At 42.3% G+C, this 72,089-nt stretch overlaps 1 protein-coding gene and 1 pseudogene across 3 annotated transcripts in view; both read right to left on the reverse strand.

Annotated features, from left to right (window-relative positions):
* The window catches only part of LOC140532321 (class I histocompatibility antigen, Gogo-OKO alpha chain-like), a 4,096-nt gene extending 1,157 nt beyond the window's left edge, over positions 1-2,939 (reverse strand). Inside the window, exons 1-5 of one of the 3 annotated variants that reach the window (XM_072650713.1) lie at positions 2,804-2,939; positions 1,759-2,034; positions 1,135-1,351; positions 470-729; positions 217-324 (exon numbers count right to left, since the gene is read on the reverse strand). In XM_072650713.1, coding sequence (XP_072506814.1) covers positions 217-324; positions 470-729; positions 1,135-1,351; positions 1,759-2,034; positions 2,804-2,867 — 925 coding nt within the window. In that variant the 5' untranslated portion in view covers positions 2,868-2,939. The other 2 variants (XM_072650712.1, XM_072650714.1) reach the window with 2 other exon arrangements.
* Positions 2,940-39,343: 36,404 nt separating this feature from the next.
* LOC140531184 (kinetochore protein Nuf2-like) lies at positions 39,344-57,915 on the reverse strand (annotated as a pseudogene).
* Positions 57,916-72,089: the final 14,174 nt, after the last annotated feature.

The following is a 72,089-nucleotide window of genomic DNA, read 5'->3' on the forward strand; positions in this document are numbered from 1 at the left end:
ATTCCCCACTCAGCCAGCCTTTGACACCCCTGCCAGGCATCCTCCAGGGAAAAGGCTTCTAGTCAGGGATTTGTTTATCCACATTCTTAGGGCCCCTCTAACTGTCCCTTAGATGGGAAAGAGAGGACTTGGGGACAGAGAGACAAGCTGCTGGTTCAGGTGGAGCCCGGATCTCCACGTGCCTAATCCCTAAAGACCCCTCCCAGTCCTGCCTACCTGAATGCTTCCTTCTCCATATCCCAACTCCAACAATGACTGCAGTGAGGAGGAGGAGGCCAGCAGCGATGGCCCCCACAATGAGCCAGGTGAGTGAAGACTGTGGCTCTGAAATGGAAAAGGGAATTGAGAGGCCCTGATCCCTGTCTGGCCTGAGTCACTAACCCTTCCCCCATCTCCCCCAGTAACTTCCCGTCCCTCTGGTCCTGTGGGGTGGAGGTGCCCTTTCCCAGCCCCTCCTCACTGTCCTTACCCCACTGCAGGGTGAGGGGCTCAGGCAGCCCCTCATGCTGAACTCGGCAGATGTATCTCCCTTCCTGGCCAGAGGTCACCTCCACAGCTGCCCACTTCTGGAAGGTGCCATCTCCTGCAGGCCTGGTCTCAATGAACTCAGTGTCCTGGGGCAGTTCCTCCCCATCCCTCAGCCAAGTCAGGGAGATCTCCTTAGGGTAAAAGTCCTGGGCCCGGCACCTCAGGGTCACCTCCCCATGGGGGGCAGTGTGGCGGGTCACTCTGCAAGAGGGTGGGTCTGGAGGCAAAGGTCAGAGGCATTACCAGGCTCCCCTTCCCCCCTCCCCTCCAAGGGCACATGAACAGGAGGAACACCCCACAATCTGAACCATGGGGTACAAGGTGTTCTTGGGGTTTGGGGACACAGGGCTGGGGCTGAGAAGAGCTGAGAAGGATGGGTTATGGCCTTGAATGCCGCGCACACTTGGGTGGGTCTGCAGCCAAAAGGCAGGGGCATTTCCAGGCTCCCCTTTCCCCTCCCCTCCAGGGGCACAAGGACAGGTGGGGGGAGGGGAACACCCTACAATACGCCCTGGGGTACAAGGGGTCCCGGGGCTGAGGGGAGGTGGAGCAGGGCCGCCCAGGGAGCCTTGAATGCCCGGCACACTGGGGAGGGCCCCACCTTACCTGTCCTCATCAGCGCCTCCTTCCCCATCTCCAGGTACTTCTTCACCCACATCACGCACGTCTCCTCCAGGTAGGCTTTCCATCTCTCTGCAGGCCTCTCCACCTCCCACCTGCGCTTGGTGTTCACAGCCTGGGGCACGGCCGCCGTCCACGTGTAGGTCTCGGTGTCCAGGGCGATGTAGTCCTGCCCGTCGTAGGCGTATTGGCGAAACCCGCGCTGGAAGGTGAAGTCGGGGGACACCTCGCAGCCCGTCATGCGCTGGAAGGTGTGGACGTCTGCCCGGCCCGGCCCGGGTCAGTGAGGCCGGACCCTGGCTGACACCCCCGGGGCTCCTGTCCCCTCCCCAGGGGGGCCCCGGGCGGCCCCGCCCCCGCCCCGCCCCCACACCCTCAGGGGGGCCCCGGGCAGCCCCGCCCCACACACACCCCCAGGGGGCCCCGGGCGGCCGCGCCCCCGCCCCGCCCCCAGGGGGCTCCGGGCGGCCCCGCCCCACACACACCCCCAGGGGGCCCAGGGCGGCCCCGCCCCACACACACCCCCAGGGGGCCCCGGGCGGCCCCGCCCCACACACACACCCAGGGGGCCCCGGGCGGCCCCGCCCCCGCCCCGCCCCCGTCACGCACCGCCCGCGCTCTGGTTGAAGTAGCCGGGAATGCTCTCCATGCTCGCTCGGTAACTCTGTGCTGTCACCCTCACGTTCCGCGTCTCCCGCTCCCAGTACCCCGGGTCCTCCTGCTCCACCCGCTCCATCCACGCCGCCCGCGGCTCCTTCCTCTGACTCGGGGAGTTGGAGTCGAAGCTCGAGAACAGCTGATCGTCCACGTAGCCCACGGAGAGGACCCGCGGCTCCCCACCGGGCCGGGTCACGGCGGTGCTGAAATGCCTCATGGAGTGAGAGCCTGGGACGTGGGGACGGCCGGGGTCAGGGCGGGGGACGCCTGGGGTGAGCCGTACCCCGCCAAGCCCGGAGCGGCCCTAGACCCTTGACCAAGCCCGCTATCCCGAGACACCCCACCCCGACCCCCACCCCCGGCATCCCCGCCCCTTACCCTCCCCTCAGCCCCAGGCTGGCACACCGCGCCCCGCCCTTATAATTCTCCAGACCTCAGCGCTTTGAGATCAGACAACAACCCCGGTAGGTCCGACGCCCCTGCCCCTGGACGCTGCCTCCCTCTCCCCGCCCCCACCTCCGGTCCGGGTCCGGGGTCTCTCACACGGCTCACCCTCGGCCCCCCACCTCGTGTCCTCACCTGCCCCCCCCCATCCTCCGGGAAGCTCTTTAACAAAGCTGCCCCGGGTTCTGTCCAAGTCCTTGGGAGAGCCCCGGGGAGGTTCGGGGGGACCCCGGATAGCTCTACCCCTTCTTAACGCCTCCAGGACTGTGGCCCCCATTCTCCCTCCCCATGACCTCCCACCCCTACCGAATCACTCACCCCTCCAACTAAGGGACCCACACGAAGACACCCCCCCCAAAGCCCCGCTCAGGGGCGGCGGGCTCCCGGTCCAGGCTGATTCCGGCTTCTCCCTCTCACCCCGCCGGACCGCACTGACATGAAGGAGCCGGGTCCGGGGAAATGCTGTCTGGGCTGGGGTCCGAGGAGCTTCGTGGAAGGAACCCCATCCCGGCCCTAGGGCTACCCCTGGGTGCCGTTTCCAGTCCCTCCTTACCCGCCCAGGTCTCCGGCAGGGCCAGGGTCCCCAACAGAAGGAGAGCGCCCAGGGAGCGCTCCATGGCCCGCGGGCACAGGAGCCCAACCTCACCGAGGCCTGTGGGCACTGGGTTTCTACAGGGATGAATCCCTCACTTCTGATTGGTGTCCCGGAGGCTCTGCCAGCCAATAGCGGGCGGGAGACAACAAACGTCACTGGTGACTGGGCAGAAGGAGCCCGCTCAGGTTGGGAGACCAAAACTGAAACTGACCCGGAGGAAATCCCTTGGCTCTGTCTCTGTCATTCCCAGAACAGCCTCGGATTCTGTGGAGCAGCCCAGGCTCCCTCCCTCCCATCATCATCCCAGGAGCGCCCGGCTCTTGTGCTCCCAGCTTGAACCAGAGGAAAAGAAGGGTTAGGGCTAGAGTCCACCCTGCCCTCCAGCCCTCCTCAGTGCGACCCTTCCCCATCCTTAGAAGTTGGGGAGAAAATGTCCCCCCCAGATTGAGGGGGTCTGAGGACTGCGGAAATCTGCAGGCTGACTTGAGACCAGGGGCTGCCCCTCAGATTTAAGGACGGCCATCCCAGCTGTGACTCGGGCAAGTGTCCTAACCTCCCCAGGCCCTGTAGATAAACAAGCCAGGACCCAAGAATGCAGAGGAAACCAGAGTCCAGTAAATGGAACTGGGAATCCCAGTAGCAGAGGGGCAAGGATGTGGCCCAGTGGATGGAGCCAAAGGCCTGCAGTCAGGAAGAACTGACTTCCAATCTAGGCCTCAGACGTTTACTAGCTGTGTGACCCTGGGCAAGTCCCTTAACCCTGTTTGCCTCAGTTTCCCCATCTGGAAATTAATCTGGAGAAGGAAAGGGCAAGCCACTCCAATTTCTTTGATTAGAAAACCCCAAAAGGAGTCACAAAGAGTCAGACACAGCTCAATAACAAAAAGGAAAGAGCTCAATTATTAAAGTGGAGAAGAGTGCCATTTCAGCCTAAGGCTGGTTGGAACTGCCTGAAATAAGAATGTGAATGCCTGGGAACTTTTTTTTTCAGAAACAATGAACATGGGCACATTTGGTGGGATTTTCCCTCTTTCTTGTCTCATCCCCCCAACTGGGAAACTATGAAACTAAAGATTTCACGGAGAGGATCAAGTCTCCCCTCAAGAGGATCTTAGAGATAATCTCCTTTATTTTCCAGATTGGGAAACTGAAGACCAACAGTGCACACTTACCTTGAACACCTTGAACACCTTGAATAGCCTTGAACACCCAGCTCTGGTTTCTTCTCCTTACCAAACATAGTAGCCATAATATTGACCCTAGTCTGGAGCCTCATCCTAGTTCTGAGAAAGTCCAGACATCTCCTTACCTACTGTCTATCAGCAACTCTACTGCCTCCTTTTTCGTTTTGGAGCCCAAAGAATTGTTTCCTCTTATTTCAGCACTCTTATTATCATGCACAAAATTTACCCCTTCACAGGAGATCGCAAGATTATTTTCCCATGACTTTCTCTTAGTGTGGCTTGGAGACCTGTTTTCAGGTCGTTTATAGTTTCCAGGACTTTAGAAATATTCATATCCTTTCAGCACTTATCTATCAGCAATGGGTCTTGGTTCACATTGGTGTCAGATCTCTGTCTGGACATAAAGGACTTATTTTGGTCAGACTTGATGTGTCCATTTGACGTATGTGCTACTAACAATTTTTCATGTTTGATCTTCGTTTATTTTAGTGAAACCTTTTAGATTTTATGTGGTTAGGAATATCTGTTTTTAAAAAATAATATCTTGGATTAAGAATTATCTTTGACACAGTTGTAGACATTAAATGAATGGATTTTCTTCTGATTTTTTCACTCAGGAAAAACTCCACTTACCGTGCTCAGCCTTCCTAAATGGAGAGATAAAGGAAAACAAAACCTAAGTGGGGAAGTGGGGAGCCTCTCTCATCCCTTGCCCTCTGCAGTCTCTCCTTTGATCTGTTCCAATGAGATTGCTGTTCTATTGTCAGATTCTTCCCCCACCAGACCCTCCTCTGTTGCACAGATTTCTGCTTCATCTGGATTATGGGAGATCCTTGTCTCTCACCTTCCCCCTCCTCAGAAGCGTTTGTCTTCTGGAATGTTCTCAACTGTCTGCTTCTTGTTTTCTTTGACCTAAGTCTTTGGATTTAGGCTGGGAGGATCCTGGGAGTTTTTATTTGGGGTTCTTTCCAGAGATGGGTTCTTTTGGGTTCTTTTTATTTCCATTTTGACCTCTAGTTCTAAAGACATCCAGTAGTATTTTTTTAATGTTTCCTTGAATTAAGATTTAAGGCCATGGTTTCAATGACTCTTAAATTCTCTCTCCTTAGTATAGTTTTCAGGACTATAAGTTTTCTTTACAGTTTCTTCTGTTTTTCAGTCTTTTGATTTCATTTGGATCTTGCTCGTTGTGTCATGCAGTCATTGGATAATGTTTGCTCCATTCTAGTTTTCCATATATTTGTTGCTTGGACAAGGTTCTGCAACTCTTTGGGCAAGCCTGCAAAGGTTGAGATGAATCCTGTATCATTTCTTATTGATCATATTTACAGTTTATTGATTTGGTTCTCAAACTACGTTCATCCTGTAATTGCCTGAGTTACAGTTCTTTGTCTCTAAATTTGGTTCAAAATTCAGCTTGTCTGTAATACATTAAGCTGAAAAGTCCAGCTCTCCTGCTCAAGGAATTTTGCTAACCTTGGGACATAGGTGTGAAAGCAAGGGGGTTTGGGTCTGACATCTTTACACCACCAAGTCTTTCCAAGATGTCTGGTTTGCTGTCCCAATGTCTGGGCTACTATCCTGCACCTGGACTCAGGCCATGAGCACCTTTTAGTCTCACAGGAGGAGAAGGAGGGTTGTTACTCGCCTCCATTATCAAACTTTCAACCAATCAGGTTGTTCCCTGACCTCAGCACTGTAACTAGGCCTTAATCCCAAGGTGTCACCTACTCTGTTCTGCTCTTTCTTCTGTGCTCCCCAAAACTCACCAAAGGGGAAGTGTCCTTTTGCTCCGGGCCTCTGGCTCATTTATTTATAGGGAGCATTCCCTGCTAATAGATGTTAAGTTGCTCAGATATCTGCCTCAGCTTACCCTTCTGTTAAAATTCAGTCGTGACGAGCCCTTTATTCCAATTCTGATTCTTTCTTCCACAGCAGTCATTTAAATTCCAGTTCTTTCCTCAGTGAAAAATATTATCACTAGCTTCTTTTTACTCTTTTCCCTATTTGCTCTCTTCCAGAAATCCTAGGTGAATTAGGCCCACTCTGTGTTTTTCTTTGAGGCTTTGTGTATTGATATTTTGAAGTCATTGTCTTTTTCTGGGTTTGTGTCTTGAGCATCCCTGTCCCCAAGGTAAAATTGGTGGTGGGATCCTTTCTTGTCTGCTAATTCTTTCAATCTTCTTCCTTATCATGGACCTGATATCAGAGCCAGGCTCTCTCCACATTCTGAAGGGCATGTTCAGAATAACCTTGTTGCAGCTTTCTTGAGGTTTTGAGTTCTATGTTATTCCAGGAACTCAGGGAAAGCTCACTCCAGGGACCTGTAAGTTTTCAGTGCTCCCAGGATGATCTGATTCCCTATCTGCCACTCCACCATCATAGATCTGCAAATTCCTGAACTATGTTTAAGTCTAAGCAATACATCTGTGGGCTGGGCCCATGTGGAGATTACTGATGAATTCAGTCACTATAAGCTAGCTGGAAAGCTATGCTGCTAAAAAGTGACAGAACTTTAGAGTCCCCTTTCATCTGTGACTCTTTCCATGGTTATTTTTCTGTAGGCTTCAGACTGGGCTGGAAGAGACCTGAGACCTCACTCTGCTCCTAGGATTGGAACCACAAGCTGCTGGCTTGCCTTGAATGTGTTTCCTGCTTAAGATCCATCCTAGGTCCTGGCACCTGCCCCTCATCCAGGATCTGCCTCTTCCAGGAGTAGATCCCCTCAGTCTGCCCTAGATGTCTAACCCCAAGTTGGGCAATAAGAGATAGGGTTTTCCAGGTACACCTGTTCCTATCTCTTTATGCTGGATCTGGGGCCCCTTCTTGGCCTGATGAACGTTCTTTCCCTGAGCTGATATGCTCAGCCACGCCTTTGCTGGCTGGACCCCTTTCATAGCACACATTTAGGATATGGTTAGGATTAAGACCTAGGGTCCATAAAACCCTCTCTGCCTGGAACAATGCCTCTCTGTGTGGTTTCTTGGATTTCCCACCCAGGATTCAGGCTGGGCCATGTTCTACATCTGCTTTTAGAAGGCGTGGAGGTGCCAAGCTGGACGTTCTCTTTCCTTCTCCTCCATCTTTCTTCTAGGTCTTTTAATCAGTGATTATTATGGCCAGGTACAGTCTCCATGTTCAGTGCAATGTAGTAGGAGGTGGAAGCTGGGAGTCTTAACCCAACTGATCCCAAATGACTTTCCGGTTTTCTCTGCAGTGCTTGTCTAAAGGGGAATCCTTCACCTGCCCATTTGTGACAGTGAGTTTAGCCAATGCTGGTAGACTACCTTCAGTCACTTTGGCTTTTCTTATCTAGTTTGTGCCCCTTCTTATTGTATGAAATGATGCATAGAAAAATGAGTAGAACCTCAAGAACATATACAGTGTATATTATGACTGTTGTCCTTCATTCTAGAAGAGGACCAAAATGACATCACTGTATTAGGGTAGAGTCACAGTGTGTCCAAGTGTGGCTGATCAGACCAGTACAAGCCTGGAAGGTTCTACCCCAGGCTACATACAAATAGTCCATGTGAGCATTTGGGGTGCATTCTCTAAATTTGTTGATCTAGCTTTTCTTTTGAACTATTTCAATTCTGCTTTGTTGGTAAAGCACAGCCCCTTCTCTGTCCTTGTATCACTTCTTCTGACCCCCATGTGATCCCTTGCCCTGTGTGAGTTCTCCATAAAAGAGTCTTTTAGGCAAGCATATATTTGGCATTTAAATAATGCTGTCAGCCCTTCATAGTTGCACTCTCTACAGTGGACTTGGAACGCTTGGCATTTAGTTTGAGAAATGACCTCAGTGCCTGGTACTAATCCTGCTAGGTGATCTTCACAATCTTCCTAAGACAATTCAGATGTAAGCAATTCAGTTTCCTGGCATGGCACTAGTAGGCCAGCACACAACAATGAGGTCAGCACAGTGTCTCTGTAGACCTTCAGTTTGATAGTCTTTTCTCTCTCTTCTCTCCTATAATTTCCTTTGGAGCCTCTTAAACACCGAGCTAGCTCTGACAATGCATGCATTGACCTCATTGTCACTGTTTACATCCCCAGAAAATACACTACCAAAGTAAGTGAACTTATCAACAGTATTCCAAACTTCTCCACTTGCCATAACTGTGGTGCTGACTGATGGAGCACCTGTGTTTTCTAGGTGTTAATTGTTAGGCCAAAGTTAACACAAGCAACAGAAGATTGATTCCTGCTTTGTTACATCTCAGTTTCAGAGGCTGAATTTATTGCACAGTCATCCGTGTACAAAAATGTCTTGAACCAACTCTCCCTCCACTTTAATTTTGGCTTGTCGCCTTCTCATGTTAGATAGTTTACCATTGGTAGCTGACCTTGATGCCATGCTTTCCCTCATTGATGGCCTTTGACAACATGGCTGAAAACATCATGCTAAAAAGCATGGGAGCAAGCACATACCCTTGTCTCACTTGATTGGGGACTGGTAAAGCATGAGAACATTATCAGTTATCTAGAACCTGGGCAAGCATGATGTTACACAACTGACACACAGTACTATTGAACTTTCCCAGGCAACCACATTTTGACATAATTTTTCATAAGCACTTGTGAGTGACAAATGGACAAATGTTGTGTACAGATATCTGTTCTGCTCCTGGCATTTCTCCTGGAGTTGTCAGGCAGCAAACACCACACAGAGGTCCTTTCTGAAGCCACACTGGATCTCTGGTAGACACCCATCTTCCAGGTGAAGGATCAATATATTAAGGAGGACTCTGGCAAGAATCTCACCAGCAATGAATAAGAGAGAGAGCTCCCTGTGATTGTCACAGGACAGTCTCTTTCCTTTACCTTTATGGAGATGGACAATGAAAGTGTCCTTTAACTCCTTGGGGATAACTACTTCTTGCCATATAACCCAGAAAATTTCAGTCAACTTTTGCAAATCTCAGCTAGAATAGAATGAGTACCAAGTACTTTGCGCACAAAAGGAGCCAAATGTAATGGCAAAACCTCTTCTTCAGGGGAAAGAGAAGTTCCAGACCTCAAACTCTATTAGAAAGCAGCAATCATCCAAACCATCTAGTATTGGTTAAAAAACAGAAAAATTGGTGGGATACTAGACAGGAATCAGAAACAATGGAACTCAATAGCCCAGAGAGTGATAAAGGGAAAACAGAAATTATCTAGGAAAATGCTCTTTGTTTGATTAAAACACCTTCTGGGAAAACACCTTACATTATATTCCATGATAAATTCTAAGTAGATAAGCAATCTTAATACTACTGGCCTACTATAAAAAAATCAATAATAATAAACAAATAATAATAACTAACTCTTATGTAGTGTTTACTATGTTCCAGGCACTGGGCTGAGGACTTTACAGTTATGTACTCAACTGATCCATATAATAACCCTGAGAGATAGGTGGTGTCATTATCATCACAGATGAGGGATCAGAGACAAACAGATGAGGTGAGTTCTTTGGTTGTTGTCCTTCATCTTCGAAGGGGACCAAAATAACATCCCCATGATAAAATGCCCTTTGATTCAGGCGTAATTAAATTTAAGTGAGGCAAAGTGGCACGAAGTTGTCAGCCTCACTGTCTCCTCCAGAGTCATCATAGTCCAGTGGCAGGACAGAGTCAAGACAGTTGGGGATGGCTCAGAATGCAGTGAATGACCTTGATGTCTTTGGTGTCTAACCAAGCTCTAAGCACTCCATATTACCTGCTTCAACTGCCTTCATGGCTGATGGAACAAGTTGTTCTCATCCACCCATTCCACCACAGGAAGTCTTCACATGCTTGGGGTAGACACCCTCCTAACTCACCAATGGGTTTGACACCCCTTGGTTACTCTCAACCTGGTTTGTCCCATCTGCCGAAATGGTTTCCTGGGTTGTGGCTGCTGCACATGCTGCAGCTTCTTGGAGCCCCAGGTGAGAGTTAGGTGGAACAGGCAGACACTAAAGGTGGAAAGAGCCCCAAAAAGGGTTTGGCAGCCATCACACCAAAAGTATTGGTCCTCCCTGAACACACCCTACACCCCCATTAGATGAGTACATCATATCCCTATCTTTGGTTAGGGAATGTGTTTTTTAACTGGAGATAGAAACACTTTTAAAAGATAAAATACAAATTGTTGACTACATGAAACTTAAAAGCTTTTTTAGAGACAATATTAATGCATCTAGAATAAGAAGGGAAGTGGTCAAATAGAGGGAAAAAATCTTTGTATCAAATTTCTCCGATAAGGGTTTAGTATCCAAAATATACAAACTCAAAGGATATAAACAACCAATTCTCAAGCAAAAAATTGACTCAAAACCTCATGAAATGCTCCAAATCATTTTGATCCAGCTATTCGACTGGGTTTATACTCTGAGTTCAAATCTGTCCTCAGACACTTCCTAGCTGTGTGACCCTGGACACATTACTTCCTCACTTTCTGCCTCAGTTTCCTCATCTGTAAAATGGAGATCATAACAGCATCTACCTCACAGGGTTGTTGTGAGAATTAAATGAGGCAACACTTGTAAAATCCTTGGCATGTGCCTGGCGCCAAGTAGGTGTTTAATAAATGGAAGAGGAAAGGGAACCATATGTTCAGTTAAACTTGTCATAGTTTTGGTTTTTTGTTTTTTTTTTTTTGGTAGCCTGAAATTGTGAACCAAAACCTTGTCTTCCTGTTGCAAAATGGTTATGAGCCAAAGTGTGCCAATGTGCCAGCATATTTTTGCCCCTGCTGCTGTTCAGTTGTTACAGTCAGGTCTGACTCTTTGTGACCTCACTTGGGGCTTTCTTGGCAAAGACTCTGGAGTGGTTTGTCATTTCCTTCTCTACCTCAAAGAGGAGAGGAGAGATACAGAGAGAGACAGACAGAGTAGCTCCAGTTGGTTAAAATTAAAATCACTCCTGATCACCAGATTTTAGGGGGAAAAAATGGAAAATCCTGAGGCAGGATCCAGTGGATCATCACTAAAATACCAAATGTGTATGTATGTGTGTGTATATGGGGGGGGGGGGTGTAGGCACATGCATATATATGAAATGCTTGATAAACCAGGAAATCTTTAAAAATTATTCTGTTGGACAAATTCCCACTTTCAGTAAAGACAGTACATCAAACACCGGGTAGATGGCTTGATAAGTGGATCTGTGAGTAGATCTGAACACCTCATCTCAGAAGAGACTTGAAGTCCACCTACTAAGAAGAGACAGTAGTGGCTTACTCCCTTGCCAAGGGTATCAGGCTGGAATTATAACCATTTATTACCCATAAAGTATTTGGCACCTAGGGTCCATAATATTTTTATGATTCAGGATGAAAGCCCCCTTCCACAGTGAGAAGAGGAGCAGTTCTGCCTCAGCCTCAATTAACTTAGTCTAACAGTTAAATCTCACCCCCATTAATATTGCATGAAAGGATATCAGGAATAACTAGAAACAATACAGTCCCTGGGGACTCCACAGATTAGTTTAGGCAACAACACTCTGATCCCCCAGGGACTCCATTCAGCCATGTCAAAGGGTGCAGGCCCCAGGAATGAATGGAAATAGGAATGTGCCAGCTTTTCCCCACATGGGAGTGGGGAATGGGGTGGCACCTGCACTTTCCTACATGAAGACTTCCTGGCATCTTCTTACACCATTCTTTCCACCAGTCAGGAGTGGTGTCTTACAACAGACATGTGACAATGTAGGACTGTCTGTCAGCAGGCAACCAAAGCCACGTGGGGTGAAAGGGGCTTCTTAAATGCTTGGATACCTTTCCTTTTGGATGTCCATCCCTTACCTCCAGTCCTATATTGGGAAGATCAGGAACAGTAAACACCAAGAAATGATGGAATGCCACCTGGTTTATAAAGAACAGTGCTCTGTGTGTGTGTGTGTGTGTGTTTACATATATGGAGAAGTTAAACCCAAAGTATCTGTAGGTCATGGTATGTGCATGTGTGTGTGTGCATGCACACACGTGCACACACACACACACACATATACACCTCCCTGGCCTTCAGTAGACCATCTCAGACCACAGACACAGAGCAGGTGAGAATCCTCTTCAAACCCTATGTCCTCAGCCTTTACCCATGGGTTTTGCTTTGGCCAGTTCACAGCTCATCATGTTTAGATCAAAGTGAAGGCATTTTAATGAAATAGTGAGACAAATGAAGTCATCCCATCACCCCCCACCCCACCATGAGCCTCAACATACTTTCTTACACACACTGTAGGCAGTGGAAGAGTGAACATTCATGAGGCTTCTGGGCAGGAAACCTGCTCATGTGGAGCCAAGTGACTGAGACACCAAAGGGGAGAAAGGGGCATAGTCAGTTCTGCTCTAACACTCATTCTGAGGATGTGAATTTGTTCCATTTGTTCAGAATGACTGAACACACTTGAATTCTGTGTTTGCTTATGTGAACACTTTCATTTTGGAAAAACTAAGAAGACAGAACCACTCCCCAACAACTCCCAAGCTGCAGTCTTCATCCTGATGCCCACATCCACAAACCAACTTTGGGACTTTGTAAGGGCAAAGCACCACATCTATCATAGAATATTTGGGTCATTTGAAGCTGAAGGCTGAGGAAGTCTGATCTGCCTCTCCCCCTTACCCACCTTTTACTATGACATGGAGCTGTGGTCCACTGAGACCGTCCTCCCACCCAGAACAACTCCATGCCAGCTGTGGTTGGTGCGACCTGGGGAACAGGCTGAGTAGCAGCCCTCTGCCACTATTTACTACAATGTTTGAGCATTTCTTAGCCATTTAAATGCCTAAGACTGCACCACCACCTTCTTTTGGCTCCATTCTTTGCTTTTAGTGTGTCACTGATGCAGATTGAGTGTTGTGGTCCTGCCCTCATTTTCCCATCACCTTTGTGACTTTTACTGTGTGGTTTTGTATAGCCAGTGATTTTTAGGAACACATGTGTCCCATTCCAGAAGAACAGAATGAACAGGGAGGTTGACTTGGGTTTGGATTCTGTAAAGTTGTGGCCATCTCTGAGTGATGGCCACCTTCTCTGAAGGAACTGCTGCCAGTCAAGCATGATTCTCTACATCCAGTTGTCCATTCTGGCCTCCACTGCCTTCATCAGCTGTTGTTCTCCAGTGTAGCTGTTCCTCAACTCAGGTTTTTGCAGGGTTATCTGATGTCCTGGACAATTCATTCACTAAGGGTGTAAGTGAGGTGGCAGCTCTCTCCCCAGATCTCAGCCACCCATGTAATTCAACAGATTCCCCCATCAAGAAGAAACTCCTTCCTTTCTGGTCTACTCTGTAAATCAGCTCTAAGCAGGGCCTTTTGACCCCCAGCTCTAGACCTCTTTAGTCAAAGTAAACCTGCATCTCAGCCCCCACTTAAGGAAGCTGATTCTGTGAGCCCAGCAGAAGGGGAGAGTCTTCAGTCTCCCCAACGTGCCACCTCAGCTGTGAAATTGTCTTCAGTCTCCATAGTCAGAAGGCGTGAATCTTCCTCTCTCTCCTCTCAAAGCACAAGGACTGTGGGATAGAGCTGCTTGTGCCCAAGAAGCAGAAATCTACTTAAAAAGAAAGGAAAAGGATGATTATCATCATGATAAGTAAGAAACAAAGCAGAAAAGAAAAGATCATAGAATATGTCTACGGGGACAAGGACTGAAACATGAATATCAAAGAGGTCAGCATTGAAACTGTATTCCCATCTGAAACTTCAGAAGGGACTATGAACTGGTCGCAAGCACAAAGAAAGCTCTTGGAAGAGCTGAAGAAGGATTTTAAAAAACAAATGAGAAGTAGAAGAAAAACTGGCCAATAATTTTATAAGTATGAAAAAAGAATTCACAGAAGAGAACAGCTCCTTAAAAAAGAAAATTGGACAAATGGAAAAGAAAGCACAAAGCCTAACTGGGGAAATTGGACAAATGGAAAGGGAAGTACAAAAACTAACTGGACAAAATAACTAATTAAAAGGAATAATTGGGCAGATGGAAATGGAGATGCAAAAGTTAACTGAAGAAAACAATTCAATAAAAATCAGAATTAGGAAAGTAGAAGCTAACGACTCTATGAGACATAAAGAATCAGTCAAGCAAAATCTAGAAAATGAAAAGACAGAAGAAAATGTAAAATATCTCATTGGAAAAACAATTGGCCTAGGAAATAAATCCAGGAGACAAAAATCTAAGAATTATAGGCCTACCAGAAACCCATGATGAAAAAAAGAATTTGGACAATATCTTCCAAGAAATCATCAAGGAAAACTGCCCAGAAGTCCAAGATTCAGAGGGCAGAATAATCATCCAAAGAATCCACCATTCACCTCCCAAAAGGGATCCCAAACTAAAAACACCAAGGAATATTGTTGTCAAATTCTAGAACTAACAAGAGAAGACAGAAAGGCAGACAGAAAGAAATCATTCAAATATCGCAAAACTACAGTCAGGATCACACAGGACCCTGCAGCTTCTACATTAAAACATCAAGGGAATGGAAAGATGGTATTCTATAAGGCAAAAGAGCTGGGACTTCAAACAAGGATCAATTACCCAGCAAAGTTGAGCATAATATTTCAGGAAAGGAGATGGACATTCCATGAAATAAGGAATTTCCAGACCTGCCTAATGAGAAGGGCAGAACTCAATAGAAAACTCGATCTTCAAACACAGGCCCCAAAAGAGACATAAAAAAGTAAAAAGGGGAAAAAACAAACTTGTTACTCAATATGGGCAAACTGTTTACATACCTATAAGGGAGCAGGTTACTTGTTAATCTTGAGAATTGTATATTTATTATGAAATATAAAAGGGATATATGTAGATAGAGGAAGCAGGGATAAAGTAAATAATGTGATAATAACAATGTGATTTAAGGGTGCAAAGGGATGGTAACAGGAGATGTGAAAAGGAGAAGGCAGAAAATGATAAATTACATCACAGGAAGAGGCACAAAATTATATTACAGTAGAAAGAAAGAGGGTAGGGGGATGAGCATTGTTTGAGCGGTACTCTCATTTGACTTGGTTCAAGGAGGGAACACAACAAACTTAATTAAATACATAAAGCTAACTAGCTCCATAGAGAGTAGGAGGGGAAGGGGGAGAGAAAAGGGAGGGGGTCTAAAAGGGAGGGAAGAAGTAGAAAGGGTAAAAGAGTAAAAGGGAGGGGGATTGAAAGAAGGAAGGAAAGACTGCAGGAGGTGGTGGTCAAAATTTAAAACTCTCTTGTGGAAGAGAATGGAGAAGAAAGAACTAAAAGTACAAATGAGGAGAAAGAAGATGGAGGGAAAGACACAGATAGTAATCATAACTGTGAATGTGAATGGGATAAACTCTTCCAAACAGAGACAGACAACAAAATGTATTAAAAACCATAATCCAACAATATGTTGTTTACAAGAAACACATTTGAAATGGGGGCATACACAGTGTAAAGGTAAAAGGTGGGAGCAGAAACTATTGTGCTTCAGCTGATGTAAAAAAAGCAGAAGGTAGCAAGCCTAATCTCAGACAAAGCAAAAGCAGAAATAGATCTAATCATAAAAGATAAGGAAGGAAACTATATCCAACTAAAATGCACCATAGTGTGTGATTAAGGAAATTTATGGTTCAGATTCGCACCTACAATAAGACACATTTGAGAAGAAGAAGCTGGATATTTTATTGATGTACAGAAAAGGCAAATGCATGAACAGTTTAGAGCTATAGCAGAAATAATTAATATAGCCTAATACTAATATAATTATAGCAATATTAATATAGATATAAGAGGAAATAGAAAAACATCACCAATTCAGGGAAGCACCAACACCTGAATTTTCTCAGCTGGGGAATCCCAGGATACAGCTTTCAGGGTCTGAACTGGGAGCAAGTAGTCCCAGACAGAGCATCCTCTCCATGGGGGAGATTCCGAGGACTTACACTAAGCAAGGAGAGTTTATAGGGACCTAGACAAAGAAGGCTTTTTGCCGGTGGCTCCACACACTGTTCCAAGCTGTTCAGCTGCATGGCCATGGGAATACAGATGTTTGTCCATCAAGGAAGTATCATACGGGGGCCACAAGATATGTTAATTAATCATATACTGGGAGGATTAGCCAAATCTTCCAAGTATTATCTATGTGCTCCGGGAGTGGCTAGTTCCCAAAAAATTAATACATGGCCAACTCGCGCATGCTATGTCCTTGAGAGGTCACCAAAAGGACAGAGTGAAGTTACTTTACTCAAGGGATATGAAATATTCCTTCATATAGATAATGAAGCAATTACATTAATAAACGTATACGCTCCAAGTGGTATAGCATCCAGATTTTTAGAGAAGAAGTTAAGGGAGGTACAGGAAGAAATAGACAGTAAAACTATACTAATGGGGGACCTCAAACTTCCCCTTTCTGAACTTGATAAATCTAACCTCAAAATAAACAAGAAAGAAGATAAGGAGGTGAATAAAACTCTGGATAAGGTAGATATGATAGATATCTGGAGAAAATTTGTGCCATGTACCACTTTTTCTCAGTGGTACATGGTACATATACAAAAGCTGACCATGTACTTGGGCATAAAAAAGTCACAATCCAGTGCATAAAGGCAGAGATAGTGAATGCATCCTTCTCAGATCATAATGCAATAAAAATTATATGTAATAAAAGGTCATGGAAAGATAGACCAAATATTAATTGGAAGCTAAATAATCTAATACTAAAAAATGAGTGGGTTAAACAACAAATAAAAGAAACAATCAACAATTTCATTCAAGAGAATAATAATAATGAGACAACCTACCGAATCTTAAGGGAAACTGCAAAAGTAGCTCTTAGCAGAAGTTTTATATCTTTGAATGCTTACGTGAATAAAATAGAGAAAGAGGAGATCAATGAATTGGGCATGTAACTGAAAAAGTTAGAAAAAGAACAAATTGGAAATCCTCAAATAAATATCAAATTAGAAATACTGAAAACCAAAGGAGAGATTAATAAAATTGAAATTGAGAAAACTTGAACTACTAAATAAAACTAAGTGCTGGTTTTATGAAAAAAAAATAAAATTGATAAACCTTTGGCCAGTTTGATTAAAAAAAAGAAAGACAAAAACCAGGTAACCAATATCAAAAATAAAAAGGGTGAACTCACTTTCATGAGGAGGAAATTAAAACGATAATTAGAAATTACTTAGTCCAACTGTATGCCCATAAATTCGACAATCTAAATGAGATGGATAAGTATTTTAAAAAATATCAATTGCCCAGATTAACAGAAGAGGAAGTTGAATACTTAAATACCTTATCTCAGAAAAAGAAATGGAGCAAGTCATCAATGAACTCCCCAGGAAAAAATGTCCAGGGCCAGATGGATTTACAAGTGAATTCTATCAAACATTTAAAGAATGGTTAATTCAAATACTATATAGCATATTTGGAAAAACTGGGGAAGAAGAAGTCCTCCCAAATTCTTTTTATGATACAAATATGGTTTTGATACCTAAACCAGGAAGAGTCAAATCACAGAAAGAAAAATATAGATCAATTTCTCTAATGAATATAGATGCAAAAATTTTAAATAAGATTTTTGCAAAAAGAATACAGCAACTTATCTCCAGAATAATACCTCATATTCAGGTAGGATTTATACCAGGGATGCAGGGCTGGTTCAATATTAGGAAAACTTTTAGCATTATTGATCATTTCAACAACAAAACTAACAGAAACCACATGATTATCTCAATAGGTTCAGAAAAAGCTTCTGACAAAATACAACACCCATTCCTATTGAAAACACTGGAGAGCCTAAGAATAAAGGGAACTTTCCATAAAATAATAAGCAGTATCTACCTAAAACTTCAGCAAGTATTATATGCAATGGAGATAACCTAGATGCATTTCCAGTAAGATCAGGGGTGAAACAAGGATGTCCATTATCACCACTATTATTCAATATGATACTAGAAATGTTGGCTGTAGCAATAAGAGAAGAAAAGGAAATTGAAGAAACTAGAATAGGCAAAGAAGAAACTAAGTTATCACTCTTTGTAGATGATATGATGATATACTTAGAGAACCCCAGAGATTCAAGTAAAAAATCTTCTTGAAATAATAAACAACTTTAGCAAAGTTGCAGGTTACAAAATAAACCCACACAAATCTGCTGAATTTCTATGTATTACTAACAAAGACCAACAGCAAAAGAAAGAAAGAGAAATCCCATTTAATCTAGGGTAGACGCTATAAAATATTTGAGAGTCTACCTGCCAAAACAAATCCAGGGACTATATGAACACAATTACAAAACATTTTTCACACAAGTAAAGTCAGATCTAAAGAAGTGGAAAAACATCAGCTGATGTTGGGTATGCTGAGCCAATATAATAAAAGTGACAATTCTGCCTAAAGTAATTTACTTATTCAGTGCCATACCAATTAAACTATCAGATAATTATTTTCTAGAGCTGAAAAAAAAATTATCAAAATTCATCTGGAAGAACAAAAGGTCCAAAATATCAAGGAGACTAATGAAAATAAATGCTAGGGAAGTTGGCCTAGCACTATGAGATCTCAAATTTTATTATAAAACAGCAATCATCAAAACCACTTGGTACTGGCTAAGAAAAAGTATGGGAGACAAGCAGATTACGCTAGGTACTCAAGATACAGGAGGCAACGAATATAGCAATCTACTGTTTGATAAACCCAAGAACCCTAGCTTCTGGGAAAAGAACTCATTTTTTGACAAAATTTTCTGGGAAAACTGGATAACAGTGTGGTGGAAACTAGGCATAGACCAATGCCTGACACCATACACAAGAATAAAGTCCAAATGGGTACATGATGTAGGCATAAAGATTGATACTATAAACCAATTAGTGGAGCAAGGAATCATGTATTTATCAGATTTATGGAGAATGGAAAAATTTTTGACTTAAAAAGAGAGAGAAAACATTACAAAGTACAAAATGGATAATTTTGATTACATTGAATTGAAAAGTTTTTGCACAACCAAACCCAATGCAACCAAAATTAGGAGGGAAGCAGAAAACTGGGAAAGAAGTTTTGTAACCAGTGTATGTGATAAAGGTCTCATTTCTAAAATATATAGGAATAGTGGGAGATGACTGAGGTTGTGGTGCTCTTAACATGAGGCTTGAACTGCCATACAATGAACAGCCCCAGACCATTGGTTAACTAACCCTAACCCTTTTGCATAAGAATATTCCATTACAATATTATACTACAATTTGTTTGGCCATTCCCCAATAGTAATGGCACTACATTAGATTCCAATTTAAGCTATATGAAATAAACAACTACAGATATTATTGTAGATATAAGTCCTTTCGCTTATGTTGATTTTTGTGGGGTATGGGCCTAGCAGTAGGTACCTCAACATATGATATTCTGGGATTCTAGGAATTCCATTAGGAATAATAGCTCCAACAATCATCAGCCTGAGTTTGTTCAATCCCTACACCCATGATCAATCACCGCAAGCTTTACTTGCTTCTAGTATATGGGAGCCAAGTTTAATATCAAGGGATAGATTCAGGTTTCATTCCTCTCCCCTGCTTGGAGTTTTTATAGGCTCATCCTAAGTACAGGATGTTAATCTGGTGCTAGGGCTGAATGTGATCTTTTCCTCCTGCCAATAGCATAGATATACCTGGGAACTTGTGAGTCCTTGCTGATTAGAAAATAGGGGTCAAAGTCAAGAAGGCAGAGGTCTGTGTCCACCAGAATGAAGTTTTCCTAAAATGCATATATGCTGTGAAGATGGAGTTGAGTGAGTAAATGGAGACAAAGGCACTCACCAGCAGCAGGATGGTTTGGATGGCCCTGATCTCAGGGAGGTTCTGGAAGAAATGGAGGAAATGTGAATTTGTTGGACTTCCTTATGATTTCTATACCAAAGAAACACCATGCAGTCACTTCCAAAGGCCATGAGCCCCAAACACATAGCATCAGGAAAAGAGAATATGATTGAAAGCAGGATGGTTCGATATCTTGGATCAGATACATAACAACAATATTCAAAATGTTGAATATCAATGCTATTCCCTGTGTGCCTTGGTCCTTTCATTCCCAAAGCAATGAAGACATTTAAAAGTAGGTGGAAAGTCAAAGAGAAGAGACTGGAGGGAATTATGTACTTTGAAGCTCTGGTTTTACACTCTGCTAAACTGAAACTGCCAGGAGTTAGGGTGATGGCCTGAAAGACACTCAGGAGGCAAGTCATGGTGAGGGAAAGACCCCTGGATACTCTCTGAAGGTATAAGATGATTTTGTAGCCAAGATCATCAAGGAAATTCTTCAGAACCAAAGTTGGCATTATCTGAAGGACTCCTTTAGGGAGAAGTACCAAGCAGTTGGCCAAGGTGATCTCAGTGAGATTAGTCCATGGTTCTCAGACTGTCCAGTGAGATATATGAAGATGAAGAGAGAAGTAAGAAAGGAATTCTGTAGGACCTCAATTCCTGTCTCAGAGAAGATGATACTCATAATTTCTCTTGTTGTCTTGAGGAGAAGAAATGACACTAGAGTCACAGGGAATGGTAGAAAAACACAAACTGTGAGCATTTTCAAGTATTCTCCTCACCCCCTTGATTTCACTTGATCCTGTTGGCAATGCCTCCTTCAGGTCTTTACAGAGATGTTTTCACTTACCTTTGCCCTACAGGGCAGGAAGGTTGGTGTTAGGGGTAGGATGTTGTTCTTTTAAACTCTACTCATTTGGGAAATGGTTCATGACATATTGAACTAGTTATCTATACAGTTACAGTCTTACCACAGATAAGGGCTCCCAGTGACCATTCAGGGACAGGAGGGAGACCTGTGGTGTCAGGATTCTCAAACCCAACTTCCTGGAGGAGCTTTGAAGACACTTCGTTACAGCAACGCTGGGAATCAATCAAATAATCAGTATTAATAAATCAGTTAATAAATATTAATAAAGCTACTTATGTCCCAGGAATTGAGCCAAGCGCTGAGGGCAGAACACAAGGGAACCATCCCTGCCCTCAAGGATTCTAATTAACTAAGAAAAGGGTCACTATAGAAACACATGAAATGAACTGGCATCACTGTGCAGGGAGTTGGATTACATCAGGGAGATCCTCTTCAGCCAGGAGCACCTACAGAATCAGGGTGCAAAGGGCTTCACGTCTCTTACAATACCAGGGTTTGCTTTATGCACATTTGTGTGTATTTGGTTTCCTGTGGAAATGCGCTCGCTGTCAGAAGTTCTTACCAATCGTTGGCCTTCATGAGATCTTAAATGTCTGGTGCATGGATGGATATGCCAATAACTATTGCATGTATTTCTGCATGTGTAAAAGGAAACAGGGGACAGAAAGAAAATGAAAATCATCACCTGTTTCCTTCTCCCTTTTCCCTAAACTGGCGTCTTTAGTTTAAAGCCTCATTGCCCTTCACGTAGGATACTCAAACAACTTTTGTAACTAAAATGTTTATTTTGTTTTCTCCCTTCATCCTTCTACTATCATTGAAAAAATATAAACAAACCCCTTGTACCCGATATGCATAATCAAACAAGACAAGTACTCACAATGGGCCATGTCCATAAATGTACATTTCTTTCTGTATCTTGATTGAGACAGAGGGAGCATTTCAATAGCTTTCCAAAGCAACTCTCCACCTCATCTTTTCCCTCTCTACTTCATGACACTTCCTTATTCAAAAACCTTCACTCCCTTCTAATGGTTGTAAAACAAAAGCCACTCATCTCTCTTTGGTCTCTGAATATGTCTACAATCATTCCTCCAATTCCCCTTTCTGTCTTGTTTCATTTTTATCCCACTTCATATAATCTTCATTTATGTCAAAATGGCTTGTTAACTTTCCTTTGTAGACTTTCCTGTCTCCATTCCTGTGGTCCCCTTCTAAAATTGATGATTTCCTTCCCTACTCTCCATTTTGGGGAAGCCTCAGGGTAGCCCTCTGTCCAGTCTTTTCTTGATTCTGATTATCTCTCCCTAGACTTGACCACCATGCCTCTGCTGCCTTCTCACCTTCTAAGTCCTCTTAGTTCCTGTGGTCTTCTCATGCTGAAAATTCTCTCTGCCCCTTTGGTCCCCTTCTCCCACTGAATCCTCCATTTTGAGGAGGACCCCAAGATGACCGCTATTTCTTCTCTTGACTCTATGTTCTCCATCACCATGCCTCATCTGCCTTAGGACTTCAAAAGTTCTCTTCACCCAAGTAGCCTTCTTATCCTTGAAGTTCCTTCTGTTTCCCAGTCCCTTCCATTGGTTAGTTCCTCCCAGAACTTCCACTTTGAGGAGGGTTCTGGGCCAGCCATTCTTCATTCCTCTCTCAAATCTGCCTCTTATTTTCCACTCCCATTACCCTATTGAATAATCTCAGTATCTTAAAGGGCACCTTCCTGCCCCACTACGCAGCTTTTCAAATATCTTCTATATATCATATTTCCTAAAGCATATAGTTTTTTTTTCAAAATTTGTGAACAGAATAGCCCATTTCATCTTGTGTTATACTTTCTGTCCATTTTTTGGTTATAAATTCTTCCTAAATTCCAAGATACAATTGGCAATTTCTCCCCTCTGCTTTAGTTATGATGTGACCTTTTATATGTAAATCCTATATCTTTTTTTTAACTTATCTTTTTATATGGTGCATGGTAATAGCTTATACCCAATTCTTTCAAGTTGGCTAGCATTTTTTGTTTTCATTTTTTGGTCAAATAGTGTATCCTTATTACAGAAGCTTGTGTCTGGGTTGTTGGAATACCTGACTATTGTTTCTCTGATCAATACCTATACTTCTTTAACTTTTAACAAATAGCCATGATGATTACTGATTTATAGTATAGTTTGAGATCTGGTCCTGCTAGATCTCTTTCACATTGTTTTTTTCATTTTTACCGTGATATTCTTGACCATTTGGGATTCCAGATTAATTTTCTTTTATTGTACTCAATCTATAAATAATCATTTGGTATTTTCATTGGTTAAGTAAGTGAATTTTTGTTGTATTTTCATTCATTTTGTATGAGTTTAACTTGCTTATAAATAATATTTCTCCATTTATTCAGCTCTGTTTCTGTTTTTGAACCAATATACACTGAATAAACATCTAGTAAGCACCTACTGTGTGCCAGATACTGTGCTAAGCACTGGGGATACCAAAGCAGGCAAAAAACAGTCAGTACCTCTGGTAGGTTCCCATCGACTGGAGGAGACAATAGGCAGACAAATCAATGCAACGTGAACTACATATGGATAAGTAAGAAAGAAGCTTTCTACAGAAGGCCAGATTTGAGTTAGATGAGAAATAAAGGAATTCAAAGAAGCCAGGGAGGTCAACAGTCAGAGTGGAGGAGAGTGTTACAGACTCAGGGGAGAGCCAGAGAAAGGACCTGGAGTAGAAAGATGGAGCATTCAGGTTGTGGATCTGCCAGGAGGTCAGTGCATGGGGTCAAAGAGTCTGCCTTGGGGACTAAGGCGTAAGAGAACTGGAGAGGTCAGAGGGGACAAGGCCCTGAGTGGCTACAACTTCCAAACATACTATTTTGTATTTGCTCATGGAGGCATTAGAGAGCCACTAGCATTCATTGAGTAGGTGGGGGATGTGCTCAGGATATGTGCTTTAGGAAAATCACTTCAGTGGTTGGATGGATGAGAATGGGAAGGGACTTGAGTCACATAGATCCACCACCAACAGCTACAAAGTGTGAGGCGATGAAGGCCTACTCCAAAGTGGTGGCAGTGTCTCAGGAAAGGAGGAATATTAGAGGGATGTTGAAGAGGTGAAATCAATAGGCCTTGATACCATATTGGATATGAGGCAGGGGAAGAACAGAGATAATGAGGCATCCAGGACGACTTCTAGGTTGTGACACTGAGGGAATGGGAGGATGGTGGTGCCCTTTATACCAGTGGAGAAAGGGGGAGGTGTAGGGGAAAAGATAATATGTTCTATTTAAGATACCTACTGGCCATCCCAGTTTGAGAGGTCTGAAAGTCAACAGGAGATGACAAATTGGAGGTCATCAGAGATATTGAACTAGGACAGGTAGATCTGAGAATCATCATCATAGAGATAGTCATTAGATGCATGGCAATTGATGAGATAGCCAGGTAACATAGCACCGAAAGAGCAGGGAAGAGGACCCAAGGCAGTACCCTGAGGGACATCTACAGTTAGAGAGCATGGTGTGGAGGAGGATTTAGTAAAGAGGAAAGGTCAGAGAGGTAGGAGGAGATCAAGGAGAGAATGGAGTCCTGAAAGACTAGAGAGATGAGAGTACAAAGGAGAAGAGAGTGAACAACAGTGTCAGAAGCCGTAGAGAGGTCAAGGAGCAGGAAGGTTAAGAAAACTCCATTGGATTTGGCAACTAAGACATCATGAGTGATTTGGAACAGTTTTGGTGGAATGATAAGGTCATCAGCCACATTGTAAGGGGTTAGAAGAGAAGGAGAGGAGCAAAAGTAGAGGTAACTATCATACATGGCCTTTTCTAGGAGTTCAGATATAAAAGAGCCAAGGTGATACAGGATGATAGTTCACAGGGATGGAAGAATAAAGAAAGGGATTTTGAACTTAGAGGAGACACAGGCATATTTATAGGAAATTAGCCAATAGAGATTGAAAGAAAGTGAAAGTGTGGGAATGATAAAGGGGATAATCTGTTGGAGGAAATAGGATGGAATGGGATTACTTGAATAAATTGGTGGGTTATCCCAGGCAAGGAGTAAGACTACTGCATCATGTGAGACGGAAGTGTAGGAGGAGTTAGCTACAAGAGCTACAAGCTAAGTGATAGAAGATGAGGAAGAGAGGAAAAGAATGTATTAGTGGCAAATGGTCTTAATTTTTTCAGTAAAATATGAGGCAAGGTTCTCAGCCACAACAGTGAGCAAGTGGTTTTTGCTGTTGTTATGTAATGCTTGAGTGTATTTTGGTAAGTAAACTACTACAAATTTTATACATTCTGTAGTTATTTTACATAGAGTTTCACTTTCTATTTCTCCCAGTGGGTTTTGTTGGTAATACATAAATGTGGTGTTGATTTATGTAAATTTCTTTTACATCCTGTAACTTTGCTGGAGCTGTTAGTTGTTTCAAATGATTTAATTTTTGGTAAACTTTCTATGGTTTTCTAAGAAATCAACACATTATCTTCGAAAAGTGACAACTGGGGGTGAGGTAAGAAACAAGATGGCAGCACCCTTCACTTAAGTGACATTGACTGACATTCTCCTCCAAAATTCTTTAAAATAATGTATCAAATCAAATTCTAGAACAACCTAGCTAAAAAGGGGGTGAGATATTTTTTATAGTCCAAGACTACTTAGTGGGTGAGAAGAAGTAGGGTAGGGCCTGGCTTGCAGCACACCCTGCTGTAACATGAGTGGTAGTCTTCAGAGGAGGATGAAACAGCAAGAGCAGAAGTTTTGGGTGCTTTCAGCTCAGAAATAATGAAGGGATTGAAAAACTGAGTAAAAAGAAATTATAGGAGAATGCTGAGCTAATACTAGGCATAGGACCAGCATTTGTAAATATATTTTTTCATATGCATTTCTGGATCATAGTTCAAGGGCAGAGAGGAGTGTTTGTGGTCATTTACCAATTTGCAGGAGCCATAGTAGTAACAGAGCAGGAAGCAACACTGGAATTCACAGAACCATCTGGTCTAGGTCCTTCTGTGGTTAAGAGGAGCAATAGTACTTACAGCTGCAAGGGAGCATTGGTCCTTTTCAGGTAAAGACCAGAAGAGAGGAAGCACACCTCTCCCTGCTTTGCATCACCTCAGAAGAACTGAAAGCTTTCAGATGCTCAGCATGTAATCTGAAAGCAGCTATCCAAAATAAATTTTGAAAAAATAATAAAGAGCAGACTAATGAATTGGGGATGCAAATAAAAAAACTAAAAAAAAAGGATAAACTAAAACTAAAACCAAAACTAAATTGGATGTCTTAAAAATTAAAGGAGTGAGTAATAAAATTGCACGCACAAACCATTGAATTAATAAATACTGCTAAGAGTTGGTTTTATTAAAAAAGAAAATGAACAATTTGTATATTGGATTTTAAAAAGAGAAGAAAACAAAATTTCTATATCAAAAATGAATAGGGTGAATATACCACTAATAAACATGAAATTAAAGTAATTATAAGGAGTTATTTTGTCCAATTGCAAATCAATAAATTTACCAATTTAAGTGAAATGGAAGAATATTTTCAAGAATCCAAATTGCCTAGATTGACAGAAGAGAAATTAGAAGATCTAAACTGACTGATTTTTAGCAAATAAATTGAACAAGCCATATGTTGAGCTCCCTAAGTAAAGAGCACCAGGGCCAGATGGATGGACAAGTGAATTCCATGAAACAATTAAAAATTAACTAATTCCAATATTAAATATATTATTTGGAATGATAGCAAAGAAGGGATCTTAAAAATTCCTTTTATGAAACAAACATGCTATTCATATCTAAATCAGAAGAAAATTTTCAACTAACTTCATTAATAAATATGGATACAAAAATCCTAAATAAAATATTAGCTAAAAGATTGCAACAATATCTTACAAAGATTACACATTATAATCAAGTAGGATTTATACTAGGAATGCAGTGGTGGTTTAATACAAGGAAAACTCTTAACATAATTTGATTGCATCAATAATAAAAGCTAACAAATCATAAAATGATGTCAATAGACACAGAAAAAGCTTTTGATAAAATTCAACATTCATTCCTATTAAAAACACTTGTAAGTACTGGCATAAATGGATTTTTCCTTCAAGTGATAAAAAGCATTTGTCTAAAACCATCAGAAAGCATTATTTGTAATGGGAGTAAAGTAGAAGTCTTCCCACGAAGATCAGATGTGAAAGAAGGATGCCCATTGTCACCAGTATTATTCAATATTGTCTTGGAAATCCTAACAATAACATTAAGAGAAGAAAAAGAAATAAAAGCAGTCACAATAGGGAATGTGGTGATAAAACCATCTCTTTTTGCAGACAATTTGGAATATTTGGAAAATCCCAAAGACTGAATAGAAAATTGAATTGAAAGGATGATTTTAGCAAAGTAGCAGAATTTAAAGTAAATCCAAATTAATCATTAGTATTCCTGTATATCACAATCAAAACCCTACAAGAAGAGACAGTAAAAGAGAGATAAAAGATAGTAAAATAGCTCTAGACAATATGAAATACCTGGTAGTACACCTGCCAAAAGAAACCACAAAGTACAGAAACAAAAGTATAAAAAATTTTTATAAAAATAAAATCAGATTTAAATAGTTGGAGAAATATTAATTTTTATAGGTAGGCAGGGGTAATATAATAAAAATGACAATTTTATCTAAACAAATTTTTATTTTCAACACCATACCAATTTATTTACCAAAAGATTATTTTACTGAATTAAAAAAAAAATAGAAATCATTTGGAAGAATTAACATCAAGAAAATCAAAGGAACTAATGAAAAAAATGTAAAGAAAGGAGGTTTAGCAGGACTGTTTCTTAAACTATATCATGACAGTAATTATCAAAACCATCTGGTACTGGCTAAGAAATAGGAAGGTATATCAGTGCAACAGAGGAGACATACAGCTTACAGCAGCAAATAAATACAATAACTGTGTATTTGACAAGTATAAAGACATAGGACTCTGGGAAAAGAATTCATTATTGGGTGAAAATTGCTGGAAAAACTGGAAAGCAGAATATAGACCAATATCTTACACCATTTACAAAGATAACGTCAAAATGGATACATGACCCAGATGTAAAGAGAGATTGTAAGAGCATTTCAAGAACAAGGAACACCCAATCCCACCCCCACTCCTGCTAGAAGCTGTGTTCTGGAGGAGAGGTGCCTTCCCTACTTACTACAAACATGACCATGTCTCCCTATCCTGAGAAACCTCTCACTCCATCCCCACCCAAGTTGCCCTCTCCAGAGTGAGCCATGACCTCTTAGTGCCCAAGCCCAAAGGCCTCTTCTCAGGGCTCCTTCTCCTCAGCCTCACTGCCGCCTCTGACACTGCACCCTGTCTCCTCCTGGACTCTCCCTAGAGCACCCCCCTCTCCTCTTCTCCTTGGGCCCCTCTGACTGCCCCTTCTCAAGGGGTTCCTGGGGAACATGCTGGAAAGGCAGATGCAGGACAGACAACAGAGAGCCTTCAGTGTCAGCCTGAGCCAAGAGGGAGCCATAGTAAAATCTGATAGAAAGTGGTGAGGTCAGCACTGTCCCAGCACCCACCGACACTGTGGGCTCTCTGTCGTCTCCTTTCTGTCTTGGGTGCTGGAGACAGGCATCCATGGGCACTGCCACTGATCTCTTGACCTGTTGCAATCTCTGCTGCCTGGAAGAACCTAGCTGGAAGGTTATGCTTTTGTAACCAAGGCCTGGCCCACCTTGTCACCTGAGCGTACCCCAGCCCACCCCAGCCCATGTGCTTGAGCCTTTGAAAAGCCTAGTCTGTGGTGCTCTGAGAAAGCAGACAACAATGGCGCCTCCAGGCTTTTCTCCCCTGCAAGAGCAGCTGAGAGACTCTGACTGCCCATGAGGGGCAGGGGTGGGGAGAGAATGACAGCCTAGAGGAAATTAGGGCTGTCAGAGCTCTCCAAATATCAAAAAGCCTGGCAGGCAGGTTCCAGGGGCTTCATCTTCCCCTCACATCGAAGCAGGTGCAGAGGGAAGGAAAAGTGAGCTAGGAACAAGCCATCTGCTGGATACAAGCTGTCTCCAGAAACAACATACACACACACACACACACACACACAAACACATACACTCACTCACTAAGGAGACCCCACAATGATCCTTTTATCCCCTCCCATCCCAGTGACCCAGGGAAGGAGACTGAGGAAGGACCCAACAGCTCACTTCCAAGTGGCACTGTGGATGGAGTGATGAGCCTGGAGCCAAGAAGATCTAAGTTCAAATCCAGCCTCAGACACTTCCTAGCTGTGTGACCCTGACCAAGTCACTTAACCTCTGCCTGCTTTAGTTCCTCATCTGTAAAATTGGGATAATAATAGCATCTGCCTACCAGGGCTGCTGTAAGGATCAAATGAGATCCTAATCATATAAGCACAGTGTCTGGAACATAGTAGGGGCTTTATAGATACTGGCTCTCCTCCCCATCATGTGGAGGCCCAAGCAGGTTCAGGCACCAGAGGAACAGGACAGCATTGGGAAAGATTCAGATTATTTCTCTGCCACTTTGGGGTTTGGCTTCACTCCCCTTGCCACCTTCACCAACATCTTCCCCAGTGAATCTTGAAGTCAAAGAGACAGATCTAGGGCAATGAACCTCATAGCTAGAGTCAAGAATAGCTAGGTAGGAAACATTCCTTTTCAAAGGAACATAATGGGGAAATTGAGCCAGGAAGATCCCATCCTAGACTGAGGTTAGGATTATCTTCTCAGCTTTTCTAGGGGAAGATTTCTGCCTGTAACAGTCACATTTTCTCTGAGTGGCTTATAGTATTTCTCTCAGATGGTGGGTTATTGACCATTGATTATTGATGGATTTAGATAACTCAAAACACAATTTGTTGTAGTCCCAAGAGCTTTAACGTCAGATGGGAAGTATCAGTGATCAAGAATTTGCCAGGACTCACATCTCAGATTTAAAATTGTCCTTATGCAAAAGTCAACCACTAGAGATTATTTCCATATATTTTCAAATTCTCACTAAAACAAATTCTTTGTTTAGAAACTCCATGACTCAAATCAGCTCCTTAGAACTCCTGGAGACTGTACCTTTTGATAAGCCCTGAAGACTGCTCTGAATTGGCAGAACTCTCCTTTACATATCACACATAGTAATCAATTACCAGCTTTAGGTTTTAGCATTAAAAAATAAGTATCAATCTTACAATTTTCATAAGTGATAGCGAAATTGCTTTAGCTGTAACACAAACAATAAACCTCAGCTGACATTACATTTCCAGATCATATAAAATAGTGTGTGTTCATCCCTCATTTTAGAAGAAGACCATGCCATCAGAGAATAATGACATGACTTGCACTTGACTTTGTTTTGAGTGAGGGAGGGCTGTGCAGGTCACCAGCCTCACTTTCTCTTCCTGAGCCATCTGGATCCAGTGACCACATATTCATCAGGATGACTGGAGATGACCCAGGATGAGGCAATTGGGGTTAAGTGACTTGCCCAAGGTCACACAGCTAGTGAGTGTCAAGTGTCTGAGGTGAGATTTGAACTCAGGTCCTCCTGACTCCTGCAGTGGTGCTCTATCCACTGCATCACCTAGCTGCCCTATGGTAGGTAGATGCTGTATTGAAGTTCTGAATGTGCAACACAGCAAAGAATTCAGAAAAAGCAAACCAGAAACATGCTGACAACTCATGCAGGATGAAAATGTGTGAAGAAGGGTCTCCATGGCTCTCATGGGGTGCTGAGCCAGCTGTGGCTGTTGAGTCTGGGCTTGGGGCACCTGGCCCCCCCCTGGAGTCTCAGAGCCTCAGTCAGTGCCACAGGCATCAGTCTACCACGTGGAGGAAAAAAGTTCTAATCTGATCTAGGATGGGAGGAGTTAATAGAAAAGCTCCAGGGTTGTTTGCAGTCTTACTGAGATACCCTCTTGACTCAAGGAAAGGGAGTGTGGGGGGAGGGAGTGACCTGGATTATAAGAAGGTGTTTCAAAACTGCTTAATAATCAATGACAAAACCTCTAGAATCTGCTAAGATTCTAACTTTTCATTTCTACATCCACCCCTTAAAACTTTAGAATGGAACGTTGAACCTTTCAGACCAACATTTATAAGACTGGTGCCCTTTCTTAGGATGCCTGGAGCACAAACCAATAACTCAATTTCTCTGAAAGCATCTTTTTAAGGCCTATCCAAGGAGACACACATACAAAGGAAATGAGAAAATTCACAGTAGATTTGGATATAATTGCTATCAGTATCAAACTATTGGAACAAATTAGCAGTAGTTAGGGTTGAGTCCTAGAGTCTAACTAGGAGCCCAGGACCTCCTGGGACCCCCCACCAAGCAGGAGAGCCAATGCCTGGGGTCCAATGGGGAAGCACCCCAAACCCAGGGTTGGGATAAAGGAGGCAGGCAGGAGCATCCTAGGTGGGGTCCTGGGGTGAGGGGTGCTGCTGAGCTGCCAGGGGACAGGACAGGAGACAGGACTTGTGGGTCCACACAGGGCCAGAGTTCGGAAGGGAGGGGGAGAAAGGGAGATTTCTGACTGGTATCCAGGTGGTGTCGCTGGGGTGGGTCCTTGGGCAGAGGGTGGGGCAGGTACATGTGACACCCAGGCCTGCTGCAGGGCTGAAAAGGGACTTTGGGGTCCCCAGGGGCAAAGTCAGAAGGTTGGGGAGGAGTCACTGAGGGTCCTGAGAGGACTCGGGGATGGCTGGGCGGTAGGAACGGAAGTGTCCATTGGCCAGGCCCTGGGGGGAGGCGTACACCTAGCGGACCTGGCAGAAACCCACCAGGAGGCTTGTGTTTTCTCCTTCATTCTCCAGGAGGACCATGACATCGGGATGATGACAGGACTTGCAGTTGACTTTGATTTGCGGGAGGGAGGGCTGTACAAGGTCACCAGCTTCACTTTCTGCTCCTGAGCCATCTGGGTCCAGTGGCCTGATACTCATCAGAACCACTGAAGATGGCCCAAGATGCAATGGGAGACCCTGCCCTTTCAGGCTGAGGTCTTATCACACTCTCACTGAGCGAGATACACCCATTCAATGAGTGTGCATCTTTAAGTTACTCAAGGGATCGAAGACAACTCCAAAATTCTTTAATAAAGAAAATCAAACTGGGAGGAGAAGACCCTTAAGGTTCCTGGGTGAGAAACAATTACTATTTAGTTATTACATCCACTCTGCACTAGGTGGATGGGGACTTGTCCAGTATATGACTCCAGAGTGACCCACCAGGAGGTCAGATGAAGAGAGAGCCAGGGGCTCACACTTCTGAGAAGCAGTGATGTCAGTTCCCTGACTTCCCACCAGCCCACTCTGGGAGGGGCCTTCTAGTTCCAAGAGCCCCGCCCCTCCAATCAGGACCCAGCAAGCCCCTCTTCCTGAAGCCCTGCCCTCCATCAGGTGGCCTTGGCTTAACCCTAATCCACCTGGGCCAACCCCACCCCAACCCTCGTCTCTGGGGGCTGCCCCTCCCCACCCCCATGCCTGCTTCTGAGCAGACTGCAAAGATCCTACTTGGGCACCAGAATAATTGAAAAGGGGGGGGGGGGAAATGGGGCACAGTCAGTGTAGATTGATCACTGGGAGATTTTCCTCATCTAAATGAGAATGTGCTATCCCATTGGATCATTGGGCTCTTTGAGAATCAGATCAGATCTTAATATAAAATAAACTTAACATTCGGCATTACGGTGATAGGTTTAGGAGGCCAGAATTAAATGTAGTTGGATCAGAATGGCTCCGTTCTACTCTGAATGCAGCCTAGCGTCACATGAACAGATGGATGAAGTGATTTTCCTATGAGATAATGCAGAAATGCATTCAATCAATCTGATGTCATTTGACAGGCAATGTTGTTTCATGTTCTAAATCTCTAATACTTTCTGTTATACTTACAACACACAACATCACACTTATCAGATTGATTAACATAACAAAACAGGAAACTCATAAATGCTGGAGATATGGGAAAACTGGAACACTAATACATTGTGGACTTGTGAACTGATCCGAAAAAAGAAAAGGACCCACATGTACAAAAATATTTATAGCACCTCTGTTTGTGGGGGCAAAGAATTGGAAACTGAGGGGATGCTCATCAATTGGGGAATGAGTGAACAAGTTGTGGTACATGAATGTGTAATTGGAGTTAGAAATCTTTCTTACCTATTGATAGGCCTCAGGTATATTGAGGGAGGCTTGATTAAGGAAGCCTTGTTTCCTATGAAGGCCTACACTTTTGAAGGTTTGCTAATTAGGCACTGGGTCAGCAGGGGTCATGCCCTCTAGCTCTGAAAAGAGTACATATACTCAGAAGGGGGGTTTTACTTTGGAGCTTAGTTTACAAAGGTCTGTGTGCCAGATGAGACTGGGAAGTCACTAAGCAGTTTTGAAAACCCAAAAGTTGGTGCTTCTCTCTGGTAGCTATGTATGTATGTAACGGTTAGACAATTAGAAGCCTGTCTGTTGGTCTCTACATGTTGAATGTAATTAAAATGATTGCTAAACCCTCAAAAGTTGCCTTTCCTTTTATAAATGCAGATTTAAGATGCTGTGATAACAGGCCCCCCTGTGTATGTTGGAGTGCTTACTGCTACAGAATGTAATGGAATACTATTGTGCCTTAAAAATGGTGAGCAGGAAGACTTCAAAAACAACCTGGAATGATCTACATGAACTGATGGTGAGTGAGATATTCTAGACAATAACAACAATATCCTTCCATGACTGACTGATGATCGAAGACAACTCCAAAAGACTCATGAAGAAAAATGCTATCCACATCTAAAGAAAAATCTATGCACTCTGAATACAGAGTATTCAAAGCAGAGTATTTTCTTTTTTTTCTTATGCTTTTTCCCTTTTGTTCTGATCCTTCTTTCAGAATGACTAATGTGGAAACATTTAATATAATCATACATGTACAGCTCCTAGCAGATTGCAGGCCTTCTGGGGGAGGGGGAGTGGAAGGAGCAGGGAGAAATTTAGAACAGTTAATTCCAATACAATTCGGGAAAATTGCCAAAGAAGGAGTCCTACCAAATTCTTTTTATGATACAAATATGGTTCTAATACTTAAACCAGAAAGAAGCAAAACAAAGAAAATTAAAGACCAATTTATCGAATGAATGTAGATGCAAAAATTTTAAATAAGATATTAGCAAAAAGAATACAGCAACTTATTATGAGAATAATACATTATGACCAGGTAGGATTTATACCAGGAATGCAGGGCTGGTTCAATATATTAGCATTATTGATCATATCAACAACAAAACTAACAGAAAACACATGATTAGCTCCATAGATGCAGAAAAGGCTTTTGACAAAATACAATACCCATTCCTATTGAAAACACTAGAAAGCATAAGAATAAATGGAACTTTCCATAAAATAATAAGTAGTATCTGCCTAAAACCATCAGCAAGCATTATTTGCAATACGGACAAGTTAGAGGCATTTCCAATAAGATCAAGGATGAAACAAGGATGTCCATTAACACATTAACACTATTATTCAGTGTGGTATTAGAAATTCTAGCTGTAGCAATAAGAAAAGAAAAAGAAATTGAAGGAATTAGAATACGCAAATAAGAAACTAAGTTAACACTCTTTGCAGATGATATGATGATATACTTAAGAGAACCACAGAGAATCAAGTGAAAAACTACTTGAAATAATAAACAACTTTGGCAAAGCTGCAGGTTACAAAAACAAAGCCCAACAGCGAGAGACAGAAAGAGAAATCCCATTTAAAGCTATGGCAGACACTATAGAACATCTGGGAATCTACCTGCCAAAACAAACCCAGGGACTATATGAATACAATTACAAAATACACACAAATAAAGTCAGATCTAACTTAGTGGGAAAACATCAGTTTCTCAAGGGCTGGTCAAGCTAATGTAATAAAAATGGCAATTCTACCTAAATCAACTTACTTATTCAGTGCCATGCCAATCAAACTACCAGATAATTATTTTCTAGAGCTAGAAAAAAAAATATCTACTGTTTGATAAACTCAAGGACCCCAGCTTCTGGGATAAGAACTCACTATTTGTCAAAAATTGCTGGGAAAACTGGATAACAGTGTGGAGGAAACTGGGCATAAACCAATATCTGACACCATACACAAGAATAAACTCCAAATGTATACATGATGTAGGCATAAAGACTGATCCTACAAACAAATTAGAGGAGCAAGGAATAGTATATTTGTCACATTTGTGAGGAATGGAAAAATTTATGACCCAACAAGAGATAGAGAACAATTTGAAGTACAAAATGGATAATTAAATTAATTAATTAATTAATTTAATTAAATTCCCATTTCCTATGAAGTTCTTTGAGGACTCATCAAGTATGAGCCTTTGGAGTTTCTCTTTGGGCATGGTCATTAAATTTTTCAGCCCATGGAAGAAGCTCCTGAAGGAAGGGGGTCCAGTTCTCAATTGCTGCAGTGTTTTAGTGAGTAACTGAGACCTCCCTCTCTCAAGTGAAGTGCAGAGTGGGAACAGAAGCCCAGCTGAAAGGGAATGAGTAGAAGCCTGGAGCCATGGGAGGGGGGAGGTGCATTTAGGGTTGAGGTCAGAGTACATGGCAGAGGGCATGGGGGTTGAGGATCTGGTCAATGAAGCCACAAGCCCTCTTCTCTTGAATACAGGTCCCCGTTCTCCTGCTCAAGTGGCTTACCTGAATGAGGGTGAGGAAGTGGGAGGCCCCTTTAACACAATCTAACCAACACTAATGCTCCTATAATGCACCTAGTGCCAGCCAAAGGTCCCCTGCAATCTCCTTGTAACCAGGCTGGCTGCGGGGCAGCTGGTCACTCACACCAGACACACATCTTTCTTGCTAACCCTCTAAGTTGTCTTAGGCTAGAAAATGTTTTCGCCCCACCCAACCCTGTTTTACAGAATTTGTCTTAAGGCATTATTTTAAACTTGTTGGTAGGGGAATTTGGGAGAACTCCGATCCTGCCCTTACTCCACCATCTTGGTTCTGTACCTCAAGAAGTGTATTTTAATCAAAGTGATAAACACAGCTGACTTAATTGGAATCCATGGTGGTCATTTTATCTGAAAATGGAATTCAACATAAAACTTCCTTTGGTGCTATGAAAAATACAAAGCGTAGAAACATCTTGTTAAGCTCTAATCAGAAACATGAACTCGACCCTGCAGGTACAAATTTCAATTTCCCTTGCTTTGTGATAAAACAGATTAATTATTTGAAATGTCAGTTGGACATGAAATTAAATATTGGCTGTCCCCACAACAGTTAGATACCAAAAATAAATCACTAGAAGCTGCTTTCTATATCTTTGTTGTGGTGAATCCTCCAAATCCCACTTAAGTTTGGATTAAATAAACTCAGAATGGATGTAAAGTGAAAAGAGTAGTTTTCTGATTGATTCTGAGTGAGAAACACTCTCAATTTCACAGACCACATAATATCTAGATGTTCCAGCAGTTCATAAGTAAGACCATGGGTCAAGGAGGACTTCCCTTCTTCCCAGGTCAAAGTTTCGAATACTGAACTTGGTTAGGACCTGAATGTTTCACTAACACTTGGTGTAAGCATGAAAGGAAGAGCTGTTAACCCCACTGGTGTCTTTGGCAACAAAGGAAAACTAAACTACTGGTCAGGCACATAGGGGCATGTGGTGCAGAAGACTTTCTGGGGCCTAGCAGTGTTGGGCATGAGGACATGGATTGGAAGCCAGCCTTCTGCTGGATGACTGAGCAAGTCAGCAAAATCTCTGAGCGTGTTTTCTCTAAAACAGTGATGTTCCCACAGCTCATGTGAGGGTCCAGTGACATCATGGATGGAAGGGGGCCCAATATAAATACAGTTAGAAGAGTGGAACTGCACAGCAACTCCTCCTCCAAAGCAAGCAAAAACACCTCTAAAGCCCCTGCTTTTCTGGATCTCATCACTCCTCCTGACAAGTGACCAGAGTCCAGACATGAATTCTGAGGAAAATTACTTTATTGACAAGTGATTTATTTAAAAGGAATCGTTAAAAGCAGATCATTTTGTGTCAAAGCACATTTTAATTTCCATCCAGAGAGCCCCAGTCTACCATCTTAAAACTCAGATGGTCTCACTGGGTTAGTCTCTCTCTCAAAACTATGAACCTGCACCTGTTCGTTTAAATTCTGAACCAACAAAACGAGGTGATTTGGTGCAGTCTAAATGATAGAATCTCATGCGTTAAAGTCTCTCTTCAGCTCAGCAGCTTTTTCGTTCATTCTAGCTTTGCCCTCCTCTGCTGCCTTTTCCATACCTTCATGGTATTTCTTCACAGCACTTTTCAAGGTGAGGAAGATTTCCTGGAAGGAAAAATGAGAGGCCATGAGTTTTATTTTGAATAAACTAGAGCTTACCTCAGTGTTTCATAAGATCAGTGGTCTCAGTATGTATAGGCCCTATTGGCCCAGATCACAACCTAGTCACTTGGTCAGTTGTTCCAGTCCCTGGGGAGTCAGACTCCCCAAGTCTGGCTCTGTTCCATCTTTATGTGGGCCTCAGAAAGCAAAGATCAAATCAGCAATCTTCCTTCACTCCAGGCCAAAGAGCCCAAGTTCGAGAAGTATGGCCCATATGGCACTTACAACCTATATAATCTGGGGAAGGCACTTCCCGTTCCTGGGCCTCAGTTTCCTCATCTATCAAGCAAGGGGCTTTGGTTATGTGGCTGGTGAGGCTGCTTTGATTCCACTCCTATGATTTTATACTCCCTAATAAATCCTTGGACTTCAGGGTGGCAAACTCCCTTTGCTAGTGACCTTATTTATAGAACTTCAGGTCACCCAGTCCCTTCTCTTCCCATCATACTGTTTTTAAGCTCTTCCCCATTCTCAATCCCTTCTTTTCATAGTCCATGTCCTTGCTTCATGGAAGCTGGGATCTTGCTGGAAGTCTGGCAATCACTGGCCACTCCTCCTCTGATGCCAGGAGGAAGAGGTCCATGTACATGCTGAGACATCACTCCTACAAACAACAGGACAAACTGTCAGCCACACCCAAGTCCCTGTGCTGGTGTCTGCTTCCTTTCTCTGACCACCATGTGGTCATCTCAATTATCTCTACTTCTGTCATCTCCATTTTTACATCCCTTCTCCCACTCAGATCCAATCAGTTCCCTTATGCTGCTAAGTCCACTTGCAGAACATCTTTCTTTCCAATCCCCCAACCATCTGCCCAGGTCAGATACTCATCCTTCTCATCTGGACAACTTTAACAGCCCCCTGCCAATGATTTCAGGCTCTTCTTATTCCCATCCATCTTCCACATGGAAAAAATAAATATTCCTAAGGGAAAGCTCTCCCCATGTCACCCTTCTGCTAACAAACCTTTAAGTCAGTCCCTTTGGCTACAGAACAAATTTTGAACTTCTCAGCCTAGCATTAAAGGCCTTCCACAATCAAGAGTTCCTGTATACTACCCCAAGAAGGCTTACTAATCTCAATCTAATTCAAACTCTTGCCGCAGGCTAGCTTTCCACCTTCAGTAGACCTCATACCTCTTTTTGTCCCCTATGGTGAATGAATCAATGAAAATCATTTATTAAATGCTTAACATGCCAAACTCAGTGCTAAAGATTGAAAATACAAGTGTAAAACAAGCTAGTTTTTCGCCCAAAGGAGTTTATGTTCTAATGGTGGGGACATTACATCTGGGGAACCAATGGCCAGGAAACTGACTTATGGTCTGGGAAGTCGCAAAGATGGTAAATGGTAGAGGCCCTAGGTGGTATTCATGTCAGGATGATTTGAGTTAAAATTCAGCCTCAGACAAAGTGACTCTGGGCAAGTCAAGTAACTTCTGTCTGCCTCAGGTTCTCTCACTGCACAACAGAGATTATAACAGTACCCATCTCCCAGGGTTGTTGTGAGGAGTGTTTATCACATTGCCAAGCACACAACAGAGGATCAAGAAGCACTTATTTTCTTTCCACTCCCCACCATTAACACAACTTTTCCAGGTATATTAATGGCGCCAGTGGATTCCACTATAGCTCAAAGAGCAGGTATTCACATCCACACTTGGCTTTTCACCCACTCACCTCCCTTCTCCACAGGGCCTCTGCCTCCCCTCTGTTGCTCCTATGCCTAGTACACATTCCCTCTTTACCTCAGACAAAGAGAATCTCTCAGCTCAAGTCTTGCCTTCCTAGCTTGTCCGTTCCAGGCATCCTGTATGTGTATGTTGTGTTTCTGTGAGCTTGTAGGTCGTTTCTCTGGAAGAATGTCATCTCCTTGAGGGCAAGAGCCATTTCAATCTGAGCACAGGCACTGAAGTCTTGTGCTTTTTGTCATTGTCCCTAGCACTGGGCTGATTCCTAGAATTTAGCAGATGATTAACAAATGTTTGTGGATTGAATGCCCTTTCACTACAGCATCATCTAGCATTTGACAGATCCTGTCTGTTATCAGAACAAACATTAATTCAGAGTCTGTTTTAAAAGTCAGTAGCCTCAATCAAGCCTTAATTTCTAAGAAGTGAACATAGTTTTAATAGTAGTTAAAAGCAACCATGGGAACCAAGTATTTTGAAGAGATTCTGTCTGCTGATCATGCTTGCAATTCGCTGACCAGACGTTTGCAGGAAACACCACCAAGAACACCCCAAGGTTCTTTGAATGGTCGCTCCTTTACTTGGCAATTACAGTGCATCTACAGGTCATCTTTCTTATTTATCTCCAGCTGGATTTTGGCAAGCTTCTCTTTCTCCACAGTGACTTATCTTTTCAACCAGGCTTTCTCAGTCTTCATTTTCTTTAATTCGATCTGAGCACTTTTAATCTGGTCCTCCAGGGACTGTTTCTGTGTAAGAGAAAATATTTAGAATCAAACAAACCAATGAGGGTTTAGGAAGGTGAAGTTTTTGTTTCTCTTTCTTGTACCCTGGAACAATGAAATACAATACTAGTGCAAGATTAAATAAACCTTGAGAGGTGAGAAAGCAGTGTCTGGATTAGATAGATAACAGGGCACCATGATAGGTTTTTCAAAAAGGAACATGATGAAAGCAGTAGGAGGAAGACTGAGCAGGTAAGAGAACCAAGGAAGGAGACTACTGTGATAATAAATGAAATGAACTGGGTTAGGGTTGGAGATTTCAATGTTACCATCAGTGATTATACTTCCGGATTTTATTTGATCTGGTCTGAAATCTGTCCTGCAGGAAATCAGAGTGCAGTCTGAGTGTGTTGTCCTATCAGGATAACTGTGGTAAGTCAGAACCTCATATAAAAGACACTCACTTTTTGGCATTAAAAAAATATTTGTTGTGTGACCTCAAGCAGGTTTACTACTCTGTAATGGGATAATAGTAGCCCCCACCTCCCAGAGTGGTTGTGAGGATCACACGATTGTCAAATGTTTAACCCAGAGCCCAGCAGAAGGCAAACACTGAATTGTTATTTCTTTAATTAGACATGATTGCCACATGCTTTGTAACTTTATATGGGTTTTTAGATGTGATCAGTATAGACTAGAGGTGAGATGAAAGATTTTCTATGGAAGGTAATTTGGAAATGCATTCAGTTGAATTGAGGCCACCTGACTGGTAATAAGTTTTGTTTCAAGCTCCAAATATATAATATTGTTTATGGTATTGTTATGTTTCTAAATTTTCTTATATTGTGAAATCTGATAAGCTGTTGTACCTGACACTGTTAGAAAGCAATTTCTCTTATGATACGGATGTCAGAAAATCAATTGTACTGTAAAGAAAAAAAATGAGTTTGGAAACTGTTAGGTCATTTTTATGAGCCTTGCTGACCATGTGCTACGATATTTTGAAGTGCTGTAATTAAGAAATTATAAACTTAAGAAAGTTTTGGCTAAAATTATTTGGCTATCACTTAAAACGCTTTCTGATGATGGAATCCGGGGGACGGGTGGTGGCAGCAATTAGGAATCTATTTGTGGTGATTGGGAATTAGGAATTCATTTTAATTTCGGATCTATTTATGATACTTAAAGGTATTTTACACCACTTTAGTTTTAATAAATTCCCATTTTAAAGATTCACTTTTGCTTTAAGGGTTAAATAAGAGACAACTATCAGTTTGGAGATTTCCAACTAATGTACTTCACAAAGTTGACTGATTATCTTTTTATATCAGGGTAAATGTTGAACTGTTTCTGAGAAAGAGAAATACTTTTAGACAGAAATGTTTAAGTAAAAATTTTTGGGGTGATTTTTTTGATGGTATTGACAACAAATGTGTCCAGTCCTAGTGTGATTAATGAGACTTTACCATTTGAAAGGAAACTTCTTTTTGGACCCTGAATATTCTTTTTGAGTTCTGTGTTAAAAGAAAAGAATAGCAGCACTACTAATTATCTGAAATGAAAAATGACTTGGAGTCTACCTTGTAAATGCCTTAAAGAGACATCCACTTAAAGACATATCCACTTTCACTAGGGATTATTTATTTGAAAGTGGCTAGACATTGAAAATGCTTTGTTATAAACAACTTATTTACAATTGTAGTTAATTTGAGAGAATTCATTAGAGTCTATCTTCTTACAACAGTCTTCTGTTATTAGTTCCTTAGCACAGTCTCATCCTCCTAATGGGGGAATGGACATCATCAAGTATAAAAATTGACTTGTAATTTTCCAGTTGTATCTGAGTTTCTTAGATATATCAACATGATACTGGGCATGCATTGTAAATTCTCTGATCTAAAATGTTCCCAATTTGATTTTCTAATAATAAGGTTTGAGCGAGCTCTCACTAATCAACCTGTTTATGGGAAAAGCAAATTAAAAATTGTGCTAAGACAAATTTTGTAAAAGTTTTTTTTGGCAGAGAAAAGGAGCCCTACAACTGTCTGAACTGGAGAAGCTGGTTGGCTGGAAACTGCTCTGATTCCAGACCCAGACCTGATGGTGGCAGCAGATGGTGTCCAGACAGCTGTATGAGCCTTAAATGGACAATTTTATTATACTTTTACCATTTTTACCATTTTTCCTGTGTGCCTTTTACCTGTAAGGCATGGGGGGAGGGGGTGTGGGGCGGGGGGGGGGGGGTGCGGGCAGTGTCATTGATATCATGGTATCTGAGTATTACAGTTTAAACAGTAGGCATGACTCCTAAAAAAAAGTTCTGAACTTGAAACACAAAAGAGAGCATTTTCATTTACGTAGCAAAATACAAAAAAGGATCGATCTTTTAGGAAATCATGGCTCTCCACACTTCATACCATTCATTTGCTGCCACATTTGGATGCTATTACTCCAGTCTCTAATGTCCTATGAGAGGTGAAGTGTGCACAAAGGAGGTCTATTTTGGAAGAAACACAATTTTGAGAGTTTCTAGGGATGATACCTCCCAATATTCAGTATCTGGGGTAGTTGCTAAACCAATAGGGGGAAAAAAAACATATACCCCTACTGCCACCGAGATTATTAGGAAAAGCTTAATAACAATCAGTGTAAGTGCCTATTGTCTCATCTTTGAGATGAGATGAAACTACGTCCATATGTTTTGAGTTCAACCTGAATGAAAATAGATGATTTGGGGGATTCTACTTCAAAGTCTGACGGAAAATGCTAGAGCTTGAATTCAGCTGGCAGAGTCTTGGAGCACCAGGGTTTACCTCCACACAGGAAGCAGTGAAGGACTGCTGAGGTGCAGATGTTAGCATTAGATAACACAAACCTCTTTTGAGATCCTCATTTCTTTGTCTGAGCTCTCTGCAAGTTCTTGCATTTTCTTTTGATATAATTGTAGCTCCATCTGGAATGCAGACATAGCCTCATTTGCGTCTCGATAAGCTTCATATTTCTCAGTCACCTCAAGCTAAAAAGAAAAAATACTTGATAGAAATCACAACTCAATCATCTTCTTTATATAAATTGTAGTATTGTCAGTTTGCTTGCTCTTCAATAATCTCCGTACTTAACAGAGGATGAAGAACTCTAAGGAGCAATTCAGTTTCTCAGTAACAGAGGATTATCAGTCTCAGTGCACACTGTTATCCTTCATTGTCAAAATGTTCTTGGCCCTCTTTAATACAAATGAACTCACAATATTTCCAAATAAATTCTCTAATCCTGGTGATGACACAAATGCTTTATTTTTGGCATTAATACTAAAACTGTCCTTGATAATTGTACAGCAACTGTAAGACCTACATTAAGCCGTTCTATTGATTTCCATAATATAGCTCTTTCTCAAATGGGGAGTAAAAATAGCCTTAGTAAACGAATTCACCAATAATCTTCCACCTTGCTTTTGGCAATAGATTTAATCTTTATCCCAATAATATTTAACTAGAGAAATTAAAAAATAGAACAACTGACTGACTTGGTTTCCTTTGTTTCTTTCAATAGAGGCAAACTGGAGAGAAACAGAGAAATGATGACATGGGGGCACCTGGGTCATCCCCCCTGAATGAGGCAGAGGTTGGGTGTCATGGCTTCCATGATTCTTTCCAGGACTAAATCTATGATTCAGTGAAAGAGGCCCATAAACTTTTTGGGGGACCAACACAGGGAAAAATATTCAGAAAGAAGTAAATCAGAGGGAGACTTCTGCGAGCCAAGATGGTGGAGCAAGCAGTAAATCACCCTAACTCTCCCATTTTCAACCTCCAGACAACCATAAAATAGTGTCCCCAAAGAAGAATGAAAGAATCTTTGAGCCCAAGAAACTTGGAAGGTAGGAAGAAAGATCTGTCTCATTCAGGTAAAAAGGGAGAGTAGTCCAAGACAAGAAGCATCCCATTAAGCCAACAAGAAGTCCCACCCCCACAAACCAGCAGTAGATCCTGAGCCTCAGTGTGGTGGAGCAGGCAAACAGCAACACCAGGACCTCCATGTGCATGCTTCAGGGTAGCTCTGGGAAAACAGGTGGATGCCAACCCTACCAATGCCTAAGCAAACAGGCAGCTGCCAGTTTAGTGCCCCCATCACATGTGTCAGCATAGCCATGAGCAAAAAGTGGTCAGATCACCATGTGTTTCACTGTAACCCTGGGGAAATGTAGAAACACTCCACTGGCCTTGGTACATGCCAGACACCAGCACTAGGACCCTGGCTCAGTATCAGGCAAGCAGTCAGATTTCTATGGCCTCCAGCAGCATTAACCACTCCCCACCCCACCACTTCAGTGCAGTGCCAGAACAAGGTGTAACACCAATCGTGGAAGCAGACCTGAGGATTAATGCTATGAAATATTTTAAGGGTCTAATTGCATAGTATAATGAATTCTATTTATTCAGCAATAAATTAAACATTGTTCAATAAAGTAAAGACAGGAAGGCAGGAAACTAGCCAGTAAATCCTTATCTTCTCATAGGTCTTATATAGATACATATGAATGTATATGTCTATATATGAGGATGATTATAGATATCTAACTATATGTATGTAACTTTATATATGTATGTGTATGTGATATATATGTTTGTGTGTGTAAGTGATATATATATATATATCTGTGTGTAGGCACATATATATATTATGTGTATATGTGGGTGCATGTGGGGGGGTGCACATATGTATAGGCTTAATTGTAGCCTTCTTGGGGGAGGAAGGAGATTGGGGAGAAGAAGAAAGTAAAAAGCATACAGCAGAGAAGAAAAGAAAACTCAAGAAAAAAATAAGATGGACAGCCCTGAAAACAATGTATAGTATTTATTATATAAACTTTTGTGAAAAGGAAATTTATTGCTATATATTTTGAATCTTCTCTTACATTCTGCTGTACAAATGGCAATGCTTGTTTCTTTTCTTATTTTGTATTTAAGTTTTAGCATTTAAGTTTATTTCTTTTCCTTTTCTTATTGTGTATTGAAATATTTAAATTTAAATAAATTAATTTTTAAAAAAGAAAATAAATGATTTGGAAAAAATTATTGAAAAAAACAAGTAGACTTACTCTAAGTAGTATAAAAATTAATGCTAAAAATTGTCTTGATATGTAATTAGGGAAAAATACTATTAAAAATAATAGAACTCCTTTCTCTAAATTACTCACCTTTGCAGTTCTGAGTTTCTGCAGTGTCTCTTTCATTTCCTCAATATTATTCTTTAATTTCTCTGGAGAGTCCAAAATTTTTGTTTTCAAAATCTCCTGTTCTTCTTTCAAAGTAACTAGTGACAATTTTAATTCATTCTGTTGAGAAAAGAATATTTAAACTTTGGATTAGACAATCAATTTGAGAGAACAGGGTTCTTTCCCCACAATAATGAAGCTCAAGATGGATAAACCAAATTAACGGATGATCTATATGGTAACACAAAACCCAAACTGCCTTTAACCATGAAGCAAAGAAACCACTGGACTGGGTTTGAGGCTGCAAATCTGAGTTCTGGCCACAATCTACCACTCAGTCAATGTGTGACCTTGAGCACTTCCCTTAAAATAGGTCACATTGTATAAAGTGATAATTATCAAAACAATCTGGTATTGACTAAGAAAGAGAATGGTGGATCAATGAGTAGATTAGATACACATTACATTAAAAGACCATAGTAATCTAACATATGATAAATCCAAAGATTCAAGCTTTTGGAACAGAAACTGATTATTTGATAAAAACCACTAGAAAAACTGGACAATAGTATGCCAGAAACTTGGTGTAGACCAACATCTCATATCATATACTAAAATAAGGTCAAAAAGGATACATGATTTACACATAAAGGGTGATACCATAAGCAAATTAAGAGTCTATGGAATAGTTTACTGCTAGGGTTGGAAGCTCAATTCCATGTGGACAGTCTCGGGCGGGTAAAGGTGGGAACTTCTAAATCTTAGAGTTCTCACGAGACCCCCCAGGAAACGGCTGGGAATCGAGGTGAACCGAGCTATCTCATGTATTTCCGCCTCTTCCTGTGAGAAACGTGATGGGAGAGAGCTCTCCCCGCCCTCGAGATTGTCCCGGATCTGGGCACACTATTGTTATCTAACAGCACGGTATTCAGATGCAAACTATGCTGCTGAAGAGTTTAAGTAGGATCAGGAAAGCCTGAAAGCTCTCTTGGGCGGAGGGGCGCAGAGCGGTGAGGACAACAAGGCTCCGCTTTTCCTCTCTCCTCTCTCCCCTCCCCCTCTCTCCCCGCTTATACTTCTACTTCCAATCTCCTATTGTAAGATCTTTGCCTCCTTGGGAGATCTTTCTCTTTCCCTCCTAAGGAAGAATTCCCCTGCACTTGTAACTAGACCCTGAAATAAAGCTCAACCCTTGTTCGACTCTGGAACGTCCTTTCTCTCATACGAGCATCCGGTTTGGCCAACCGAAGACCTCGGGATAGAGGTAAGGGAAGACTCAGGTAGCCCTCAGACCTCTAGGCCTGGCAGTTTACCTATCAGATCTATAGATAAGGGAAGGCTTTAGGACCAAAGAAAATATACAGAGCATTACAAAAGTAAAGTAAGATAATAAATCAATTAAATACAATTACATTACAAAATGTAAAGATAATTTTTCTTATATAAAATTTTATTGCATAAAAGCAACCAAAATTATAGGAAAGCAGAAAACTGGGAGAAAGAATTTAAAGTATCTCTGAAAAAGGCCTAATTTCTCAACTACATGGAAAACAGACAAATTTATAAAAATAAAAATCATTTCCCAATTGATAAAGGGTCAAAAGATACGAACAGACAGATTGTAAAACCAAATAAAAAATCAACGCTATCAAGGCCATATAAAAAAATGTTCTAAAATCATTGATTACAGAATTGCAAATTAAAATCACTTTGAGGTGCCAACTCACACCCATCAGATTGACTGATATGCCAACAAAGGAAAATGGTAACGTTGGAGGGGATGTGGTGAAACTGAAACATTAATGCATTTTTGGTGTTGTGAACTGACCAATCATTCTGGAGAGCAATTGGAACTATGCCATAAACCTGTGCATACCCTTTGATGCACCAATACCACTGCAAGGTCTGCATGCCAAAGAAATTTTTGAAAGGGGGGAAAGGGAAAAGAAAGGGCTTATTTGTGCAAAAATATTTATAGCAGTTCTTTTTGTGGAGGCCAAGAACTGGAAATCAAGGGGATGCCCATCAATTAGGGAATGGCTGAACAAGTTGTGGTATATCATTGTGATGGAATACTATTGAGCTACACGGAATGATGAGCTAGTTGATTTTAGAAAAACATGGAAAGACTTTGGTGAAATACTGAAGTATGAGCAGAACCAAGCGAATGTTGTATAGGGGAACAGCAACACTCAATAATGAAGAAATGTGAATGACTTAGCTATTCTCAGCCCTACAATGATCCAAGACAATCCCAAAGGACTACCTAATGATGAAGTATACAGAGTCCAGAGAAAGAACTGATACTATATGAGTACTGACTGAAGCAGGTTATTTTTTACTGTTTCTTCTTTCTTAAAATTTGAGTCTTCTTGTACAAATGACTAGCACAGAAGTGTTTTACACGATCGCACATGCATAATCCGTATCAGATTGCTTACCATCTCAGAGAGAGGAGAGGGAGGGAGTCAATTTGGAACTCAAAACTTCAAAAAAAAAATGTTTAAAATTTAACATGTATTGGGGGTGGGTGGTTGGAAGGAAAAGAGTTTGGAACTCAAATTTTTTTAAATGAATCTTAAAAATAAATTTTAAACAGCACACATAATGATGACAGCAAGGTAAATGGAAAGAACAAACCACAAAACCAAAGGAGAATGTTGCAGAATTACAATAAAAAAGTGTGGCCCCAAAGAGAAAATATGACAAGATGTCTTCCCCAACTCCTCTGGAGAGGTGGGAGGTCCCCAGATGTGGAACGCTGTATATATTTAAAGACTTTTTTTGATGTAGTGATTGGTTTTTCTGATTTTTTTTTCTTCTTCCTCCTTTTTTTCTTGAAAAATTATGTTATGTGGAATGGCAATCTGGGAAACATAGGGAGTGGGATACTAGGAGAATTTTAGGTGATCTAAAAGCAGAAAGTTAACAATAAAAATTCAATTTAAATTTTTTCCCTTCAGTATCCTAGGTGTACCAATTTAATTTGTGGAAAAGCTTTTTGATTTAATGTAACCAAACTTTTGACTTTCATGTTTTCCTCTATGCTTTGCTTGCCAACCCGCTCCATTTCCCACCAGGCTACACCTGTGTAGATTTCACCGTCATGCCCCAGAGACCTCTTCATCTTGGACCCTTGTCCCAGAGCCTCGTCCTCTGATCACAGGACTCAGCCTAGAACTTCCATTTGAAGAAAGCATCCAAGTTAGGTGGCTCTTCTCCATCACGTACCTGGCTCTCTCCCCTTCAGAACACAGTGGGGACTTTGCATTTGTGTTCCCAGGGCTGAGCACAGTGAACACAGTAAGAGCTTAATAAATGCTTGCAGAGTAACTTTCATCTTAGAGATGAATAGGTTTAAGCCCAGACACAAATGACTTCTCCAAGGTCACACAGTGGCAGTATAAAGAGTAGAACTCAGAACTCCTAAGCTCCAGTCCAATACTTTTCACAATACCAAGACTGTTGTCACTTTACGGACAAGAGATTTTGTTTTAATATTTCAACTCAAACAAGAAATCCTTGTGGACATGACTGTATTCCTCAGATAAGGAGATGTTTGTTGTCCAGTGAAAGCTCCATTTCACCCTGACCACCCACACAGCTTCAATGTTCCTCTATCTGACTTCCCAGGCTCAAAGTAGCAAGTCTAGTTAAATGAAAATTAATGAAGATGTTTTCCAAGTATTTAGTGGTCTTAGAAAGGTTTAACTTCTTCTGGGAAATTTATTCTTGTATTGTTACCTAGGTCAGGAAACAGTAATCAAGAATTGTTTAATAACCCAGAAACATAATCTATCACTGAATATCTAATCTTATAAAGGTCAGGACATAGCTTTAATAGCACCCAAAATGGTACCAGTACATGAATGGTAGAATCATTATAAACACAGTGACTATGTATTTACCAGGTGACCCAAGAATGATCAGGCTGTGGGATACGGGATCCTGTTAACTAAATTCCTGTGTTGTACCAACATACCAGAACCCTAATTCACAAATTCAGGGTGGGCAGTAGAACCGGCCCTAGAACTCTTACTGGTCTTGTGAGAAGGGTATTTGCTGTCTCCTAGCAGGTAAGTCATTTCAGGAAATTAGATGACAGAAGAAATGGATATTGCTTGGTGATCATAATATGAGAACAAAGGAAGGTACATATTCTTGAAAATCTTTCATAAAATCAAAATTGAAAATTATAATAAAATATATTTTATAATGTGTTTTTATATGTAAAAATAAACATATAATAAAATGCCCTCTTCTACTTCACAGTTATTTTTGTCTAAAGGATCACTAGCAGCTTCCAGAACCAGAGCACCCTCATCCTTGAGAGAGTTGAGGAAACACTAGTAAATCCTTCCTCTTTGGTTCCTGATCTATACTCCATCTGTGAACATTACCACTGTACCGTTAGGACAGCAGAGCATAGTCATAAAATGCTGATCCTGAAAGAGACTTTATAGACCATCATGACCTCGAGTCAATGAACTTGTTTTTTAAAAAATAATTTGCTTACTATTAATTCAACTTAATTGATTTGCTCTTTATTTTACACGTCAAAAAAAATTCTTCTGAAAAGCTTTTAGACTTCCACAGAGTCCTAAAGGAGTCCACAACACACACACACAAAAGGTTAAGAGCCTTAACCTATTCACTTGACAGGATTACCTTTTTTTCACCCATTTTACCTTATGAGGAAGCTGAGGTCCTGAATGTTGAAGTCATGTGCCCTAAATCACTAACTCCAGGCCAAGATACCATTTTTAATGTCATACTTGATAATGTCATCTGCCTAAGTTCGTCTGATGATTTGGCGGGTGCCCTGACTTTCTGGATTGGATTTTGGAGATACCCTCTTTCTTCCCAATCCCCAAGGTAGATTACTTCTACATCTGGTTAATCTCCTCTTTCACAATGATCAGGGGACCTAGAGGTGGAGCCCCAGGTTTCACATTCCAGGGCCATGATAGCCAAACTTGATTTAAGCAGGCAAAAACAAACAAAGCTCCATCAACCCAAACGGTTTGAAGAATAGGGTCCTACTGTTTTTTGATGAAATCTGTTCAGTGTTGGCTGCAGTTCACGGATGTCCTCTAAGAGTTGTTTGCATTCAGCTTGCTCTTCAACTGGGACAGAGCTAGGAAGAAGGAAAGAGAAATCAGACCATGAGAGCACCCACTTTTGCCTTTCAGAGCCTGAGCAATGGTCATCCTTCCACATAATGATCATTTTAAGTCTATAAAAAAATAGAAGAAAAGTTATTTTTCTTGAACTGGATCTGTGACTTCACTGGGAAGGAGGCGGCTAGATGAGGAGCTTCCTCTATCAAGGCAGATCAGGCTTTTACAAACAATGGTTGGGAGAGGCACACTGCCTGGGCACTGGACAAGGGTCCTCAGAGCATCAGGGAGGAGACCCAGGAAGCTATAGTTCATCAACAGATGAAGCCATGCTGCATCTCATTGTTTCTTACGGAACAATCATATTCCCTGATATTTAGAGTCAACAATTTCTTTAGCCATTCATTTATCAACAGGTATCTTATGTTGCTTCTTTGCCTTCACAAAGAGTGTTACTTTAAATATTTTGGTGTGTATGGGACTCTCCTTTGTGTCTTTGACCTTCTGGAGTACAAGCTTGCAGTGGGATTCCTGGGCCACAGTAAGGACTCCCTATGTCAACCACCAGAATCAAATATAAAATCCTCTATTTGACATCTGGAGGCCTTTACAAACTGATTCACTCCTACCTTTCCAGTCTTCTCATACCTTCTTGATCACCTTACATCCTCTGTGACCCAGGAACAGGGGTCTCCTGGTTGTTCCTTGCACAAGACCCTTCATCTCCCTGTTGTATATTTCAATGGCTCTCCCCAAGGCCTGGAACCCTCTTCCCACTTCATCTCTGAGGAGACTTTCCTCATTCTCCTTAATTCTCAGGCCTTCTCTTTGTTAACTGCCTCCACCTTATCCTTTATCTGCCTTATTGGAACATAGTTCTTTCCATACTGTCTCTTCCATTAGACTGAGCTTCTTAAAAGCGGGAACTATTTTATTTTTTTACCTTTCTCTGTGTCCCCAATGCTGAGCAATGTGTAGCACACAGCAAGAATTTAATAAATGCTAGCTGACTCACAGTAGTCCTGTGACTTTTAAAATTTCAGTTTTTAAATTTTGAATTTAAGTTAAATGAATTTTGAGGCATTATTCCAAAGGGTTTCCCACAGCAGCAAGCCCAATTCATAGCCCCCTCAACAATAAGGCTCTCATTGCCCTCTTTGCTGTTCTTGTCATCCTTGCCAATCTAAAGGTTGTGAGATAAAACCTTCAGAACTGATTTCATTTTCCTATCTAATTCTTGGAGATTTGAGGCATTTCCCCCCGTTTTCCCAAGCTGATGGCTTGGAGTTCTTCCTCTGAAAACTAATTCCCTGGAGATCTTAGTCTTTTATCTGTGAAACTTGTAGCAAAGATTTTGTTTCTCAGTTAACTCTTCTGAACAGTACTTGTTTACACAGATATTTTTACATTTTTGTAATCAAAGTTGCTCCTTTTAGCTTTTCTGAACCTTTTCCTATCAATTACCTCATTTTTTTTCATGTTCCAAACATCTGAAACATCATTTTTTCTTACCTGTAACATATTTTCCAAACATCAATTCGTTTGGAGCTTTACCTTTCCAGTTCTCTTACAGTTTATAAGTTTGTATTGCTTTGGGGTTATTTAGAATAGACAGTCAACAGCTTCATCAAAAAGGCACAAAAATTCACTGAAGAGAAGAAGGCCTTAAAAATTAAGATTGGCCAAATGAAAAGGAGATTCAAAAGCTCCAAGAAAATCATTCCTTAAAACTTAGAATTGGGCAAGTGGAAGTTATCAGACTTATGAGAATACAAGTTATTCCACAGGTGATATATGGTCAAAGGATATGAACAGGCAGTTTTCAGATGAAGAAATCAAAGCCATCTTTAGTCATATGAAAAAAAGCTCAGGGGCAGAGTCATGATTGCAGAGTAACAGCACAGATTTTCTAGAGTGCTCTCACCAAGCCCAGTCAAATAAATTCCTGTAAAAAAAATGACTTGAAACAAATTTTTGAGCTGAAGAACCCACAGAATGATGGAATGAAGCAAAATATCCAGCCCAAGACAGATAGGAATGTCAGCAGAAAGTGTCTGTAGTGCCACACTGGGAGCAGAGTGCAGTCCAGTGTGGGCATACCAGCAGAGAAGGGATCTGAGCAAGGCCTTGAAGCGATTGAATCTTTCCCACCTGTGGCAGCTTCTAGACTTCACAATCCCAAAGTGCTGAGGGCAAATTGGAAGGTCAGTGGAAAAAATCTGTGGGACCTGTGTGAGAGAGGAGAGCGATCCAGTCCCAGTCCCAAGACAGCAGAGGGGGCAGAGGGCAGAGGAACTCTCAGGAGCCACAGCAACAACAGGGCAGCTGCAGCCACTGTTTCTGGAGCTCTAGACCCACAGATTGTGGGGGGATCAAGTACAACCTACACCCCCACTCGAAGCAGAGAATTACCTTGATAAAGACCTAAAAAGTCAAGTAAATGGTTGGAGAAATGAGCAAAAATCAGAAAAAGAATCAGACTACAGAATCTTACTTTGTAGGAAGACCAAAACATGCAAACAGAAGACAATAAAGTCAAAGCTCCTCCATCCAAAGCCTCCAAGAAAAATATGAATTGGTCTCAGGCCATGAAAGAGTTCAAAAAAAAGTTTGAAAATCAAGTAAGAGAAGTAGAGCAAAAATTGGGAAGAGAAATGAGAGTGATGTAACAAAATCATGAAAAATGAGTCAACTACTTGCTAAAGGAGAGCCCCCAAGAAATGCTGAAGAAAACAACACTTTAAAAAATAGGCTAACCCAAGTGACAAAAGATCCAAAAAGCCACTGAGGAGAAGAGTGCTCTAAAAAGCAGAATTGTCCAGATGGAAAAGGAGGTCCAAAAGCTCACTGAAGAAAATAATTCCTTAAAGATTACAATGGAGCAGATGGAAGCTAATGACTTTATGAAAAAGCAAGAAATTATAAAAACAAAACCAAAGGAATGAAAAAAATAGCAGACAATGTGGAAAATCTCATAGTAAAACAACTGACCTGGAAAAGACATCCAGGAGAGACAATTTAAAAATGATGGGACTACCTGAAAGCCATGATCAAAAAAAGAGCCTAGACATCATCTTTCAAGAAATTACCAAGGACAACTACCCTTATATTCTATAACCAGAGGGCAAAATAAATATTTAAAGAATCCTTTGATCACCTCCTGAAAAAGATCCCTAAAAGAAAACTCCTAGGAATATTGTAGCCAAATTCCAGAGCTCCCAGTTCAAGAAGAAAATATTGCAAGCAGCCAGAAAGAAACAATTCCAGTACTATGGAAATACAATCAGGATCACACAAGTTCTAACAGCTTCTATATTAAGGGATCGAAGGGCTTAGAATGATATTCCAAAAGAACACCTACCCAGCAAAACTGAGTATAATACTTCAGGGGAAAAATGGTCATTCAATGAAATAGAGGATTTTCAAGCACTCTTGATGAAAAAACCAGACCTGAATAGAAAATTTGACTTTCAAACACAAGAATCAAGAAAAGCATGAAAAAGTAAACGGGAAAGAGAAATCATAAAGGACTTTCTAAAGTTGAACTGTTTACACTCCTACATGGAAAAATAATAATTGCAACTCTTGAGACTTTTCTCAGTATTTGGGTACTTGGAGGGATTACAAACACACAGACAGATAGACAGACAGACAGAGAGAAAGAGAGAGAGAGGGAGAGACCACAGAATGAGTTGAATGAGAAAGGATGAAATCTAAAAAAAGATAAAATTGAAGGGTGAGGAATATATTGGGAAGAGAAAGGGAGAAATGGAATGAGGCAAATTATTGTTCATAAAGGACATAATAAAAAGCTTTTCAGTAGAGAAGAAAAGGGAGGAAGTGAGAGGGGAAAAGGGAAACTTACTCTTCACATTTGGCTTAAGGAGGGAATGACATGCTCACTCAGTTTGATATGAAAGTATATCTTGCACTACAGAAGGGTAGGAAAGAAGGGTACAAATGAGGTGAGGGGAATGATAGAAGGGAGAGCAAATGGGAGAAGGGAGTAATCAGAACTAAACACTTTTGGGAAGGGACAAGGTCAAAAGAGAGAATAGAATGAATGGGGAGCAAGAGAGGATGGAAGGAAATATAGTTAGTCTTACACAACATGACTATTATGGAAGTCTTTTGCAAGACTACACATATACAGCCTATATTGAATTGTTGCCTTCTCAGTGGGGATGGGTGGGGAGGGAAGAAGGGAGAGAAGTGGGAATTCAAAGTATTAAGAATGAATGTTGAGAATTGTTTTGCATACAACTGGGAAATAAGAAACGCAGGTAATGGGGCATAGAAATCCATCTTGCCCTACAAGAAAAGAGAGAAATGAATAAGGGAAGGGAGGGATGTGATAGAAGGGAGGGTATGTTGAGGGAAGAGGTAATCAGGAATGAAAGGTGTTATGGAGTGGGAGGAGGGGAGAGATGGGGAGAAAATTTGGAACTCAAAATTCTGTGGAAATGAATATAGAAAACTAAAAATAAATAAATAAACATAAAATTAAGAGAAATGGTGTCCAGGTACTTTTGAAGAGACAACCTCTGGAAGAGGCTGAGAACAGAGGCAGAGTAATTCCTCTACTCCCTCACCCCTCTCCAAGGAACCCTCCATGACTCCCAGCCATATCATCCCATTCCATTGCCATTGTTGACAAAGACCACGCACTTCATGATCCAATGTCTTTATTTTAAGTCCATCTGTTGCTCAAGCAGTGGCCTCCAGGTTCTGTCTTGGCAACATTTGAATCCATGCCAGTTTAGAAATACCAGCATCCCCAATGTAAGGAACACCAGTCCAGCCAAGCCCATTCAAATGAAGTAGTTTGGTAGAATCCTGGGGAGTGAAACTCAGAGGGAGAGACAAGACTGCTCAGATCCGTGAGTATAGCTAAATGAGTACAGGGGAAACTGGGAGGCTGGCTACATGAATCTAAAGGTATAGGCAGTGGGGAGAAAGAGAGGATAGATTCCTGACTGTGTTTCAGTTTTATTAAAGAAGACAATCAAATATCATGATAGTTTTTAAATATTGGGTACTAGAAAGCATTCCAAGTTCCTAAAACAGTTGGGGGCTATGACACCTGGCTACAGGAGGAATTGTAAGGGACAAGAAGGGCTAGAGGCTAAGATGCTTAGATACCAAAAGAGGTAAAAGGCAAGGGGATAGGGTGCTAGGGACCATGAGCAGTCTGTGGAACAGGATATGTGGCTTCACGAGGGATGATGTTTAAGTTTCTGGGGCCCCTCACCTGACCAGCTGATGAGCAAAGGGTCACTTTTCTGACGCAAGAGGTGATATATGGCAGCACCTGGAGGTGCCAGGCTGAGGGGCCCTGAAGGGCAAAGTCAGGCCAGGGCTGGGCAGAGCTAAGGGACTGAAAGGAGTCCTAGGAAGCTTACAAGATAAAGCTCTTTCCTCCCAGCTGGCCATAGTAATTCAGGCTTACGTTGGTGCCTGCTACTAGCTGGAGAAGGAAAGGGAGATTTAGGTCCCCCTCCACCCCTGCTTCTCTTTCTCTTTAACCCTCCAGCTCTGCCCCCCTACCCCAAATTGTTTGATTTTCTTTTCCTCCTCAGTATCTTCATGTCCCAATGCAGGGTGATAGAAAAAGTCTGACTTAGGAATCAAAAGACTGAGGCTCCCGTCCCAGCTCTTCTTGTCCTGCTTGGTGACCTCAGACAAATGACTTCCCCTCTCAGGAAACAAGTTCTTCATCATAAAATGTTGGGATTGGAAGCTCAAATCCGTGTGGACGGTCTCGGGCGGGTAAAAGTGGGACTTCTAAATCTTAGAGTCTTACGAGGCCCTCCATGAACAGCGGGGATTCGAGAAGGTCAGACTGAGCTAGCTCGGCTAGCTCGGGTATTTCCGCCTCTCCCCGGGAGATACGTGATGGGAGAGAGATCTCCCCGCCCTCGAGATGGTCCCTGTTTGGGCGCCAACTGTCAGGCCTAGAGGCCTGTGTGGGCTACCCGAGTCTTCTTACCTCACCTCCAAGGTCTTCGGTTGGCCAAAACCAGATGCTCATATGAGAGAAAGGATTTTCCAGAGTCGAGCAAGGGTTGAGCTTTATTTCAGGGTCTCGGTTACAAGTGCAGGGGGGTCTTCCTTAGGAGGAAGAGGGGGAGATTTCCTAAGGAGGCTAAGATCTTAAGGGATTGGAAGTAGAAGTACAAGCGGGGAGAGAGGGGGAGGGGAGAGAGGAAAGAAGAAAGCGGAGCCTACTGTCCTCTTGGCTCCTCACGTGCTAAGAGAGCTTTCAGGCTTCCTCAATCCTACTTAACCTTCAGCCACACAGTTTGCATCTCAATACCGTGCTGTTAGATGACAATAGTGTGCCCAGATCCGGGACCATCTCGAGGGCGGGGAGATCTCTCTCCCATCACGTTTCTCACGGGAAGAGGCGGAATTACTTGAGATAGCTCGGTTCACCTCTATTCCCTGCCGTTTCCTGGGAGGGTCTCGTGAGAGCTCTAAGATTTAGAAGCTCCCACCTTTACCCGCCCGAGACTGTCCACACGGAATTGAGCTTCCAATCCCAACAATAAAACAAGTGGCTTAGACTGGATCTCTGCAGCCCCTTCCAGTTGCAACATCTGGGACTCCTTCATTCCATGTGTGTCTCTGTCTTGCTCTCTGACTCCTTCAATGTCTTCCTGTTTCTCTGAACCTCAGTTTACCCATTAAGGGATGACAGAGTTGGGTTCCATCTCTAAGGGTTCTTACAGCTCTGAAGTTCTCACATTTTAAGTAGTCACAGGAGTCACTGTGGATATGAAATCCCCACTTTTCCATAAGAGCCCCTTCCAATACTGAAAAACTGCCTCACCACAGTCTCCACAGGTCTCTTCAGCACCCTAAAGATCACCTCTCCTGGAACTCCGTTTCCAATACTATCCCCACTCTGGTCACCCTCTTTGGACACTGCTCACCTTGTCTGTGTCCATGCTCATGTTCATGTGGAACTAAAATCCAGGCTTCTTGATCCTGGGGCAAGTCAGAGCTCTTCCCTCCTCCCCTCCTACATGCGCCGTCTCCCCCAAATGAGCACCTTCCTCTGCATATGGTCTGATTAGGGCAGAGACTCAGTTTTCTTCATGATGAGATGGAGACATGATCTAGCTCTGTGCTTTTACTAGGCCCCTACATCTCCGTTTTGGAACAGTCCTCTGGCATGAAGGAAACCTTCCTGGGAGGAGGGAGGGTTCCCCTATTGATCCTTGCTTTCTATTACTGAAGTCACAGAGCCATACTACCTCAGGGGAGGGGTGGCTGTCAATAAACTAAATCCTTTCAAGATTCCAACTGATATCTGGGCAACCAGAGAATTCTAACAACTCCTTAATGAGTTCCAATGCTGAGAACACCATGGAAGACCATAGGAATCAGTTCAATGTCAAGCTTTCTTGGCAAGTGGGGGAGAGGGATACCAAGAGAAGGGAAAGGGGGCCCCATTTCCAACTTGGGCAGACACAATAATGCAGAGGATGAATCATATAGGAGTAGCACTGCATGGGTAGCACAAAGACCTGGGTTCATTCTGCAGGAAGGAGGTGCTCCAGAGGGAGGTACATTCCTGCTGGGGGGCTTCTCCAGAGGAAGGTGTGTTCCTGTGTAACAGTGAGCACCCCAACATACATTGGCGCCTGTTATCACAGGTTCTTATATCTACATTCATAAAAGAAAAGGCAACTTTTGAGGGGTTAACAATCACTTTAGTCAAGTACATGTATCATTCACCTAGTTAGGGGACTCAGTACACTGACTGCTTCCTGGGACACCGGTGAGCGGACACATGGCTCTGGAGGCAAATGACGGAAGTCCCTAGCCTAGTGCTTGGGGTCCAGGGGACTTTGTCCTTGGATCCAGGGCCTGAGGATGATGAGCAGGAAGAAACAGGGTGGCTGCCAGAGATCTGCAGTCACTGCCAGCATCCAAGGGCTCAGGGAAGGGCAGCTCTGGGGCTCACTGAGGACCCAGAGGATGGAGCTCCTCCCAATGCCCAGAGCTCTCCTCCTAAGGCCCAGGAGCTCACTCAGAGTGATCCTGGTGACCTGAACTCCTGAAAAGCTGAACAACTCAACAAGAACAAAGCTGCGATCTCGCATCTGGCGTAGTCACTGATGCTCAGCCCACAGTCGGCAGGAACCAGTTGTAGCTCTGATTTTTCTGTAATTTTATGTCTTTTATTTTGAATTTGTGAAATAAAATAATATTTTCCTTAACATAGTAGAAGAAAAAGAGATTGCCCATGAAACTGTAGATCTATTATGTACAATGTACTATTCCTAGTAAATATATAATAAAGTTACCATGTAATTTTTTCCCTTTTTTTCTTCCCCTCCCCCAGCCATAGAGATGGATTCCATTAAACACAACTATGTGGGTATGTGTGTGTGTCTGTGCATGTGTGTGTATGTATGTATGTGTGTGCACATGTGTAAAATCATTCCATAGATACTTCTATTTATCCATTCTTTCTCTGGATGCATACAGCTCCTTCCTTCACAGATCCTTTGTAGTTCATCTGGGCACTTACAGTAGTCAAAATGGCTTAGTCACTCAAAGTTGTTCTTAAGACAGTATTGCTGGCAGTATATGTGATAACCCTAAATGTTCTCTTGGTTCTCCCCACTTCACCCCTCATCATTTCTTGCCAGTCTTTCCATGTTTCCATCATTTCTTATAGTACAGTAGTATTTTATAATCATCATGTAACACAACTTGTTCAGCCATTCCCCAGTGGATCAGCGTCCCCATGATTTTCACCTTGTTGCCACCACAGATACAGTGGCTATAAATATTTTAGAACATATACATTCTTTTCCTTTTCCCCCAATCATCTTTGCAAATGGACCTGGTAACAGTATTGCTGGGTCAAAGGGTACGGGCAGTTTCATAACTCTTATCGATGAATTGATTGGTTAGTAGTTTCTGTCTCTCATGCACATATATGTATTTGTAGGAAAGGGTGTATGTATACACGCACTCATAGGCACAAAAAGTGCTAAAAGGGACCTAAACACATCTGTATTTCCCTCATGATTCTGATATAACCTAGATCAGGGCATCTTAAATTTTTTGTGTTATCTGGTGAAGCTTTTAATAAGTGTCTTCTCAGAACACTAGTGTAGTTTTCAAAAGTTTCATAGTCAAAGTAATGATGACATTTCAATTAGAAGTTAGTCAAAATAAAGATGTATTTCTTCCCATCCAAGTTCATGGACCCCCTGAAAACTCTCATCAGATTGCACAGAGATCAGTATATACAGCTTCTCTGATACAGATAAATATACCTTCTACTTTGAAGATGAAGTCCCCTTCTCACTGGAACCTCTTGGATTTCCCACCCAGGATTCAGGCTGGGCCATGTTCTACATCTGTTTTTAGAAGGCATGGAGATGCCACAGTGGACGTTCTCTTTCCTTCTCCTCCATCTTCCTTCCTAAGTTTTTCATTCAGTGATTTTTATGGCCAGGTATAGTCTCCATTTTGAGTACAATGTAGTAGGAGATGGAAGCTGGGAGTCTTAATCTGACTGATCCCAAATGACTTTCTAGTTTTCTCTGCAGGGCTTGTCAAAAAGGGGAATCCTTCACCTGCCCATCTGTGGCAGTGAGTTTATCCAATGCTGATCCACTGCCTTCAGTCGCTTTGACTTTTCTTATCTAGTTCGTGCCCCTTCTTCTTGTATGAACTGATACAGAGAGAAATGAGTAGAACCATGAGAACATATACCATGTATGTTATGGCTGTTGTCCTTCATTCTCAAAGAGGACCAGAATGACATCACTATATTAGAGTCGAGTCACAGTGTGTCCGAGTGTGGCTGATCAGACCAGTACAAGCTTGGAAGGCTCAACCACAGGCTGGGCACAAATAGTCCTTGTGAGCATTTGGTTTGGATTCTCTAAATCTGCACATCTTGATTTTCTTTTGAGCTACTTCAATTGTGCTTTGTTGATAAAGCATAGCCCCTTCTCTGATGTGGGCCTGCCATGCTGAGCGGTCCTGTGCCAGTGTCTCCTATGTCATGCAATCAATTCCAGAGTTCTTCAGAGAGACCTTGAGAGTGTCCTTGCATCACTTCTTCTGACCCCCATGTGTTCTCTTGGCCTGTAAGTTCTCCATAAAAGAGTCTTTTGGGCAAGCATATATTTGGCATTTAAACAATGTGGCCAGACCTTCATGGTTGTGCTATTTGCAGAAGCGCTAGAATGCTTGGCATTTAGTTTGAAAAATGACCTCAGTATCTGATACTTATCCGGCCCAATGATCTTCAAGCAGTATTGGATCTTAAACTGTATTATTAGGCAATAATTATGAAAAATATCTGACACTGGTTAAGAAGTAGAAAGGTGGATCAGTACAACAGAGTAGACATACAACACACAGTAGTACATGATTATAGTAGCTGTGTGTTTGACAAATGTAAAGATTTAACCTTTAGGAGCAAGAATTTACTATTTGTTTAAAAAAATGGTTGGGAAAACTGAAAAACAATCTGTCAGAAATTGGGTATCTTGCACCATTTTTAAAAATAAGGTCAAAATAGACACATGATGTAGAAATAAAGGGAGTATCAGATGTATGATTAAGATAAAATTTTATGAATAAATAAGAGATAGAAAGCATTGTGAGATGTAAAATGGATAATTTTGACTCCAATAAATTAAAAAAGCTTTTGTACAAAGAAAATCAATGTATCCAAAATGAGAAAGAAAGTAGAAAATTAGGGGATGGAATTTTATAGACAGTCTCAGATAAAAGTGTCATATCTCAAATATATTGGGTTCTGAGTCAAATTTATAAAAATTAAATCCATCCCCCAATTGATAAATGGATATGAACAACCACTCATTCTTCTTTCCGATATTCTCTTAAGATCAAAATAACAGAACTACTCTCAGTTCTGTCTAATTAGACTCCCCCTAAGACCCTTGGTGATAATAGGGTTCAGCAGGGAGACATACATAATCTCCCCATATTTAAAAGGAAACATTTTATCCTTGGTTAGTGTGTTATCATCTATCCTTTGTCATTAGCATTGTTTATTTGTTATTTTTTGTGCTTTCCTTCATTTCTATGATTGAAGCAGAGTTGAGGCAGCAGAAAGTGAGCTCCTCGGGAGCAGGGCTTGTCTTTGGCTTCTTCTTGTATCCCCAGCCCTTAGTACAGTGCCTGGCTCATTGTGGGCTCTTAATAAGCATTCATTGACTGATTGACTGATAAAACCGAGCATATCTAATCCCTTAGCCTATGATCTAGAAATCTAGTTGATCTCCACCTACCATTTGGGGGGGGGGAGGGCTCTTGGAGAGTAAATAACACACCCTAGAAGAAAGAAGCAGGAGCAGCCCACAGAGTTTCCTGACTCTCAGGCCCTTTCCTTCAAGCACCTTCCTCCACTTATGTCCCTGATTCAGGCTAAATGCCGTAACAGAGCTATGGCAGATCAAGCAAGGACCAAGAATGATCCAGGATGATCTCCTTGCCAGGCAGCCTTGGAGGAGCCTTCTGCTCTGCTTCATTTCTATGAATGAATGAATGAAGCATTTAAGTGATTACTGTGTGTCAATTAATCAAGAAAGAAGCATTTATTAAGTACCTACTATATGCTCAGCCCTGGTCTAGGGGAGGTAAAGATCAGACTGAAACAACCTTGCCCTTAAGGACCTGATAGTCTACTGGGGGCAAACACCCTGCACCTACGGCAGGTAGAGCTAGAGCTAAATGTTCTCCCTCCTCTGCCACTGCACAAATCCCCTAAACTTGAACCTGGAATTGAATGAGGAATGAATGCACTCTTTTGGCCATCAGTTAGCAAGGACACACATTTCTGACCCATTCAAATGTAATTCAGTCAACATGGTAGCCTCACTCCTGTTGTACAACATTTACCCAAGAGAGTCTGAGGTAGAGGTCGCTGTCCAAGGCATCTCTCTAGGGCAGGACATTGGTTCTTCTGTCATACTATTTGTAACCTAGCCCTGTCCTGATCAGAGCAGGATCATCAGTTCCAAGAAAACTATGGGGCTGGCAGAGTCCATAGGATGGAGCAGAGGCAGTCACCCAACATTCCCTCCAAACAACTTTAAAAGAAGACCTCAGGTAGAATTCTGGAGTGGCAAAGTCAAGAAAAGGTCAGGGTGAGACAGTTTTCCAGCCTAAGACAATACAGGAGGTTGACAGAAGGTCAGTGACACTAGACTGAAAAGCAAATGACAGGAAGTAATGTGTAACAAGACTGCACAGGTGAAAAGGGGCCACAAGTGCTGAGAGAGGAGGGCAAGGGGAGAGACAGAGACACAGAGATAAAGAAAGAGAGACAGAGACAGAGAATGAGACAGCAAGAGGGGAGAAGGAGAGAGGGAGAGATACACAGAGAAAGAGAAACAGAGACAGAGAGATACAGAGACACAGAGAGGGGGGAGAGAGGGAGAGAGATAGACAGAGACAGAGGGAGAGTTAGTGAGGGAGAGATACAGAGAGAGGGGGAAGAAAGAGGCGGGGAGGGGAAGAGAGAAAGGCTCTGGACTGTGACAGAGACAGAGGGAGAGACAAGTGGGGGGTGTGAGGGAGGGAGAGAGAGAGCACCAAAGCCTTCTGACATTCAGTGAAACAGCTGGGAAACAACTGCCTAAGGAAGGAAGCCTGGCATTTTGATAGATGGGGTTCTAAGGAAAAGAATAGGAGAGACAGAGTTCAAAGCGAACCTAAAAGAGGCAACTGAGATTAGAGAAGTAGTTCTTGCCAAATTCTGGCAGCTGAGGATAAGCAGGAAAGGCTGCTCTCTGGCGCCATCTACAGGGTTCAGGGGAGTGACCAGTCTAAGCTGTTCAGAAAATGACCGATAGTGAGGGGCTGCAGGGAACTGGATCCGCCTTTTTTAATGGCAAAGAACTGGAAACTACAGCAGCGTGCACCCGTTTCAGAATGGCTAAACACTTCTTGGTGTGAATGATGAGGAAGGAGACGGTTCCAGAGAAGCCAGGGAAGCCTTGTACGAATCGATGCAGAGTGAAATAAACAGAACCAGGAGACCAATTTGTGTAAGAACACCATTGCAAAACATAGCCATTTGACAGCTGGACGTGTTCTGATAAACGCAGTGACCAACCCTGATTCCAAAGGACCATCAGTGGGGAATGCTACCAACCTCAGATGATGGACTCAGCGTGAGACACATCTTTGGACATCTCCAATAGGGGAAATTTGTTTATTTGACTAGTGTCTGTTTATCACCAGGGTTTTGGTTTTCTTTTGATTTGTTGAGGATGGGAGGAGATGAGTAAAAGACAGTGAGAGGGGAAAAAAATCTGATAATTGAAGTGTTTCATTTGAATTAAAAAGATAATTGAAATATAAATAAATTGAAATTTAATTTTTAAAAGACAAAGTCTATCACTAATTAAGAAAGGGATTACAAGGCCTGGTGTACCATGCCCTTGTGAGGTACAAGAATCCCAGAATGTGGAGAGACCCTGGGAGGCTTTATGTGGCTGACTAGGATATATTGGCAGAGCTTTTGGGGAGAAATACATGGAGCTCAAGAGAACTGAAGAACTTCTCCATATTGAGAGAGAGAAACACATGATATCTTCCTAAGCACAGCAGCCAAGGACAGAAAGAACCAATGAGACGGACAGAGCCAATGGCTGCATTGCCTGGGCACCTCAACCCCTGGCTCTCCACTCTGGGTTTCCAGTTAGCATTTCACTCACTCCTCTGAATGTGTCGATCAAATGCTTCCTGGTAGTATTTTCCTATACCTGGGAAAATCTCCAGTGTTTCCCAGTGGAAAGAATTGGGAGGATGTTGTCCCACAGAAACAATGCAGACTCCTGAACAGCTTGCTTTGGGTTGGGAGAGGGAATTGGGATTAACTGTTTGACTTTCTTAGGGTCACGCAGCTGAGGCTGGATTTGAACTTAGGTTCTCCTGATGCCAGGGCTGGTGCTGTATCCACTGTGCCACCTACCTATCCCCAAACAGTTCACTTTTTAAAAATTTTATTTTTAATTAATTTATTTGTTTTCAGTTTTCAATAATCACTTCCATAAGTTTTAAAATTTCTCCCCCTCCCTCCCTGAGATGGCATGCAATTTTATAGGAGTTCTACACATACATTCCCATTAAACACATTTTCACATTAGTCATGTTGCATAGATGGTGGTGGTGTTCATCCTTCATTGCCAAAGAAGACCATGCCATCAAAGAAATGATGACATGACTTGCACTTGACTTTGTTTTGAATGAGGGAAAGCAGTGCAGGTCACCAACCTCACTTCTCCTCCAGAGCCATCTGAATCCAGTGACCTGATATTCCTGAGGATGACTGCGGATGGCCCAGGATGCACTGGGAGACCTTGGGCCCTTCAAGCCAATGTCTTTGCAGGTACTCACTTAGGGTGAGGCAATGCCCATTCATTGAATAGACCTGTTTAAGAAGTAGCCAGGGCATGGCCCCTTTAATGTTCCATGGAAGAATTAAAACAAATAGGAGAAACCTTGAGAAAAAAACAAAACACAACACAAGAGAAAATAGTCTGCTTCATTCTGTGTTCTGATTCCAGTTGTTTCTCTGGATGTGGATGGCATTTTGCATGAAGAGTCCTGTGGGAATGTTTTGGGTCCTTGCATTGCTGTGAAGGGTTAAATCTATCAGAAACCATCCTCCCATATTGTGGCTGTTAGAGTTCACTTTTAATTTAGCTTAAAGGACCTACACCAATTCGCAAATGCTTTGCTCCTTGATCTGTGCTCATAATCTGTCACTTTTGTCTGCCTTGTATTTCTTTGGATCCTTAGCCATTTCACCATGATATTGCTCTGTTTTCCTCCTTCCTCCTGCCAGGATGCCCTCCAGTGAAATCACTCTACTTGGCATCAATCACACTTGCATTAATATTTTCAACTCATTTTTCTCTTAGTTTCTAAATGAATTCGTTTTCTCATTTCCAGAGACTTCTCAGCTGTTCCTAGGACTCAGTGACTACCAAATTCAAAGAATTCGTCACAGAATCAGTTAGAAATCATCTGAACAGTCACCTGAATTTAGTCCAACCTGACCCCATCTCCACAACATTTTAATTGTTCTCTTCTGTTTTTACCTAATCCTGTTTCTCTCATAAATTCATTCAGCGATTTTTATTGTGTCTTGGGAAATATCTATGGTTTGTGGTTGCTCCCATTGCTTTGCAGTTCATTTTTTCTCCTTGTTCTGGGTGCCTCAGCCCTTCCTCCTCCTCCTCCTCCTCTTCCTCTTTCTCTTTCTCCTCCTCCCACCTGAACTCTTGCCAGCTTTGGCCTTCCTAGTAGCTGCTACTCCAGGCCTGGGTCAGCAAGCCTTATATCGCAGCTCCTTTGAATCTATAGTAATGGTTCCCCATTATGGTAGACCTCTTCTTGTGGTTCACGTTTTCTCTCAAGTATTTCTTTTGATTCTTTGCTCATTTTTCTTGTTGACTGATGACCATTTGGGGGCACTGAGTGGACTCTTGTGACTTCTCATGGTGCCATTTTCCTGGAAGCTTCAATTATTAAACTCCTTCAAATAAGATTCCTGAAGAATTGAAAAGTTCTGTGTGTCTTACCACCACCATGCCAAATAAATAAAGGCAATGAAGAAAAGTCACCATCAGCCACCCATCAGCCTGTTGTCCCCTCTTTGCAAAACCATGATGAGAAGTGTCCCTGCACACCTAGAGGACAGATTCTATTAAAAATAGAGAAAGGGCAGGATGTTGCAAAACAGTACCATAGCCCCTATCTTGAATCAGGTAACTGTCTGAAAAGTAGAGCATGTGAGGGCCCGTGCTGTCTACTGGGAATGATTGCTTTAAAGCATTGGACTCAGTAGAACTAAATGTGCTCTTGAGGGCTCTCATCCAACAAGTTGTCTCCCACCGTATGTTGAAAAGTGGGAAAATTCTTTGATAGACACAATGGAGACACTTCCCATGAAATCCAGAGCATTGCCATGAAATAAAATCTGAAACAGAAACTTTTGTTCCACTCTAGTCATATGAAGCAGACATAGATGAGGTCTGGGGCATCATTTATAGCAATCCTTTTATAGGGATGGAAATTGACTCTCAGTAAGTAAGTAGTACTCTCATAGCAGATAAGAATGCCAGGGTTGGAACACAGAACATTGGGTTTTCAATGTTGTTTATGCTTCCCCGCACTGAGCTGCCAGGAGCATGGAGCAGGTTATGCCTTGAATCCAAACAAAGAATAATACTCTCCGGATGGCAGGATTCTCCAATTCCCCCCATCCCCATATGACATCACAAAATTGATCAACACTAAGGGAAGCCTCTGAAGGGAATTCTGTGGTAATATCTAAAAGATTGTTCTAACCATCCATACAATGAAAAAGCAAAGTGGAGAAAGCCCCAGTATTTTCTGGGTTCTCGATGCCGTGGGCCTCAATGGGCTGTATGTTCATTCAGGGTGTTTGTCAGTCTGTTGAATAGGAACACCAAATGAACAATGAATTGGATCTGGAATGGAATAGGAGGAGAAAAGTAGACTGTGTTCACTGGAGAAATTGTGTGGTGCTTTCAGCAGTTATAAACTGCCCATCTCATTAATGTCTGTTTCTGTTGATGACATGCATGCCTATGAGTCACATAGCGGTAATAAAAATTCAGTGGTAATAAAAAACCAAAATTATAATTAAAACAGCAGGAAATGGAGTAATTAGACATTAAGAACCTGCAGTGGGTTACTAACAGCTAGGTCAGGAGAAGAGGCATGAAGTCCATTATTAGGGCTGTATATAGACCAGGAAGGACACGGCCAGTCATGTAGTGAGAAGGAGAAGCAACAGATCAGTGGACATTAGCAAAACATTAAGAGTACCACGGGGAAGTCCATGGCAGAGTTCCTGAAAGACAGACAAGCATCAAGGAAGAAAAAGTTCCTTTCAGCCAATAACTCACAGTGAGATATTTTACATGGGCCTTGGGCTCCTCACCTGGAATAGTGAGAAGGCGGGATTAAATCATCTCCCCTTCTCTTCAAGCAATTTGTTATCCCTGGAATGTGGGCACTGATTTACAAAGTGAGAAATGCCACAGTCTGCCTGCTTCTATCCAAATCCAGAAGGCACTTACCCCTTCAGGGACAACAATGTTTGCTACAAAGACATGAAGGCAGATTGCCTAACCCTAATCCTAAATGCGAGAGGGGGAGCGCGCTGGGCACTTGCCCAGAGTCAGGAGAGCAGCCGAAAAGGGTATTTTTGATCTAAGCAAAGACGGCTGGAGGAAGGGGTTCAGAAGTGGGTGAGGAGGGTGGGTGGGTCTGGCTGAGCCTGAGAACCTGGGGGCAGCAAGTGAAGCCATTGCTCCTAGCGCCTGCTGAACTGAACTCAGGAGAGGGGAGAAGGATGAACTATCTTAGGAAAATTCTGAGGATCACCTGGCAGGATAAGGTTCCAGACATTGAAGTCCTTGCTCTACCTGAACTGCCAAGCATTTAGAAGCTTCAGAAAGCATAACTCCAATGGGCTGGCCACTTAGAATGCAAAATATATGCTTGCCAAAAAGACTATTTTATGGGGAACTCACATGGGGCAGGTGATCACATGGTGGCCAGAAGAAATGATACAAGGACACTCTCAAGGTCTCTCTCAAGAACTTTGGATTTGACTGTGCAACATGGGAGACGCTGGCACAGGACCATTCAGCATGGCATGCCCACATAAGACAAGGTGCTTTGCTCAAAGAGCACAGAACTGAGACAGCACAAAGTAAACACAGGATGCACAAATTTGGGATATCCATCTCAAATACACACACCAATTATCTGTGCCCAACCTGCAGTCCAGCATTCCGAGCTCATATTGGTCTGATCAGCCACAGTGAGACATGTTGAAACTTGACTTTATCATGGTGATGTCATTTTGGTCCTCTTCGAGGAGGAAGGACGACAACCAATCCTATGGAGGGGCTGGGTGGGGTCAGAAGTAAGTCCAGCCTGGGTCATGCCCCCAATCTAGTTAGAGTCGATCTTTGTAACTCATGAGCAGCTGTAATATAGCAAACATGCTCCAATAATTTGTGTATAATGTCACTCTTTATTCCTCAATAATGTACCTATTTTGAGGGGATCCTGGTATATGGCATGAGATGCTGATCTATGATTAGTTTTTGCCAGACTACTTTCAAATTTGCCCAAAAGTTTTTGTCCAGTATAGCACCCCAATGCCAGGGATCTTCTCAAACACTAAGTTACTGTGCTCATTCATTTCTGTATCTGGTGTACCTGCTCTCTTCCACTGATCAAACTCTCTGTTTCTTATCTCATATCAATTTCTTTCGACAATTACAGTTTTGTCATGTAGTTCAAGATCTCATATAGCTCAGCCTCTTTACTTCTCTTTTTTATCTATTCTTTTGATATTCTTGACCTTTTTATTGCTCCAGGTGAATTTTATGAGTATGTTTTTCAGGTTTATTAAAATAATTCTTTGATAGTTTCATTGGTATGACACTGAATAAATAAATTAATTGATAAAACATTGTCATTTTCATTTTATTGACTTGGCTTACCCATGAGCCTACATGGGTAATTGTGGTCATTTAGGAGTCATTATTATCCCCATTTACAGTGGAGGAGTCTGAGGCAGAAGTTCAATTACTTGCCCAGGATCACACAGCTAGTAAATGACTGTGGTCAGATTGGAATTCAGATCTTCTGGACTCCAAGGACCCTGCTCTATCCACCATACCACCCCAACTACCAAGCTGTCTGTAGTCTGACTTTTAAGCCTGAAATCACAGTACCTTTTGGAGTCTGTTATCTCACACAACTGAATTCTATTAAGCATTGAGCTCCCTAGAGTTGGCCTTCCCCTTCAGATAGGGTAATTTCCTCTCCATTCCAAGATGGCTCCCCCAAGTTCATGCCCATGCACAATCATTCCCACCTTGAATGTCCTCTCCCACTTTCAGACCAAGATTAAAGCTTTCCAGACAGGCTACTTTTCTTAAGAGAAATGGTGTCCAGCTACTTTTGAAGAGACAGCCCTTGTTAGAGGCTGAGAACCAAGGCTGAGTAAGTCCTCCCATGCCATTGCCATGGCTGACAAAGACCACCCATTTCATGACCCAATGTCTTTATTGTAACTTCTTCTGTTGCTCAGGCAGTTTCTGTTTTGGCAACACTTGAATCTTTTCCAGTCTAGAAACACCAGTGTCCCCAGAGTGAGCAGCACCAGTCTAGCCAGGCCCATTTGAATGAAGTAGTTTGATGGAATCCTGAGGAATGAATCCTAGAAAGACAGACAGGACTGCTCAGATCCATGAGTATGGCTAACTGAGTAAAGGAGAACTGAGAGGCTAGCTATCTGAATCTGGGAGGAGAAGGGTACATTCCTGACTGTGTTGCAATTTTATTAAAGGAGAAAATCAAATACCAGGGTATTTTTTAAATACTAGGAGCTAGAAAGAGTTCCAAGTTCCCAAAACAGTTGTGAGCTAGGACACCTATTAGCTGGTTGTTATCCTTCATTCTTGATGTGGACCAAAATGACATCACCATGATAAAGTCCAGTTTCAATGTGTCCAACTGTGGCTGATCAGACCAATATGAGCTCGGAATGCTCTACCACAGGTTGGATACAGTTAGTCTATGTGAATGTTTGGGATGAATGTTCCAAATTTGCATGTCCTATGTTTCTTTTGTACTGTTTCAATTCTACTTTGCTCATAGAGCACAGCAACCTTTCTGATGTGGGCACTCCATGCTGAGTGGTCCTGTGCCAGTGTCTCCCATGTCACACAGTGAAATCCAAAGTTCTTGAGAGAGACCTTGAGAGTGTCCTTGTATCTCTTCTTCTGACCACCATGTGATTGCCTGCCCATGCGAGTTCTCCATAAAATAGTCTTTTAGGCAAGAATACATTTTGGATTTGAACCATGTGTCCATATCAACTGTTCCTTGATCATTTCTGAAGCCACACTGGCTCTCAGGTTTATGACCATCTTCCAGGTGAAGGATCCACCTATTAAGGAGGACTCTGGCAAGAATCTTGCCAGTAATGACTAAGAGAGAGAACTCCCTGTGATTGTCACAGAGCAATATATTCCCTCTACCTTTATAGAGATGGACAATGGAGACATCCTTGAACTCCTGGGACATAACCTCCTCTTGCCATATAACCTGGAAAATTTCAGTCAGCTTTTGTATGAGCAATGGTCTCCCTACCTTGCAAATCTCAGCTGGAATAGAATCAGCACCAGGTGATTTGCCACATGAAAGGAGCCTAATGGCCCTCAAAACCTCTTCTTCAGTTGAAAGGTCAGCTAAGGAGGGATTGACCTCAACCTGAGGTAAATGGTCAATGGCCTCAGCATTGATTGATGATGGTCTGTTGAGAACACTATGGAAGTGTTCAACCCATGTCTCTAGGATCATGTCCTATCACTAATCAATGTGGTTCCATCAGCACTGAGTAATTGTGATGCACTATAGGTTTTTAGCCCATAAATAGCTTTCAGGGAATCACAAAAGAGCTTTGGATTGTTACTATAAGCTTAAAACTAAATTTTATCTGCCTTCTTACTGATCCAGGAATCCTGCATCTCTCTAAACTTTGCTTGTACTTTGCTTTTGATGGAATTAAATGATGCCTTCTTAGAGGTGGATCAACTATCTCGGGCAAGAGACTCCCAAGTTATTTCACTTCTGCTCTTCTTGGGAATTGGGAGGGCAGGTTGGGGTAAGAGTGAAGAGAAACAATGTCTGGGGAGGAATCTGGTATGTGGTGAGGAAACTGAGTCTGCAGGAAATGGGTCCTGGGTAAGGCAGATCTTACAGTGGGGGAGGGGGGGAGGATCTGTCTGAGAATCATAAGTCATCACACTGACTGTGTCATGGGACACTCATGAGGGGACAGATGGCTCTGGGTTAGTGGTGCTTGGGAGCTGGAGGACTTTGTTCTTGGATCTATTACCTGGGGAGGATGAGCAGGAAGATGAAGGGTTGCTGCCAGCAGTTTGCAGTCACAGCCAGCATTCAGGGGCTGGGGGAGGAGCAGCTCTGGGGCTCACCGAGGCCCCAGATGGCCAATGATGGAGCTCCTCCCAATGCCCAGGAGCTCTCCTCGTGGTCAGCGTAGCCCAAGAGTCCCCACCCTGTGGAGATCCTGGGTAGGGGCACAAGTAAGCACAGCCTGTGCCCTGCCTCCAATCTGGTTAAAGTCAATCACTCTAACATACAAGTAGCTGTAATACAGGAAAAAGAAGTATGCATAAAGGGCTATTGGAGGCCATGGATGGAATAATCATTTCCAAATAAGGTGCTGTGACAAGCCATCTTGGAAGCAGTGACATTTGTTGAGCAGGGTCTAATAGGATGAACAAGATTTTTACTGAGTTAGTGATGGAAGGGTATTCTGGGCAGAGGGAATGGTATGGACAAAAGTGTAGAGGTTGTAAAGCATAGGATATGGACTCATGGGATGAAGATTGATTTTCTTTTTCATGGGAGTGGGAAATATTCCTCATTTGCTAACACTTTGGATGGAGGAAAGCAAGCAGGCTTGGGAACTTGTCCAAAGGGAAAGTGAGACATATTCCTGCCTCTGGGGGCAATTGTTTTCCTCAGTGCAATGGATTTCTGACCATTAATCTCATTTAGTATGAAGGAGGGGTTGGCCCTTTTAGAAGAAGTCTTGTCATTCCTCTACCCATGAAGCCTGGGGATCCTACAGGACACTGAACCTATTACAGGGACTTTAAAGATAAAAACCCTTCTTCAGACTTAAGAAGATGAGGTCCAGAGAAGTGGTAGGACCTGCCCATATCCTAACATTAGTAGCAGAAGGAGATGTGACCTTGGGTTGTCTCTTTCTTGCTGGAGGGAACATGAATAGGACAGTTTGGCTGAATTAAAAAGTCCTTGAAAGGCACTGGTGGGGCATAAGGCTCAGAGGGCAGGCTGCTGCCAGACCCTGGACGATGACAGTTGGACAAAGTCATCGGGACCACACACCATGAGCTGGTCCTTGAGCTCAGCAGTGAAGGTTTCACTACAGTTAGCTGGAATCGTAATGGGGACAACTCACAGAATGGAGAAAGTCTAGGGGAGTAGACACAGTATCTGCATCTGCCTTTGTCTCCCCAGTAGTGTTTTCTTTCTGGTCAAAATGTTCTCACCTAAAGATCTTCATTCTTTTTAAACTGTCCTCCTCACTGACCTCTTCTTTGCCTCAAGGCCCAGCTTCTGACAGCTAACTCCTAACTCCCACCCCACCCCCCATCCAGAA

This window comes from Notamacropus eugenii, chromosome 3 (genome assembly GCF_028372415.1).
Source record: "Notamacropus eugenii isolate mMacEug1 chromosome 3, mMacEug1.pri_v2, whole genome shotgun sequence".
NCBI lineage: Eukaryota > Metazoa > Chordata > Mammalia > Diprotodontia > Macropodidae > Notamacropus > Notamacropus eugenii.